Below are 72,089 nucleotides of genomic sequence, written 5' to 3' on the forward strand. Positions count from 1 at the left end.
CAGGACAATCCAGATTTTTGTTCGTGCTTCAGCATAGTTATTTAATGGCACCCACACTGGACCTGCCTCGAAAAATTCATGATAGTGTCATGCTTAAATAGATGATTCTTCACATGATGCCAGCAGGGGGCAGAGCAGGCTGTGAAATTTTCCCTTTCTTCAAAGATGCATAATGTGCTTAGTTGGTCGGTCCTGTCAAACTGTGACTCCCATGGATGTAGCCCGCCAGGCTCCTCTGTCCATGGGGATTCTCCAGGCAAGAATATTGTACTGGATTGCCATGCTCAACTCCAGGGGCTCTTCCCACGTCTTTTCCAGGGATCGAACCCAGGTCTCCCACTTTGCAGGCGGATTCTTTGCCATCTGAGCCACCAGGGAAACCTCAAAGATGAATAAAATGCATAAGGCAGATTTGTTCCGAATTGAGTAAATATAGGTCAGGTCAAGTATTTAAGAGTTTTGAAATGACTGAAAAGATAAGAACCCTTTATAAGCCTAGTCTAGAGAACTAGATGTTCAGGGGTTGTAAATACATTTGCATCAGAGACAGCTTATTTGCCACAAATCTAGAATAGTCTTAAAATCACAGTTTATGTGAATGACTATAACTATTCATTTCTTGAATGCTCCCCTTTATTATGTACTATCTTTATGTATGTTTACATATCTATACATATGTATGTTTACATACCTATATGTATATTTACATATATTTATGGTAGTTCCACTGGTAAAGAATCCACCTTTATCCAGGAGACTTGGTTCCATTCCTGGGTTGGGAAGATCCCCTACAGAAGGACATGGCAAGCCACTCCAGTATTCTTGCCTGGAAAATCGCCATGGACAGAGGTGCCACAGTCCATGGGGACAAAGATTCAGACATGACTGAGTGACTAAGCACAGCATATTATTTTACTTACTATGTATTGTATAAGATATCTATAAATAATATTCTTATAATGCATGAGTATTGAAAAATGACTATCCATTTCTTAGACAGCATAATAAAAAATTATGTTGCAGGGTGGTCATCTGGGTGTTTGAGAAGTTCCCATCAGGATTTGTATGATCTCATTAGACTTAACATAAATGAGCGTCCGTGCTCTTGTTAGCCGTCCTTGAAAATACTCAGCAACAGCAAAATATAAGAGGGCATTTGATGATCTATGCATCAGCCAACTGATTGACATTTTTATATTATTTGATATCTTTGTCTCTTTTTTGTGCCCTGTGTTATTTCAACTGGACTGTTCTCAAGCTGCTTCCTACCATCACATTTTCATCTCTGATTAGACCCCCTAAAACATTTGTCTTAAAAATGAGAGACTTTTCTTTAATTTGTTGATTCCAGACGTACATAGTAATTCAACTTTCTTCTAGACATAGATGCTGCTAGCATGGTTGCCTATTGTTAAGATCCATTAAAAAAAAAAAAAAAAAAAAAAAAGGCCCCCAAATTCCCTACTCTTCAATATTGCCACCCCAGCCTGAGATCTTTTGCATTTAGGAAGAGATGTTAAATGAGTCAACTTACTCTTTGTAAATTCTCACCTGACATTAACTTTTGTTAAAGGTCAAAGTATGGAATTGTGTTGAGACTTTTATTTTTTTTTTCATTTTCCTGCAAACTTAAAGACGACATGTTTATATACCAAATTGACAGAAGATTTTTCACAAGGTCAGAGCTAATAAGTAGTAATGTTTTTTCAATCCTGGCTGTCTGATTTCAAAGTGATGTTCTAAACTGTTAAACTATCTTACTTTACTTGTCGACTGGCAGTGCAAACATCTTGTGAGTAATGGCTGAATTGTATCCTCTTGTCTGTTTTTAACTTTAAGAATATGCTCCACTGTGTTCACCAAAATTTATAATCTATTCTATTCTATCTCAGGCAGTTTTGCTTCAGTTATCTTTCCTGTCTACCTGAAATTCTCAGAATACACAAACACATTATTCATCAGTGACTTGGCCTCCTTTTCTTTTCTGACTTTTGTCTTCTTGTCTTCTGGACAATTGTCTATACTACTTATCTTTACCACCATTTCATACCAAGGGCTTCATCCTCAGATCTCATAAAAGCCTTGTATACTCATTTACAGTCACTTGTAACTGTAAATTCAGAACCTCCCCAACTAGATTCAGAATAGGGAAAGGAATGCGTCAAGGCTGTGTATCGTCGCCCTGCTTATCTAACTTCTATGCCAAGTACATTATGCAAAATGTCGGGCTGGATGAAGCACAAGCTGGAATCAAGATTGCCAGGAGAAATATCAATAAGCTCAGATATGCAGGTGTCACCCCCCTTATGGAAGAAAGCAAAGAGGAGCTAAAGAGCCTCTTGATGAAAGTGAAAGAGGAGAGTGAAAGAGCTGGCTTAAAAGTCAGCATTCAGAAAACTAATACCATGGCATCTGGTCTCATCATCTGACGGCAAATATATGGGGAAACAATGGAAACAGTGAGGACTTTATTTTGGGGGGCTCCAAAGGCACTGAAGATGGTGACTGCAGCCATGAAATTCAAAGATGCTTGCTTCTTGGAAGAAAAGCTATGACAAATCTAGACAGCATATTAAAAAGCAGAGACACTACTTTACCAACAAATGTCCATCTAGTCAAGGCTATGGTTTTTCCAGTAGTCATGTGTGGATGTGAGAGTTGGACAATGAAGAAACGTGACCGCTGAAGAATTGATGCTTTTGAACTGTGATGTTGGAGAAGACTCATGAGAGTCCCTTGGACTGCAAGGAGATCAAACCAATCAAACCTGAAGGATATCAGTCCTGAATATTCACTGGAAGGACTGATACTGAAGCTGAAGCTTCAACACTTTGGCCACCTGATATGAAGAACTGACTCATTGGAAAAGACCCTGATGCTGGGAAAAACTGAAGGCAAGAGAAGGGGATGACAGAGGATGAAATGGTTGAATGGCATCACCAACTCAATGGGCATGAATCTGAGCAAGCTCCAGGAATTGGTGATGGACAGGGAAGCCTGGCATGCTGCAGTCCATGGGGTTGCAAAGAATTGTACACAACTAAGCCACTGGACTGAACTGAACAGAGATTCAGAATTAGGATGCAAGAGGAAACAAGGATTACTAAAAATTCATACATCATTTCCAGAATCAAGTATCCGGATAAGCGGTTATTGAAGGAGAGGATTAAATTGGTATATGTTGCTTCTGGTAACAGTATGCTAACGACTACAAAGGCAGAGAAGCCATCAGAGACTGGATAAAGAGGGCAGACCTCTAGTCACTTCCGTGATGTAGATGCTAAAGCATCCTGGGGAGAATGGAATTCTGTTTAGTGGAATCCCATGAAAGGATTGCAAGACAGGAGTGACTATCAAGCCACAAAAGTCCCTTTTTACATTCTCATCAATCCAATATTTATCACAATATTATAGTACAAGCAAAGTGAGAGCAAAACTACCTCCCCCTGAAGTCCATGGGATCGCAAAGAATCACACACAACTGAGCCACTGAAGTGAACTGAACTGAGATTCAGAATTAGGATACAAGAGGGAACAAGGATTACTCAAAATTCGTATGTCATTTCCAGAATCCAGGACAGAAGGTTCTGCCCTTCAGGTAGATCTTTGTAAGATGGCAGAGAAAACAAGGATAATAAGAAGTCAGGGGAGAAAGAGCAATGGGACAGTAAAGTGCCTAAAGAAAGTTTTAAACAATGGTGTCCTTAGGCAGAAGAACCTAATGGATTTAGGTGAGGTTCTGGACAATTAAAGAGAGAGAAGACATTTACAAAAAAAAAAAAAAAGCTAAATAACATAATTTATTTTAATAAAACTTAGCAATGATCTAACTCACAAATTAAGCTGCAACTTGAATTCTTTAAAGGAAAGTAAGAGTAAGGAGCAGAGCCTGTTTTCCAATAACATCAGCTGTTTACAACCACTCCTGTCATGGGGTCCAAGATACTGATATATTTTCTCAAAGTCTGAACTTAGCCCTTCATTTCTTTATGTCTTCAGTGCTTTGCCCTCCTGTGTGCCCATCTGAGTAAGAGACAGTGAAATAATTTAAATACACCAGTGCAATGAAAATAAATGTCTTTATTAGGCAGATGCACACAACGCTTCATAATTTTTCCATATTCAGTTTTTGGGCTCTGAGGATGAAAATACCTTTCCTGGAAATCAGGAAGGGGAGCTTAGTGGTATCTGTGGGCCAGGACATTGGCCACCCCAGTCACCACCTTCTGAAAGCTAGCCTGCAGCTCCGGGGAGAATTCACTGCCAAAGCAGCGAGCCAGCACAACCACCAGCACGTTGCCCAGGAGCTGTGTGGAAAAGACATTAAGCAAGGGCAGGGTTAGTGCAGGTGCCCAGGTTAGATTCAGAGTGCTTCAGATTCATCCCAAGCTGTGCCCCTAGGGTATTAGCACAAAGATGACTGAAGTATAGATGCTACTGCTGATGTGAAGCTACCCATAGCAGGCTGAATTTACATTTAGAAATGTTTCTCTCTTTCTATCTTAATCCAGAACTTGTTATCATTTTTATTATTTTGAACCACTTTGAAAAGCAATACAACATTTTATCCCTTGAAAGGAACAGATAAGGGGAAAAGAGTAGATATCATTTTTAAAGTAGATGAAGAAATCTTTTTTTCAAACTGAACACTCAAAGAGTATAATTAAAAAGAGAAGACATTGCAGACAACAGAGAACAAGAATGAATCAGAAGAAATGATTATTGTGAGCAAAGAGGTTAAAAGAATCTAAACGGTTCTGAGGAGTCCTTAGCACTTTAACCAGAATACATCTTCTCCATTCTAAACTACGTCCTGCCAGTCAGCCCTATCCCCATGACACAAGCTTGACCATAAAAAGAGAATATTGAGGATTCCACAAACTCACCCTGAAGTTCTCAGGATCCACGTGCAGCTTATCACAGTGCAGCTCACTCAGCGAAGCAAAGGCACCCTTGAAGTCATCAAGTTGCTTCAGGCCCTCACAGAAGGAGTCTAGCACCTTCTTGCCATGGGCCTTCACCTTAGGGTTTCCCAAAATGGCATCGGCAGAGGACAAGTCCCCAAAGGACTCAAAGAACCTCTCAGTCCAGGGGTAGACAGCCAGCAGCCTAAGGGGAGAAAACAGCACAAGGTCAGAGGAAGTCAGCAGCTTTCAGAATCTCAGGGACGGCTCTGTCCTCACATGCCCAGGTGCATTTCATTCTCCTTAAACCTGTCTTGTCGGAGAAGGCAATGGCACCCCACTCCAGTACTCTTGCCTGGAAAATCCCATGGACGGAGGAGCCTGGAAGGCTGCAGTCCATGGGGTCGCTGAGCGTCGGACATGACTGAGCGACTTCACTTTCACTTTTCACTTTCATGCATTGGAGAAGGAAATGGCAACCCACTCCAAAGTTCTTGCCTGGAGAATCCCAGGGACGGTGAAGCCTGGTGGGCTGCCGTCTATGGGGTCGCACAGAGTTGGACACAACTGAAGCAACTTAGCAGCAGCAGCAGCAAACCTGTCTTGTAAGCGGGATACCTACCTGCCCAGGGCCTCACCACCAACTTCATCCACTTTCACCTTGGCAAATAGGGAGGTGACCGCAGCCTTCTCCTCAGCACTCAGCATGGTGTCTGTTTGTGTAGTTGCTAATGAACACGGTTGTGTCAGAAGCAAGTGTAAGCAGCAGCTGGCCCAGCTCTTCCTTTTATGCTTAGCCCTGCCTCCTGACCTCCCTGCTTCTGTGAGCAGTTTGGCTCAGGCCAAGGTGTGGTTCCACAGGGTGAGGCTTGAATGATGACAGTCATACCTCTCCTTAGTCTTCCTGGCACTGACTTTAGACCTTCAGCCCTCTTTCTGGGCATCTCTAGGTCTCAGTCATTCCAGCAACACAAACTGCTACTAAAATCATCTTCCTTAGCAAGTTTGCTTGTAGAGATTTTAGAATCACAACGAAGTAACCTCTTGGAAACCACCTCCTCAATTTTCTTATTATACAAATGAAGAATCTGGGCTCCAGAAAGTGGAAAGGATTTGTCCACTATGATTCAGCTTAAGACGATGTGGATGGATCATCTCCTGTGCCTTCAGAATATGCAAAAGAATTACAAGGACAGCATGGATGAAACCTCTGCCCCTGTTCTAAATACGTATCTCTTTTGTTTGCTTGTTTGGGATTAAGTCGTTCTGGTATGAAAACAAATATTCATTTGCTTATCTACTCATTCAATTTTTTCTTAATTTAATTTATGACCAAATAAATAATGATAGAAAAATAGAATAAGTATGGATCAAGAATTCCTATGAAATAGCTACTCCATTAATCCATAGATGAAAACATAGAGACCTCTCCATGTAGTAAGAAATACAAAGTAAAAAATCAATCAAACCCCCAAAGTTTCAATAACCCTGAGAGAGGCAATGTGTTCAACGACTAAATCAAGGCATATAAATTGTTTCCTCATAAACTGACCTGCCAAAGTGTCTTCAAGAACAGAGAAACTTCTCTGTGATTTAAGAGGGATAAAATTGTGGAAAGACATTCCAGTTTGAATCAGATTATCTGGTTTTCTCCTCTAAACCTCTAAGAGTACTGTGTGCATAAAAATTTCTTCTATTTCAGTTCATCTTTAATTCTGTTTTCTCTATATACTTTGTTTATACCTTCTTTTACTAAAATGTATCCTTCTTTATCTACAGCTTTTCAAATATTTCTTCTCTCTTTACACCTCCTCCAACCCATGTAATAAATCCTCTTAACCTTCTTACGGAAGAAGAACTTCTGAAGTGTAGAGGTCTGCTTCTTACTACTAGAAGATTTAATGAAAAAGCAAAAGCAGAAAGCATTTCTGAGCTCAGCATTAGATCTCAGAGTTCCCTGAGGTTCCCCTACTTTCTATGATCTCTACTTTCTGCATTTTCCCTTCTTCTTGAATTTCCACTTCCTTTCAGTAAGGATAGCAGCATATATATTTACTTCCCTTCTCTCACCTTAGAACCTTCTCCTGATTCAGACAACTTGATGTCTAGAATCACCTTTCTCTCACCTTTGCCATCACTGGCAAAACATGTTTTTAAAAAATCTCTCATTCTTTCAGCTCTATGTCTCTGTAACTCCAACTAATATATTTTTAGGGGAACTAGAAGGAAAGGACGTCTGCATTTCTAGTTGTTACAAAGAAATTCATAAATGTCCAGTTTTAATTACTCCAGCCTCCAAAATATTTTTTTCCATCATTGCTAGGTAAATGAAGATTCCTCACCCCTTTGATCTGGCCCATTCCCATTCAAGTACTTGTGAACAAATTCATTCTGATATTTTCAGACATGTAGAAAAGTGTTGGCTCTTGCCTGGCTGTCTGGAAGTTAGGGTAGGATTATATGCCCACAAGATTATAGGGGAAAAAATATAGAGTTTAAACATTTTCAATTTATATCACTCTTTTCTGCAACCTTCAAAGAAAGAAGCTCTAACTATTGGTCTACACTTAGAAAAAAATTTCCACATGTTGACTTCTGGGAAAAGAAATCTTTCAAATATTTTAAATGTTAAAAACAAAAAACAAACAAAAAACTACATTTGATTTGACCTTGAGTTTTGAGTTTCAATTGATTAAACTGAAATCTCCATTAGCTTTATCATTGTTTTATATTTGTACTCTTTAAAAGACCTATTTTATATCTCTGATATCAGAGGTCAGGCATACGTGAGTTAAAGGACTTCTTCTGGAAAACTTTGGACATATCTTTTCAGGAACTCTGTGTTATGGAAAACTCACAGAACTTACTAAATAATAGTATAGTCCATTTCTATATTTTCTTGTAAAGGAGCCAAATTGTCAGGGCTACAATTTTGCTGTCTTGACTGACAGAAATTAGCATGTACTTAAAGACTTCCCGTATCCTTTTCTGTTTTCAAAAATGATTTCCCTAATTCATTTGATTTGAATTAATTATTTTAAAATATTTGATCTATAATATTATATTAGTTTCAGATATACAACATAGTGATTCAGTATTTTTAAGGACTATGCACCATTTAAAGTTGCAATAAATTATTGACTGTATTTTCTGTTCTGTACAATATATCCTTGTTGCTAATCTATTTTGTACACAGTAATTTGTATCTTTTAATCCCCTACCCCTATCCTGACCCTCCCCTCTTCTCTCTCCCCATGGGTAACAAGTAGTTTGTTCTCTATATCTCTGAGTTTATTTCTGCTTTGTTATATTAGTTTGTTTTGCTTTTTATGTTCCACATATAAGTCACAATAAACAGGATTTTGTCTTTCTTTGTCTGAGATTTCACCAAGCATAATATACTATAGGTTCATCCAAGTTGTTGCAACTGGCAAAATTTCATTCTTTTTTATACCTGAGTAGTATTACAGTGTATATATGTGTGTGTATACACACACACACACACACATATATATATTTACAAATAATTCTACTGTGTCTTCTTTTTTATGTCTTTCTTTGCCATGAATGGTCTATGAGCCCCTCTTTTGTACTGACTGCTGCAGCCACCATCATGCAAGTGTCAGGGCAAGAGTTGTTGTCTTTCACCATTGATGCTGCTGCTTCTGCCTAAGTCGCTTCAGTCTACTTGGTATGATTAAAGAGTGAAACAGGTTTTTCTTTCTATTACCATAACTCTGCAGGGATAAGGCTGCAAGTTGTTATAAGACAATCAAAAGTTCAGGCAAAAAAAAGGAAGCGTGAATAGTTATATAAGTAGGGTTATGTTCAGAGCCTAAAGTGCAAATCCAGGTCACCACTAAAAAGGTTTTGGAATGCTTCTTAGGCCCACTACCATCTTCACCATCATGAGCTTTCTTGTACTCTGTGAAGGGATCCACAGCATGTCTACTCTACTTTGATTCCAGCCCCACTGAGCACTGAACACACACACATAAGCACACACTCATACAAGTCCACACAGAGAGAAATAGACAGTTTTTTGTTGTTTTATTTTTTTTTTCCCCTTTATTGCAGTCTGGCAAGGTGACCTAATTCTTAATGTTCTATACCAGGATGGACCTAATCTGAGTATTATTAAGTGGGTGAATATTGACTTTCTTCAAGAGAATCATGAGATTCATCCAGAGATGTGTGGTTTCATCATTTGGTTCAAAAATTTCACTCAACTAGAATTCTTTTGTACATGCTTTGATGTTCAATTTTTAATTACCCAAGTAGAATATTTCACCAAACCCATCTGTATTTTTCTGGGTAAAGTAGCTATTTATTTGATTATTTTCCATTAAAGTTTATTACAAGATAAAGTGGTTATTATTTACTCTTCTTCCTCAGATGTACAATATCTTAGTTACCTCAGTTTTAGCATTGTTTCAAAAATAAAGCAGAATAAAATAAAACAAAAAATGAAATGAAGTAAATTCTTCTTGAAGAGCAGAACTCATAGAAACAGAGGTTATAAACAGAATAGTTTAGAAATGGTGCGATTTAACTCATTTTTAAAAGGTCATATTTAAAAAAAAAAAAAAGGTCATATTTTTTTTTTCTAAAACCAGTAAAGTCAATATAGTAATAACTTTGATAAAATATATCTTAATTATTATAGGACAGTTAATGTCTCAGTTTATCAATTGCTTATTAATATTTCCTGCACTGGCCTCAGGTTTTAACTCATTCAGAATTAGCTTTTATTTACCTCAAAAGTGGGCTATGATATTGATTTATCAAGAACAAAGGGGCAGTCTTTCTCAAGTGAAATTTGAAGCTGTATGTCTGGAAAGGCAGAATCGTGACTTCAGACTGGGCACCCTTGACAAATATATAAGGCATTAACTCCCGAAGCCAACTTTCAGAGCACTGCTCTGAGGCTTAAGAGATGGAAAATCTAGAATAGCATTCTAAATTCCCATGACATTCAACTGGCTGATTTTAAAATGATTATGGAAATCAATGCACAACATTACTTACTTCTCTCTCTCTCTCCTCTCCTTCCCCCTCCCCCCTCCCCCTTTCTCTCTCTTTGACTCTCTGTGTCTGCCTCCCTGTCGTTGTCCTTCTCTCCTTGCCTCTGGTCTCTTTCCATCTTTCTTTCTTCTATATATATACCATCTGCATTAACACATACTGAACATGATCTATGAAGCAACGTGATAGGATGGAACTAGAAGTAACTATTGGGTAAATTATCAAATAAAATGAAATATTAAGGAATTAATTTTACTTTTAGACTTTTACATAAGCTCCACTTTAACAAGGAATCAAAACATATAACAAGCTGCCAAGTCTCTTTCCATCCTTTGACTCCCTCACTCCTAACAGAGAAACCAACACCAGCAATACAGCAACTGTTTGAACTTGATCCAAATCCCACCCCAGTGATGTTCTCTTGAATTCTCCAGCATTGGGATTTTCAGTCCCAACTTTTTATCTAGATTCATTGGCCAGTTCCAAAGGTGAAGGAACAAAAGAGAGTACAGTAAGTTCTTCAGATATTCTTTCATTTTTTTATGAACATTTAGAAGGAAGAAGGGTACTTTGCTTTCTCATTCCAAATTGTGAAACACACAGTCTCTCTTACCCTCTTTAAAATCTTTTGAAAATGTCTAATTCTTATGATGACTTTTCTGTGCTCAGGAGTGTGAAAGGAAACTTGCTAAGATTTTCCTGAGATGTCTCTGATTCTGGGATGTGACCCTGTGGTTATTAAACATAGTGTTGGGGTGTAAAGGATTCTCATTGCCTACTATGTATAAAAACATGAGAAGAAACAAATAAATATTTAAAAGCTCATTTGCCTTCAGACAGTTCAAAATACAGTGGTGAAACAGTAAACTTTAATGCACTGCCAATAACCTGGCAGTAAGATAAAATTATTCTGAATGCACATTTTATAGAAGGAAGCAACATGTTCTGTTTCAGGTAGTCAAGTCTAAATTTAATCAACAGGAGCATGATGTAGATTTAAAGAAATGCATGCAAGTTAGAAGGTTCCTGAAGTCCTTCCAATTTTATATATGACAAAAATAATTTCACAAGGGATAGTTAGTTAGGGAGTTTGGGATGGACAAGTACACACTGCTATCTTTAAAATGGATAACCAACAAGGTCTTACTGAATAGCACAGGAAAGTCAATCAATGATATGTGCCAGCCTGGATGCGAGGGAGTTTGGGGAAGAACAGAAACATGGATATAAATGGTTTAGTCACTTTGCTGTGCACTTGAAACTATCACAACTGTTTTAATTGGATATACTCCATATTAAATAGTTAAAAATTTTTAAAAGTACTACCTATAATCAGAAAGCAAATATCTAATCAGTGATTTACTTTCCTGTGTGCTTCCTCATTGTATATTGTAGAACTAGCACCAAAGAAACACTACGCAATAGCATATTTTTCAGATTGTCCTCTACTCCCAGGAGTTTTGGGACAAGAAATAATTGTTCACTCATTGATTACTACACTTAGTAAACATACACTTACTGTCTATGGAGGATCTGCTATATAAGACATGGTAATCATGTAGGATAGTACAAAAGGCAGAAACACTTATACAGGACACAGGGTGTGCTAGACAGGAAGTATGCTAGACAGGAAGAAATGTGAAAAGTTTGGAGTGGGAGAGTTTGGAAGAATTTCCTTAGGCAATACTGGAAATTTCACTGATGCCAAGGTCAAAAGATTCAAGCAAGTGTTATGTGAGCACTGAGCTTTACCTGAAATCGGAGGTTGGGGTTAATTTTAGAGGTGTTTTGGGGCAAGTGGGAGAGGGAGATTATACATTAGAATAGGAACACCTGATTTAACATAGCATTGTTGCCTAAAATGTGCAGGCAAGGGAAGTAGGAAAAAAGGAATCATTAATAACAGTTTCTTGAGCAATCATTTTGTCTCTGAGCACATTATTTCTTGATACTTAGTGGATATGGATCACAGTGTTATCCTGAAGTTTCTGTCTAAATTTGAAGTTTCCCATGAGCCCTTGTAATGCTAGTATCCTCACTATATTTTAAACCTTCTTATAGTTCTTATGCTTTGAGACAGGAATGTCATCCGTTATTGACTGTGTGGTCCCCTTACTTTTCTCATTTCCCTGTTCTCTCTGTATAAGACACAAAGCCTTTCTATCTGTAGACCTCAGGGACTTTCCCATATCCTTAGCGGAAAGAAAAAAAAAAATGAGTAAAATGAATCAGGAAATTGAGCTGAAAGTTCTTTATTAGGAAGAAGTCATATCATTGAGGGTGGACATTATTTCGCCAAGTTCAGAAGATAAAATCTGGGGAAATACTGGGACTTCCATGACAGTCTAGTGTTTAAGGCTTGGTCTAATGCAGGGGGTGAGAGTTCTATTTCTGTTCAGGGAGCTAAGATCTGACATGCCTTGTGGCGTAAAAAACAACATAAAAACAACAGAAACAATATTGTAACTCAAAAATGACTTTAAATTTTTTGAATTGTTAAACAATAGAAGAATGTAGGGAAATAGGATCTTCCAGTTGAGAGAGTTAACTCTTAGGTAGATTGATAAGGAGTCCAGGGCCATCAAGGGGTCTAGAGCTCTCGAGGAGGAGAAAAGGACAAACTGTTTTTTTCTACATTACATTGTCTTAGTCACATAAGAAATTTTTCTTGAACTTTGAGTTGTTTTGACAACAGTCTGAAGATTAACTTTCTTTAAGCCCAGAGCTAATGATTAAATGATGCTTACTCCTTGGAAGGAAAGCTATGACCAACCTAGACAGCACATTGAAAAGCAGGGACATTACTTTGCCAACAAAGGTCCGTCTAGTCAAGGCTATGTTTTTTCCAGTGGTCATGTATGGATGTGAGAGTTGGACTGTGAAGAAAGCTGAGAGCCGAAGAATTGATGCTTTTGAACTGTGGTATTGGAGAAGACTCTTGAGAGTTCCTTGGACTGCAGGGAGATCCAACCAGTCCATTCTGAAGGAGAGCAGCCCTGGGTGTTCTTTGGAAGGAATGATGCTAAAACTGAAACTCCAGTACTTTGGCCACCTCATGTGAAGAGTTGACTCACTGGAAAAGACCCTGATGCTGGGAGGGATTGGGGGCAGGAGGAAAAGGGGACGACAGAGGATGAGATGGCTGGATGGCATCACCAACTCGATGGACGTGAGTTTGAGTGAACTCCGGGAGTTGGTGATGGACAGGGAGGCCTGTCGTGCTGCGATTCATGGGGTTGCAAAGAGTCAGACATGACTGAGTGACTGAACTGAACTGAACTGAATGATTAAACAACAAAACAATTCATCTTGCTCAAGAATATGTTTTTCCTGTGATGGATTCATTTTGATATTTGGCGAAACTAATACAATTATGTAAAGTTTAAAAAAAAAAAAAAAAAGAATATGTTTTTCTTTAAACTTTGCACTAATGATTGAAAGAAAGTGAAAGTGAAAATGAAGTCGCTCAGTCGTTCCAGACTCTTTGCAACTCCGTGGACAGTAGCCTGCACCAAGCTCCTCCATCCACGGGATTTTCAAGGTAAGAGTACTGGAGTGGGTTGCCATTTCCTTCTCCAGGGAATCTTCCCAACCCAGGGATCAAACCCCAGTCTCTCGCATTGTAGACAGAGGCTTTACCTTCTGAGCCATCAGGGAAGTCCACTAATGATTATAGAAAAACAATGGATGTTGCTTGAGGACATGGTTCTCCTTCTTAAGAACTTCTGACTAATCCTGTTATTTTAGGATTTAGGGAGAGGGTTTGATAAGACCTTTCCATTGTTACTAACCAACTGAAAAATTATATAAGGTCTTGATGAGACTAGCTAGTAGGACAGTCTCCTGTTCCCCTTCTGATGTCTATGTCAGAAGGTTTCTCTGTCCCCTTTTCACTGTAATAAAACTGCCACGCAAAAGCTCTGAGTGATCAAATTTTGTCTCTGGCCCCGGATCGAAACTGTCTGCTCTGGAAGCCAAAAATCTGACACCATTCAACATAAGCTATCACAATGGTCATCAACTCAAGGAATTCGAATGGGAACTCTGTAATAACCTAGAGGGGTGGGAATGGGCCAGAGGTGAGAGGGAGATTCAGCTGGGAGGGGAAATACATACACCTATGGTTAATTCATATTAATGTATGATAGTAATCAAACCAATATTGTAAACTAATCATCAATCAATTAGAAATAAACATTCATTTTGAAAAAAAAAAAAAAATAGGACAGGATCTCAATGGTATTTGTAGGTGAGAGCGTTAACCATACCAGCCGCCACCTTCTGACAGGCAGCCTGAAATTCTGGGGTGAATTCCTTGCCAAAGTTTCAAGCCAGTGTACTCACCAGTATATTGCCCAGGAGCTGTGTGGCAGAGATAAAAATCAAGGACAATGTTAGCAGAGGCACCCAATTTTGACTTAGTATTTCAGTCTCATCTCAAGCTGTGCCCCTGGAATATAAGCAGAAAGATGGCTGAAGTGTCGATGTTACTACTGATGTGAAGCCACCCATATCAGCCTGAATTTATACTTAGAAATGTTTCTCTCTTTCTGTCTTAATTTCGAACTTGCTATCATTTTTTATTTTTTTTTAACTGTTTCAAGAAGCAATACATCATTTTGTCTTCCTAGCTTAGAAAGGAAGAGATAAGGGAAAATTGTGAGACAAAATTTTTAAGTGACATAAAAGAAGAAAGTCTTAATACTCAAACACTTAAACAGTCAAAATGTTTAAATATAAAGAAGATACTACAGAGATCAGAGAAAAACAAGAATGAATAAGAGGAAATGATGCCTGGAAACAAAGAAGGTAAAACATTGCCCATAAATCAGCAAAGGACAAGTCCCCAAAATAGTCAAAGAACCTCTGAGTGGAGGGGTAGACAACCAGCAGCCTAGGGGGTGAAAACAGCACAAGGTCAGAGGGAGTCAGTGCCTGCCAGAATCTCAGGCAATGGCTCTGTCCCCACACACCCAACTGACATTCACTCTCCTTCAGCCTGCCTTGTAAACTGAATACCTGCCTGCCTACAGTATCCGGACCAACTTCAGCCACCCTCATCTTGCTCCACAAGTCAATGACAGTAGCCTTCTTCTCAAGAGTCAGATACACCATGATGTGTGTTTGTGTAGCTGCAAGTTGTGTCAAAAGCATGTGTAAGCAGCAGGGGCCCTGGTCTTCCTTGTGAGCCCCACCCAGCCTCCTGCCCTCCCTGCTTCTGAGAGCAGATTAGCCCAGGGCATAATACAAGTTCATTGGTTTGGGGGAATGTAAGATGAACTCTTGTTGCTCAGTGCTCTTCATCTGTGATTGGCTGATTCAGTGTGTCTAAACTCAGAAACTCTACTCTCCCTGTTCTTATCTCTTAGCTTCATTTCCTTCATCCATCCATTCCCTCTATAAATATATTCCCAGTCTCATTTATGCATAAATATTTTAGTCTGATCTTGTGTAATGTATCTTACAGTTTAAACCTATGAATTAAATTTTATCTATGAATTTAAAAAGTTAAATTCATAGACATGAAAACTAAGACTTAGAAAGCAAAAATTTTATCAAGTTGACTTTATATGGAGCTTCACTCTGTTTCTGTAAATATTTATAAGAGGTATACTTTGGGCCACAAAATTCGATTTTCACCCATCCTGTCATTGAAATAAAGCTCTATCAAGTTAATGAAAAATAATAAATATTGTCTTTCTAGCAGCTACTGAACTAGGTTTATGGAGCATGCATGATAATGGGAACAATTTAATGAGAAACAAAAAAAAATCTGATACTTATGATATGAGTGTAGAGAAAATGCAGAGGAATTGCAAACAAGATTTATGTTATTCAGCTTGATAAAGTCTGACAGGATTTTTGGGAAAACAAGAAGTGCAGAAATTTCCACATCTGCGTCCTCAAGAAAAAAGTGAAAATGGACCCAAGAATGAACATTCAAATCAAATTTCATTCTTCTCAATTCAAATATTACTACAATGATATACAAATATATACCCACTAGCATACCTGGAAAGAAGGAAGGAAGGAAGAAAAGAAGAAGAAAGGGAGGAAGGAAGGATGGATGGAAAAAGGGTCTAGGAGAAGGGAAAAGAATGTAATGAAAGGGAAAGAAGAGGAAAAGAATATAAAGAACAAGAGAGTATAGGAGACAGGGATCAGGACCATCCCCATGGAAAAGAAATGCAAAAAAGCAAAATGGCTGTCTGAGGAGGCCTTACAAATAGCTGTGAAAAGAAGAGAAGTGAAAAGCAAAGGAGAAAAGGAAACATATAAGCATCTGAATGCAGAGTTCCAAAGAATAGCAAGAAGAGATAAGAAAGCCTTCCTCAGCGACCAATGCAACGAAATAGAGGAAAACAACAGAATGGGAAAGACTAGAGATCTCTTCAAGAAAATTAGAGATACCAAGGGAACATTTCATGCAAAGATGGGCTTGATAAAGGACAGAAATGGTATGGACCTAACAGAAGCAGAAGATATTAAGAAGAGGTGGCCAGAATACACAGAAGAACTGTACAAAAAAGATCTTCATGACCAAGATAATCACGATGGTGTGATCACTCACCTAGAGCCAGACAACCTGGACTGTGAAGTCAAGTGGGCCTTAGAAAGCATCACTACCAACAAAGCTAGTGGAGGTGATGGAATTCCAGTGGAGCTGTTTCTAATCCTGAAAGATGATGCTGTGAAAGTGTTGCACTCAATATGCCAGCAAATTTGGAAAACTCAGCAGTGGCCACAGGACTTGAAAAGGGATAAAAACTCTCCAGAAAGCAGGAATAGAAGGAACATACCTCAACATAATAAAAGCTATATATGACAAACCCACAGCAAACATTATCCTTAATGGTGAAAAATTGAAAGCATTTCCTCTAAAGTCAGGAACAAGACAAGGGTGCCCACTTTCACCATTACTATTCAACATAGTTTTGGAAGTTTTGGCCACAGCAATCAGAGCAGAAAAAGAAATAAAAGGAATCCAAATTAAAAAAGAAGAAGTAAAACTCTCACTGTTTGCAGATGACATGATCCTCTACATAGAAAACCCTAAAGACTCCACCAGAAAATTACTAGAGCTAATCAATGAATATAGTAAAGTTTCAGGATATAAAATCAACACACAGAAATCCCTTGCATTCCTATACACTAATAATGAGAAAATATAAAGAGAAATAAAGGAAATAATTCCATTCACCATTCCAACATAAAGAATAAAATACTTAGGAATATATCTACCTAAAGAAACTAAAGACCTATATACAAAAAGATTCCTTAATAGCACCTGGATGAAGGAAAGAAAGCGATACCAGCAAGAAATAAAATAAATATATTTTTAAAATTTCAAAAATCAGTAACAGCATGTGGATAACGTAGACAGAGAGAGCAAAATGATCAAAGATGATGGACCAGAGTTAGGGTTATTCATGGTGTTATCCAGAAGTAAAAATGTCTTACAAGAGTGTTACACCAATGTATGTGATATTGTATAAGGTAGCTTGTTAAAATGCAAATTCTTGTGCTTATGGGTGTCTGATTAAGCAGTTCTGGGGTGGAGTTGAGGAATCTGCACTTCTAAAAGAATTTCAAGTGGTTTTGATGACCTGGTGCTGGACCACACTGAGAACAGTGAAGGATGCTAAAGGAAAGTGGATGTCATGTTCTAAATGTATCCAGCAGGAGTATGAAGACTGATTGTGAGGACACACAGGAACGAAGAGCCTATGGAAGATGAAGAGCAAACGAGTTGTATTTTTAGATAGCTGTTTAAACGGATATTATTTTGTTGTCTGACGTTAAAAAACAGCAATGACAAAAACCTAGTTAATGAGCATTTTTAAGTTACAAAAAAGGAAAAATATAAATCAAATGTAATTAATTGACATTTTGAACATATATTTCCATATCAAATGTGTTATGTACATGTATGTGACATTTTTGTGTATATTCACAAGAAATATACACACAACAGTGATAAGTACACTGTATACCAATTACCGTTTCTCTTAATATATCATTCATATCTATATTAGTATTTAACTTGTTGGATGATAGTTCATATAATATTTTACCAATATTCTCAAATAAACATTTAAGTAGTTTCTAAATTATCTTTGAATATATAATGATGTGTTGAACACGACAACACATCATTGCATTCTTGCCACTTGCCCCCATTAGACACACATTTAGAAGATGAATCACTAGACATTAGATACTCAAAATGTTAAAAAATTTAGCAAAAGTTCTGAGGAACTCTGTTAAGAATAAAAAAAGTACACTTTAATTCACATTTCTTCTAGTTTATTGTGCTTATTCATGATTCTCAGCCATGAATAATCTATTTGGGGAAATAGTAAGAATTTCCAATAACTAAGAATCACTGAAACCTAGACTTTGCTACTGACCAAAATTATATCATACATGTCTTGATAACTGCATGCAGTAGAAGTGGTGAGACTATTTGGACTGCAATTTATGAGTTAATTTGTCCTTTTGCAGACATACTTTAACTATCATCCTATTCTGTGTCAGGTACAGTATTTGTGATAGGCTTACATAACATAAGACATACTCCCTGTTCTTAAAGAATTCAGTCTAGAACTCTTCAAATTGTATTTTACTGGCTCATCAGAAGAATAAAAGCATGTGTAACTATACTTCAATGTATAGTGGTAACTCACATTAGTGAATGATCAAAGTAATCAGGACAATGTAAAGAAAGAACACAGCGAAAAATGTCCTAAATTAGCTTGGAAAGGAATATTTTGACAATGGCCTTGCGAATTTGCTTTGTCTTCACACTGTAGATTATGGGATTCATTACAGGAAGGATGAGCAGATAAATGTTGGCAATGAAAGTATGCACAAGGGGAGGGGCGTGCTTCCCAAATCTATGCACCAGTGACAAGCTGATCGTGGGGATGTAGAAGATGGCAACGGCACTTGTGTGGGATACACAAGTTCCAAAGGCCTTTTTCTGCTCCTCTGAGGAGGCAATGTTGAGCACGGAGCGGATGATCAGGACATAGGAGAGGAGGATCAAGACAGAGTCCAAGGCAGCGGTAGAGATGACGATGGCCAGACCAAATGCACTGTTGATCTTGGTGTCTGTGCATGAAAGCTTCATCACATCAGGGTGGAAGCAATATGAATGGTGCAGAACATGACTTCCACAGAAGGACAGACGCTTAAGGAGCAGGAGTAAAGACACTACAACTGTTGTCACCCTAACAACAATGGCAAAGCCCACTTTGATGATCGTTGAATTGGTTAAGATTGTGGCATATCTCAGTGGATTACAGATGGCAATGTAGCGATCAAAGGCCATTGCAAGGAGTACCGAGGACTCCATTAAGGTAAAACCATGGATGAAGAACATTTGGCCAATACAGGCATCAAAGCTGATTTCTCTAGTGTTGAACCAGAAAATACCCACCATGGTGACCAATGTGGAAAGGCATAATCCTAGGTCTGAGAAGGATAGCATGGAGAGGAAATAGTACATGGGCTCATGAAGGCTTGACTCAGTGATGATTATGAACAAGATCATGCCATTCCCTGAGATAGCAATGACATAGAGACAACAGAATGGGATGAAAATCCAGGCATGGTAGGTTTCAAAACCAGGGATGCCAGTAAGAAAGAAGACTGTAGGGTGGAAAATGCTCTGATTGAACGATGGCATGATGAGTGCAGGAGGCAGAGTTCCCTGAGGAAAAGGAGCATGTCCTGCAAAAACAGGGAAGAGAAATGTTTTATTTTCTTCTACAAATCTTACAATTTTGAATCACTAATGAACCTTGTCTTATTTTTAAATGCAAGTGCCTTACTATTTATTCTTTTATTAGATTCAGAGTTGTATTGATGACTTAGTGGAAGAGAGAGAGGACTAAATCCAGAGCACATGGGTTTTAGCAAGATTCTCATTTGTTACCTCTAGGCTTCAGTATATTAAATATATCCATGCTTGTGTGCATCCTGTTGCTTCAGCTGTACCCGACTCTTGTGACCTTATGGACTGTAGCCTACCAGGCTCCTCTGTTCATGGGATTCTCCAGGAAAGAATACTGGAGTGGGTTGCCATTTCCTTCAGCATGGGATTGGACCCAGGGATTGAAATGCATCTCCTGCATTGACAGACAGTATCTTTACCAATAGTGTCATCTGGGAAGCCCTAAATATATTCATTCAGTTCAGTTCAGTTCAGTCACTCAGTCATGTCCGACTCTTTGCGACCCCATGAGCCACAGCACGCCAGGCCCTCCCTTTCCATCACTAACTCCCAGAGTCCACCCAAACCCATGTCCATTGAGTCAGTGATGCTATCCAATCACCTCATCCTCTGTCGTCCCTTTCTCCTCCTGCCCTCAATCTTTCTCAGCATCAGGGTCTTTTCCAATGAATCAGCTCTTCGCATCAGGTACACACATATAAAAGAGGATGTTAGACTAGATAAGTTAGATTAGATAATGGTAATATATTTCCCATGTCTATGATTCTATGTTCATGGGGAGATAGGGCATTTGCACACATATATAGGATAACACAAAGCCAATCCATCCTGTTTCTTTACTTCTCACTTTTCAAGGAAAATATTCCTTAAGAGGACCATTAAGAGTTTGCATACCCAATAAAAGCAGTATAGTTAAGATATTTTAAAATATTTTACAAAAAACTACTTGTTTAAATATATAAGGGCTTGGACAGCAAGATCAAATCAGTCAATCCTTAAGGAAATCAATCCTGAATATTCATTGGAAGGACTGATGCTGAAGTTGAAGCTCAAATACTTTGGTTACCAGATGTGAAGAGCAGACTCATTGGAAAAGACTCTTATGCTGGGAAAGATTGAGGGCATGAGGAGAAGGAGATAGCAGAGGATGAGATGCTTAGACAGCATCAGCAACTGAATGGACATGAGTTTGAGCAAACTCTGGGCAATGGTGAAGGACAGAGAAGCCTGGCATGCTGCAGTCCATGGGGCTGCAAAGAGACATGACTGAGAAACTGAACAACAACACTGATAAAAATTAAATATTAAGAAAGACGTAATTCAATCAGTACATATGGACTATAGTGTATATAGTTCGGAAAGCATTTGTTCAAGTAGTAGTTATGAATCTGATATTGTTTAAGAGAAATTCTCCTTAAAGAAATAGGGCTTAAGTTAACTTTAGTGAGAACAAAGGAAGTCATTGCAAACTAACAGATAATAATTGGAGCAGAATCATCTAGTAAGAATATTCCTTTAAAACAAAAGGACATTGAAAATGAATTGAGGGGTTTTGAGGTGCATGTATGGTCCATCAGAAAGTCTTATTAAATTTGGATGCATTTCCGTTTGGATGGTGTTTGATGACTCTGAACCACCTTCTCTGTTTGAGGTTATGAGCATATACTCAACCCAGATCAAGAAATCTCTAGGATCAAATAAGTTCCTTTATATTGGTTTTTCCCTAAGTTTTCTGACACCCTATTTTTATCTGTAGAAAGAATGCCTGGATTTTAAAGTATGTATATATTCCTTCTCTCATTCATGTATGCACCCTTTCAAGAAATATGTAAATGACTGACAAAATGCCAAAGTGCAATGAACAGAATTAAAATTAGGCCTAGTGCATAAAGATAGTTTGTGTGTTACATGGGGAAAAAAAAAATCTCAGTTTAAGTTAGTTTGATGAGTTCCATGCCAGCTCCTTAAAGAACATTGGCATAGCTTCAAACTGAGTGGGAATAACTAGTTACAGGACTTGTACTAAAGAGAGCATTTGAGAAAAAAAAGAGAAATATGTTCAATAAAGGCATCCCCTTGAGGACTTACTTTTTAAAAATGGGTGGAAATTTTGAATTAATAGGCAATGCATAAAAAAGTAAAATCCATTGACCTCATTTGAAAGAGAAGGCACACTTTTTAACATTTGACTTTAGAACATGTACTTAATCTCTACATTCCCAATGTCAACTTAAAAAATATTCACAACTGAAAAGTTGAGAGTTTTGTTTTACTCAGTGGATATTGTTAGGACATCAAGCCAGAGAGGTGGCATCTGAAGTAACCCTGAGAGATAACAGTACCTAATGCACATTTCCAGAATTGTTTTTCTTTTCTTTTTACAGATGCTAAACCCCCACCATATGGAAGTACTTAACTACTTAATTATGATGAACACATTGACCCCAGATATATTGGAGCTGGAGGATTGATGTTAACAATTCTGACACCAAACTCTTTCCTCACTACCAACCAGCTAGAGTAGTGTGCACCAGCTGATCACAGAACCTGGGACACCCCTCCCTCACCTTGCCTTAAAGGTGCTTTCCTGAAATCCATCAGATATGGGAGTTTGCTTGTTTGAACACAAGCTGTCCAGAACCCCTTGCTTAGCGCCCTGAACTAAATGCTGCACTTTCTTCACCACACCCAGTGAGTGGGCTGTACTGCTCAAAGACAAGGGGACCTAAGTTTGGTTCCATAGCAGAAGCAGGCTCTCAAGCTATAGCTCCTTTAATTATAGTACATAAATTAAGTGACCTCATGGATTGTCCAAGTGTCAAAGCTAGTCTTCTTAACAATAGTGATAATGTTTCGTTGTCTCCTATGGGCCAAACAAGTTATATCATTTTACCTCTTTCTTTGAATCATTCTTTCCACTATTCTCTAAGCTTCTTATGATGTCTTTTTTTCCACTGGTATAATGAAAGGGAAACATAGTAGGGCTATTCTAATTTGGGGAACTCTGTTAGTAAAAAATGTGGGCAGGAATGGCTTTCCCTTTCTTAATTCTGTGGTTCTTAAACTACCCTTAGTTGTTCTTGCACTAAAACTAATGAGCAAATGATAAATCACTCATCTTGGAAAAATACATTTATGTCTCTTTCTTCCCTTGGTGAATCTTTAAGAATTCTTAAATTCTTAAAGAAACCTTATAACCTAAGTATCCTTGTAACCAGACCACCAAGACCCTGTAAATAGATTGCCCCATCACAAAGCTTCACATCCAGCACAGTCACAAATGCATAGTATATTATCAGCTCCTTTTTACAGATGAAAACATTGAGGCTAAGATTACAAAACCAAGGCTCAGCAAAATCATGTTACTTTCTCACATTTATCTACATGGAAAATCCAGGAGTTGAACTGTGTTCTCTCTGATTTCACTCTGTTCTCTTCACTTCTTATTTTAAAAAGAACTTAATGAAACATGTGGAATAATGAACACATGTTCATGACTTCAGTCACTATTTTAATAACTATGTTGAACAACACAGCAACTGTTTTTAAATTGATATATATGAATATAATATACTAATCTCTTGAATATGTACTACCAAATGCACCAATTTCTTTTGAACTTTGGCTTTATAAACTATCTGAAAATTACATAGTTCCTCATATATTTAGAAAAGACTTCAGTGCACTGAAACATTGACCTCATGCAAAGAAGACTTCTTGAATGTGGAAAGGGAGATCATTTGACCCTTTGGAAGCCATCCCAGGCAGCAGCAGTCTCTTAGAGAGAGAGAAAATCTCAAACTCAGAAACCTACTGGCAAAAAGGTCTCTGCCCTAAGGCTTAGGAAACAGTTCCTGAGCAGTCCTGCCTCCTTAATCCATCTCCAAAGTTCTCTTTTGTTAGAACTCACAGGCATTTTTCAGGAATGAGAGAACTCTCAGATCCGAGAAAGAGTTTATAAGGAGTCCAGGAGCTTCCTGGGAAAGCCATTTACCTAGCAGAAAAACCATCAGTTCCTAAGAGAGAACTCCATCCAGCTGTGTCCTTCTAACACTTTTGCCCCAAACAACTGACTGTGGAGGGCAATTCATTTCAGTCTAACTTTTTTTCCTTCCTCCAAAGAGAATCCTAAATGGATTATGATTGTAGTTCTCATTCAAAACCAATATTACCCCTGTACAATTTACAAGACAGTAACTCAGCTAACAAGCTTTTGAAAACATGATCCACATCATATGTCATCAGGGAAATGAAAATAAGACAGTAATAAGATACCACTACACATCTGTTAGAAATGCCAAATTCCTTAACCCTCAAATCCTTGTGAGGATTTGAAGCCACAGGAACTCTCACTCTGATGGGAATGCAGGATGGTACAGCCCCTTTAGAAGACACCTTGGTGGTTTCTTACAAAACTAAACAAACATACTCATACCATGCAATCCAGCAGTTGTACGCCTTAGTATATACCCAGAAGGATTGAAAACCAATGTCTGTACAAAGATTTGTTACACTTGTTTTTTTCATTTCTATGCAAGGAGTGGTATGATAGTTCCTTGACTTTCTGTATCCTTGTAAAAGTTTGTTAAAAGTAAATTTGTGAGTAGAACATCCAAAACAAACCACCTGTTCTATGCCCAGGCTCATTCGTGATCCCCACGCAACCCCGCACCCAGCTATGAAATCTATCAGCCTCCAATATCAAGTGCATGGATTTTGTACATTTCTAAGAAAACTTTACATTTCTTCTTAAAATGTCATTACTTATTTCATAAAGCACTTGAAGTATCTATCACATACCCAGGTTTTGCGCTGGTAATGCAGGGGATAGAACTGAGTCCATGAAAACCACTTTTGATGTGTTTGATCAGTCACAGTACCTTCTTCATATGCTGCACAAATTTTTTATTTTATTTTTTTGCTTTTCAGTTGTATTCTTACATTTTCTGAAATAATAAAACATAGTGTGCCAAAAATGTTGCCTTTTTTCTTCCAGCTTCAATAATAAAATGTGTTCACAAAAGTTCTCAATTTTGAGAAGTGTTTTTTAATGCATGCTGGTATGATAGCTGTCACAGTACAATCTAACAGAATTGTGGATGAGGTCAAAGACAACTAAGCACTACTGGAACCATCTTACGGGAAAAACAAAGGAACCTTTTGTCAAACCCAATGCTTTGTGTGTCTGTAGGTTTGCCTACTTTAGACCCTTCATATAAATTGAATCACACACTGGGTAGTCTTTTGGTACTGGCTTTTTTCAATTAGCGTAATATTTTCAAGATTCATCTATCTTGTGGTAAGTGCAAGTGCTTCACTCTTCCTAGTGGTCAAATAATGTTCCATTGTATAAATCTATTGTGTTATATATAAGCATTTTTCAGTTGAGGGACATTTGAGTGGCAGAAACATTTGTTAACACTGTTCCTCATTGAACTTTATGCATATATGAGTCAAAAAGCAATTGAAAAGAAATGTGAGCTTTTGTTTCTATATTCCCAATTCTATTTCATTAAATTATATGTCTATCCTATGCCAGTATTAGACCACCTTGATTACTGTAACCGTATAGCACATTGTGAAATTGTTTAGTGTGACTCTTCCAACTTTGCTGCCTTTTTATGGTTTTTGCTATTCTGGGTGCCTTAAAATTTCATATGTATTTTGAGACCAGTTTGTCAATTTATGTAAAGAAGCAAACTTGAATTTTAGTAAGGATTTCATTACAACTTAAGAATCAATTTCGGAAATATAGCCATATTAAGTCTCTAAATTCATAACCATTGTATATCTTTTTATTTCCCACTTCTTTAATTTCTTTGAACAGTGCCTTTGTCTACAATGTTTCAGTATATAAGTTTTGCACCTCCTTGGCTAAAATTATTTCCAAGTATTTTTATTCTTTTTGATTCTATTGCAAATGAAATTACTCCTTAATTTCAAATTTGAATTGTTCTTTGTTAGTGTATAGAAATACAATGGATTTTTAACATATTGATCTTGTTTTATTGAACTTTATTGATTTAGTTTTAATAAGTTTTAGAATAGATTTCTTAAAATATCAGATCATATGCAACAATGTGGATGGACTTTGAGGGTTATGTTAAATGAAATAAGTCAGAGAGAAAAGGACAAATACTGTATGATATCACTTAAATGTAGAATCTAAAAATACAACAAGTTAGTGAATATGATAAAAAAAAGAAACAGACTTACACATATAGAGAACAAACTAGTGTTCACCAGTGAGCAAAGGGAAGGGATGAGGGGCAATATAAGGTTAGGGGAGTAAAAGGTACAAGCTATTATATATGAAATAAGGTACAAGAATATACTGTGCAACATGGGGAATATAGTCAATATTTTATAACAACGATAAATGGAGTATAAGCTTTAAAAATTGTAAATCACTGTATCACACACCTGTAACTTTTATAATATTGTAAACTATACTTCAATTAAAATAAATAAATAAATAAAATTTAAACACTCAAAAATGTAAATTTCCACCAAACTACATCCCGCCCCCCCCCACCCAACCTTCTGCTTTTTTTGCTTTCGAGTTACAGATAGAAGAGATGATATTAACTAAACTAGGTTTTAGGAGTCATAGCTAAGGAGTAGCTTTTATTGCAGAGTTGTTAGAGTCAAACTCGAATCTCTTGGGAAAAAGGACTTTTTTAATTGTCCTAATGATCTGTTTGGTTTTCACACTGTAGATAATGGGATTATCACTGGTGGAATAAGCAAATACACATTGGCCATAAGAGTGTGTGCATAACGAGGTACCTTTTCCCCAAATCTATGGACAAAGCACAAGCTAATGAGAGGGATGTAGAAGATGGCAACGGCCCCTATGAGGTAGATACATGTCTTAAAGGCCTTATGCTTCTCCTCTGGGGAAGTAATGCTCAGCTTGGCCTTAATAATCAAAACATAGGAGAGAAAAATAAAGATGGAGTCCACTCCTGCAGTAACTAGGAGGACAGTAAGTCCTTAAACACTGTTGATCTTATTGTCAGAACATGGGAGCTGGATTATATCAGGATGGAAGCAATAAGAATGATGGAGCACATGGATTTTTCAGAAGGATAGATATTTAAGAAGTAGGGCCATAGGCATTAGGATCACTGTGCCTCTGACTAGGATGGCAAACCATGCTTTGATAATTCTGGAATCAATCAGAATGGCAGCATATCTCAGAGGGTTACAAATAGCAATGAAGTGATCAAAGGCCATTGCCAGGAGCACTGAAGGCTCCATGACAGTAAAAGGTTGAAAGAAGAATGTCTGGGCAACGCAGGCATTGAAACTGATCTGTCTTGCGTTGAATCAGAATATGCCCAGCATGGTTACTTGTGTTGAAATACACAGTCCCAGGTCGGTGGAAGACTTGACTCAGGGATGATGACAAATAGAATTACACCATTCCCAGATAAGGCAGTTATGTAGAGACAGCAGAAAGGGATGGAAAACCAGGCATGGGCAGCTTCTAGTCCTGGAACTCCCGTCAGTAAAAAGATCAGAGGAGAGGAAGCAATGTTAGGAAAAGGTGACATTTATACTATGGATGAATAATAGTGTTGAAATAAAATATCTTATAATGATAAACGAAAACACCATACAGTAAATTCATTATGATTTTTATTAACTACAGTTAGATAAATCAAATTGGAGATTTTCCTTAGGACCTTATCTCCACTTTTATGCTCCCTAGTCTTTAGGCTTTCTTTGCTGTGCTGAACTTCTCTTGTCTCCTGATTTGTAATAGAGAAGAGGGCATTTTTAATAATATCTCAAGAGTACTTTTTGTCATCTTCCACTTTGACCCTAAGCGTTTTTTCCCCCTTTCTTTGTACTCCCCACATAAAGGAGAATTGGATCAAGATAATCTGAAAATACCAAGAAGTTAATGGAGACCTCAAAGTAATAATAGGTTATAAAAGAAAGATGTATTACTTAATAAAAATACATCATATGCTAGAATATTTGTATTAATTCTAGTGCATTATTGTGGAACTTTATCATACATTTAAAAATATATAGTCTTTCTAGGAAGCAATTTTTTAAGGAAATAATTTTATACATGTTGAAATGTCCTAATTTATTATTTCTTGATCAGTGGATCTTACCCCTGACTTGATTGGGTCGTTTCTAATCTAGAGTTACATTTCTGGTCTTGATTTTTTTCCTTTTATGTCTGTTATCATTGTAGTTGTGTTGAAACGTACCTAGTACAGATAACTCTGTAATATTGCCTTTAGCAATTACTTCTTTCAGAGACAACTGTATTAAATATCAGGGTTAAGAGTAAGGTGTGCAGATACCTGGTATTAGATACTCCCTCTTCAGCCTAGTCTTGTTGCAATTATCGCCACCCTTTACTTGCCTACAGTCTCAGAACAATACCCTTACAGAGCCTGGCTTCCTCAAAGTAAATAACATATTTGAACTTCCAGTTCCACCAGTAGATTTTTTTGTTAGGTAAGTTATGTCCTGAATATTTTTTTTTCCTTTCTCATATTGACTTAACTCTGATCTAGTCCCCTTATGTACTGCAAACTCTTGCTAAGATCCTCACTAAGCCCATCTGGTGGTGCTGTATATATTCTTAATTTTCTTCTCTTTGCCTCTTGAAGATTGGATGACTTCCTCATAGTCCCAGTCATTGACTGGAATTCCATTGGTCACTCATGAATATTGGAAACATGATTCTCAAACCACTTAATTTGGAGAATATACTCCTATAGCTGTGTTATGCCTACACGATTTTACTTCCTTAGTGATTGAAACATTTTTGGCTCCAAATCTTAGTTTGAGGTGCCTCTTGTGACTATTTTTATTTTTAATCCCCAGCTATTATTGCTATCCAGTCTCAAATTTTATTCCTCTTCTTATAGGCTACTGAGACCCTAACATATCTTACATCTGAGGCTGCTCAGTTTTTGTTCAGAATAGCCACGTCTTTGGTCTTGTCATTTGGTGTTAATATATCAAGGTGATTGAATTAGTCATCTCCGTGATTGTTTTCTTATTCTATGCGGTTGCAATTTAAAAAGACTTCACTGGTACATGGTTATGGACACTATTTAGTATCTTAAATATATGAGAGATTCTAAAGGGCTCCACATACAGAAAGATTCGAGTGCATGTTTTATTGATTATGGAATGGCTACTGTCATGATATAAAATGATTAATGTTCTATTAATTTTATAATTATTTGATGGAAAGGTATATTAAGTAAAATTAAATCAATTTCTCACTCAGTTTTCTGGCATCATGAAGAATTAATATGCAAAAATTCTGAAATCAGAGGACATAATAATCTTGATAACATTGGTAAACTGGAGATGTTAATAGTTAGAGTTGTTTTGAAAGGAAGTTAAGACCTATCATTCATAGAATTCCACAGTATATCAGGCCTGTTATTTAGCTCTTTAAGTGAAGAATCTTATTTAATTTGAAAATCATATTGTTTTTAAGACTCAGGCTTTTCATCCAGAAAAGTAAAAATTAGAGAAATAAATTTTGTAATATTTCATACAATGGAAAAGTTAGGCTTTGAATTCCATCTTGGTAGATTCAAAATTTGTTAAAGTCCACCATGGTACATACCAATGCTTCTTGATGGGGGTAAAATTGGTAGAATAACATTAAATAAATTAACTTTTATGTTACATATATATGTGGATTACTAAAATGTCAATTATTCATGTGATTTTTTTCTTCAACAGCCATATGCTGTCATCTTTCTTTGTCTCTAAATAATTGTGTAAATGCATAGACATCAGCATTTCAAACACTTGGTGCTTTTATAGCTTTTCTGGTGTGTGTTCTGATTTCTATTGTTCTACGTAAAACTTATTTTCTTATCAACATTCAAGGGAGATGAAAAAGCATTATTTGCTCACATGCTAAATTATTAAGATGACTGGTAAGATTAACATTGTATAATGAGACCTGCTGGAATCATAGATTTGAGCTAAAATAATAAAAATTAGTCCTATTCATTTCCATAGTCACTGCTGGCATATTTAACCTAAGTTAAGTGACTTCAAATGCATCTCTTTGATATCAGTCTGGCTTGAATATCTTGATCTCTTGAAGAGTATTATAGTCTGTTATTCTGAATGGAACAATATTGTTACAAGGAAGATACTAATGAAACTGTCATGCTCTACTACTAATAAATCACTATTAGTTTTTGATAAATTATTTATCTCTTTGAAGCTCAACACTAGGATTTGAGCATATGACCCCAGATATCCCATAGGCAATATTTTCCCTTAAAGAAATAAAATCTCACTTTTCATGGCAGAATTATATATTGATGACTGAAATTCAGCTCTTTGGGCTCTTTGAACTCTCCGTGTTCAGTACCATGAATAATATATTTTAGATATCTTTTCTAAGGACTCCTAGTCAGTTTTCAAATTGACCACATAACCTGGATTACTTTTTGATTTTCAGAATTTTATTGTTTATAAATTTTTTAGAATGGAGATTCAGTACATTGGAAAGAATATCTGTTCTTTATTTCTAAGCTGCACTGAAAACAATAAAATGCTATTTAAAACAATAAAATACCATTTTATTGTTTTCAGGTAATGGAATATAACCAATTAACAATGTTGTGATAGTTTCAGGAGCACATCGTATGGTAAATTCTTAAATCAAAGGCAATTCTACAATATCTTTTGTTTGCATGGCTATTATAATTTCCTCTTAAAAGTACTTCCCCAATACATTTGAATCAGTTCTAATGAGGTGGATGAAACTGGAGCCTATTATACAGAATGAAGTAAGCCAGAAAGAAAAACACCAATACAGTATACTAATGCATATATATGGAATTTAAAAAGATGGTAACAATAACCCTGTGTACGAGACAGCAAAAGAGACACTGATGTATAGAACAGTCTTTTGGACTCTGTGGGAGAGGGAGAGGGTGGGATGATTTGGGAGAATGGCATTGAAATACATATAATATCATATATGGAATGAGTCGCCAGTCCAGGTTTGATGCACGATACTGGATGCTTGGGGCTGGTGCACTGGGACGACCCAGAGGGATGGTATGGGGAGGGGGAGGGAGGAGGGTTCAGGATGGGGAACACATGTATACCTGTGGCGGATTCATGTTGATATTTGGCAAAACCAATACAATATTATAAAGTTTAAAAATAAAATAAAATTTAAAAAAAAGTACTTCCCCTGAAGAATCCAAATCTCTTACAGCAAAATGAGTCCACATAAACCTTCCAACATTAATACACATCCATGTCTCTCTGATGTCCTTGTACTTACATCCAGTGAAGAGGGTGAGGAAGAGACAGGGCTATGTGATCTCCTTCAGTTCCCAGAGTAGAGGTTCTCTATGAAGAACCCACTCTCAGGAGACTCATTTACCCATCAGAAAACCCTATTCCTAAGGGATCTCTCTGGCCAGTTGTATCTGCTTGTTTTGCCGCCTTTGTTCTTCAGAGTCACTCTGCGTGCCTAAATTGGCTTGCTCTCCCACAGTGTTTAGTGTATTACGATTGCTGAGGTTGTTTTCTTTTTGACTTACGATGGTTCATATTGAAATTATATGACAGGAAAATATAAATATTGAATAAACATGAAAAGTCTGCAAATACAGTTTCCATGCATGTTTGGAGAAGAAAAAAATACCATCCTCCTATACTAGGATTTTAGATCCGGTTATTCCACAGACAGGCCTTCCACAGTGGCTCCGTGGTAAAGAATCAGCCTGGAATGCAGGATACTCAGGAGACTCGGGTTTGATCCCTAGGTCGGATGATCCCCTGGAGGAGGGCATGGCAACCTGCTCCAGTATTCTTGCCTGGAGAATCCCAAGGATGGAGGAGCCTGGTTGGCTACAGTCTATAGGGTTGCACAGAGTCAGACATGACTTAAGCGACTTATCACATAGTACACATTTCACATAGAGGAAGATTTAAATTTTCCTTCACAGGTAGACATCAAAACAAATAAATTTAGATTGGAGATAATGAATATACCACAGATATTGTACAACACCTTGTTGTATCCTGTTATGTCTCAGTGGCTCTTCAAACTGGCTAACTTTTAGATATACCTGAGGAATCTTATTATAGATATAGATTCTTAAGCCAGAACTGATAAAATAATATATTCTGGAGGGGGGTTGAAGGAGGGTGAATTTTTGTAGATTTAAAAAAATTTTTTTGAAGTCCTTATTGAATTTGTTGCAACATTGCTTCTGTTTTATGTTTTCAGTTTTCTGTCCATGAGGCAGGTGGCAGTTTAGCTCCCTAACGAGGGATCAAACACAGATCCCCTGCATTGGAAGGCAAAATCTTAACCACTAGAGCCAGATAAATCCCTAGATTTTGATTATTTTAGAGTGGATTTAGTTTCATATCAAAATTAAGTGAAGGACCTCCATGATGGCTTGGTGATAAAGAATCCTTCCACCAATGCAGGAGATGGAGGTTCCATCTGTGGTCCGGGAAGATCCCACAAGCTGCAGAGCAACTAAGCCCATGCACCACAACTACTGAGTCTGTGCTCTGGAGCCCAGGAACCACAACTACTGAAGCCCACTCAATGTAGAGACGGTGCCGCTCAACAAGAGAAGCCACCACAGTGGGAAGCCCAGGAACCACAAGGAGAGAGTAGCCCCTGCTTGCTCCAACTAGAGAAAAGCCCACACAGCAAGGAAGATCCAGCACAGCTGAAAAGAAGTTTCAACAATTAGTTTTAAAAATTAACTGGAAATTACTCAGTGCCATATACAACCCACTCGAACACATGCACAGCCTCCCCCACCCTCAACATCCCTCGCCAAAGTGATATATTTGTTGCAATCAATAAACCAACACTGACATACCATTATCATTCAATGTTCATAGTTTACATTAGGATTCATTCTTGGTGTGGTTCATGGTACATATTTTGACAAATGTATAATGACATGTATTCACCATCATAGTATCTAATTGCCCTAAAAGTTCTCTCTGCTCCATCTATTCATCCTTCCCTCTCCCTAAGTTCTTGTCTCCGTGGTTTTACCTTTTGCCAAAATGTCATATAGTTGGAATTATATAATACGTAGCCTTTTCAGATTGATTGCTTTCACTTTATAGTATCCATTTAAGGTTCGTCAATGTCTTTTGTGGCTTGATAGCTCTTCTTAGCAACCACTGTGTGGATGAACCAGGGATCTGTATTTTTAATAAGATGCCCATCCATCAATATGTATCTATCCTGTATTATAATCCTATGGAAAGGCCTTTGGGGAGTATATTACAGATAAGAGGTATTTTCTGTAAAATTTGAATGTCAGTTAAAATTGTATATAGTGGATACAACATTCCCATTGAAGTATTAATTCAATTAATATGCCACATTATTACTTCTCATTTTATCTTGCTCCTATCATTTTTGTTTTGCTTGTTCCTATCAAATTCTGTATCATGGCTTGTGATTTCATACCATGGTTATAATAAAGTAGAATTGCTATTTAAAGATCTTTTTAAATTGAATTAGTCAATGTTTATGTCTTTTACTAAGTATCCCGGAAACCAGGAACATCTATAATAAGAATTTTAATGCAATTACATCTTTGCAAATTATATTCCTTACTAAGAAATAGCTCACTTAAAGTAAGAAGCTAATCTTGTTCACATTTATAGTCTCAATAGACATCCTAAAGTCTGTTTTATTAGAGATACTAGATGCATGTTACTACTGGAAAATGAATAAGAATGTAATTTGGGATGGCCATGTCCTTAGTTTTATTTGTTCTACTTTTGTGGCTGCAAAACTCTGAGCTGGTGATATCTCAGATGGCGTAGCGTGCCACTGTCTTATCATCATCTGTGAAGAAGTGAGAGAGTGAAGTAGAGTGGGACCAATCAGACTAGCAAATCCAGGGCATTGCTTGGCAATGAGCTAGAATAATTGAGGGAGGGTATTTAATTGAGTCTGGGGAAATAAATCTTCGAGAGAGCATTTCGAAGCATTTCTATGTCTATACAAAGTAGCAGCCCAGTGCTAACTTACCAAATAGATATCACAGACATATACAGAAATAGACAATGAGGTTTGAAACCACACTGAGCTATTACCTAGGAATGTGTTGAATAGGAGATATGAAGGAAGAGTGAGAGAGAGGAATTCTGGGCAATGGCAAATTTCTCTACTTGGGTTTATGTAGTTCTTGAAATAACAGGCAGAACATCCCTAGGAAAGTACTGTCTGAAATTCAAATGAAACAAATTGCTTTACATTTTATTTTTTCTAAGTTTACGAGTACACATACATAAACGACAAAGGATAAAAATAAAATTCATACAGTGGTTACCTACGGGGAAGGTGCAATGATTGAACTTGAGGGACTATATCAAGGAGGACTTTGTTTTTTTCTATAAAATCTTCTATTTGTGGGAATATATTTATTATTATTTCTTGTGTAACTAAAATTTAATTCAAAAGCCATTTGCAAAGCTTTTTTCTGACTACTTGACAGCAAACAGGAGGAAAAGGGACAATGTTAGAGGTCTATAAACTTAAAAGGAAGCCAAGATTTAGTGTAGAAAGTTAAGTGTTGGAGATGAAAGAGATATTTTGGTGTTACAACAGTCAAGAAATACAGATTCATAGCATGCAGAAGCAAAAGGAAAGTGTGCATTTGAAGATGGTTCATAAGTTTTTGTCTCTGGCATTGGAAAAAATTTCCAAACTTACCTAAGAGCAGCAGTTCTGGAAAACACATTCAATTTTTTAAAAATGGCTTAAATTATTCTTAGTCAAATTGAGCTTTATGGAAACTGGGATAAGTTCCTGAGAGTGCAATCTCAAGTTCCAAAGCAACCCTTTCTCTATATGATGGAGAAATTCAGAACTGATCAATTACTAGATAACACAGGCAGAAAAACTGGGATAAGTTATAAGAGCGATTTCTTATGTTATACATGCCAAACACTGAATTGAAAACTTATTGCTGGAATTGTTCAGAAGGACAATTTGATAGTCTATTATGTTCAGTTCAACTCAACAACTATCACTATGTCTGCTCTGTGAGAGACGTTTTGCTATGTGTTGTAGAAGTTTTAAAGAAAATCAAAGCTTTTTTTTTTAATTTAAGGAATTTATAGCCTTGTGGAAAGTATCATATTTATATACAAATGTATAGTCAAAACATTTAAAGGCAAAAAGTGTACAGATAAAGCACTTAAAAGGTAAACTATGGGAAGGAGAGATCAGATGTCACCGAAATAATCATGAAAAACTTAATGAAGAAGATTTTTAAAGAGGAGCCTTGAGATACCAGTAGAGTTTCAAGTTGGAGTTGGAGTTGTCAGGATTGAAGTGGAGTCAACAGTAAAACACACCATTAGGAAAGTTGTATGTACATTTAGCATACTGATTTTGTAAGAATTGCAGAATATGTGAAGAGATAAAAAGACAGATTAAACTTTATAGCAAAGTTGAACCAGAATTGTGGAGAAATTCATCACAGACTGGAATTTCTTCTTCATTTAGTTGGTGTATGAGGAACAACCATGAAAGAGATGCTTGTTGGTTTGTTTTTAAATTTTAATACACATTGATTCAGCTATTTGGAAAAGTATCTCAAAATGAATGATGGGTGTTTTGGGGCCAAAATATGATTAGAGAAAGGGATTTCATTAGTCATCTGTAAAATTAGGCTGAGAGATAGTGAGATTCTGAATTCATATTTTAGTGGTGTAAAAGGTAAGATTGCCTTAGATGGGATTAACTAAATCATGGAGATAACTGAATTGGATAATATTTAATTCTACTGGACTATAAAATTGCACATGTTTAGTGGAAAATTCTGAAAGAGATGGGAATACCAGACCACCTGACCTGCCTCTTGAGAAACCTGTATGCAGGTCAGGAAGCAACAGTTAGAACTGGACATGGAACAACAGATGGGTTCCAAATAGGAAAAGGGGTACTTCAAGGCTGTATATTGTCACCCTGCTTATTTAACTTCTATTCAGAGTACATCATGAGAAACGCTGGGCTGGAATAAGCACAAGCTGGAATCAAGATTGCCAGGAGAAATATCAATAACCTCAGATATGCAGATGATACCACCCTTATGGCAGAAAGTGAAGAGGAATAAAGAGCCTCTTGATGAAAGTGAAAGAGGAGAGTGAAAAAGTTGGCTTAAAGCTCAACATTCAGAAAACAAAGAATATGACATCTGGTCCCATCACTTCATGGGAAATAGATGGGGAAACAGTGGAAACAGTGTCAGACTTTATTTTTGGGGGCTCCAAAATCACTGCAGATGGTGACTGCAGCCATGAAATTAAAAGACGCTTGCTCCTTGGAAGGAAAGTTATGACCAACCTAGATAGCATATTCAAAAGCAGAGACATTACTTTGCCAACAAAGGTCCATCTGGTCAAGGCTATGGCTTTTCCAGTGGTCATGTATGGATGTGAGAGTTGGACTGTGAAGATGACTGAGTGCCGAAGAATTGGTGCTTTTGAACTGTGGTGCTGGAGAAGACTCTTGGGAGTCTCTTGGATTACAAAGCGATTCAACCAGTCCATCCTAAAGGAGACCAGTCCTGGGTGTTCATTGGAAAGACTGATTCTGGGGCTGAAACTCCAATACTTTGGCCACCTCATTGGACAGGTTGACTCATTGGGAAAGACTCTGATGCTGGGAGGGATTGGGGGCAGGAAGAGAAGGGGATGACAGAGGATGAGATGGCTGGCTGGCATTACCAACTTGATGCACATGAGTCTGGGTGAACTCCGGGAGTTAGTGATGGACAGGGATGCATGGTGTGCTGCAATTCAAGGGGTCGCAAAGAGTCGGACATGACTGAGCAACTGAAGTGAACTGAACTGACAACTCCAATTTGTGATAAATCTTCACTGACTTTGAAATAGATATTTATGATAGCAGAATTGTTAAAGATGAGTTCCCTTGAAACATAAAAGTTTGAACATAGCTTTTTGAATTGGCTTTGTTTTTATACTATAGATGATGGGATTCATCACAGGAGGGATGAGCAAGTATACATTAGCAATGAGTGTGGGCACATAAGATGGAGCGTGTTTTCCAAATCTGTGAACAAAAGACAGGCTGATCAAAGGGATGTAGAATATGGCCACAGCAGTGATATGAGAAATGCAGGTGCTGAAGACCTTCTTCCTCTCCTCTGGGGATGCAATGTTGAGAACCGAGCGAATGATCAAGACATAGGAAAGCAGGATAAAGACAGAGTCCACCCCAGCAGTAGAGATAATTGCAGTTAGTCCAAATACACTATTGATCTTTGTATCTGAACACGAGAGCTTCATCACATCAGGGTGGAAGCAGTAGGAGTGATGGAGCACATGACTATGGCAGAACGATAGATGTTTAAGAAGCAGGACTAGTGGTGTCAGAATGACTGTCCCCCTGGTGATGACCGCTAGACCAATCTGTGCAATCCTCGTGTATGTTAGAATGGTAGCATATCTCAGGGGGTTAGAAATGGCCACAAAACAGTCAAAGGCCATAGCCAGGAGCACCGAAGATTCCATGAAAGTGAAGAGGTGAATGAAGAACATCTGTGATAAGCAAGCACTGAAGCTGATTTCCCGGGCATTGACCCAGAAGATTCCCAGTACTGTCACCAGTGTTGAGATGCATAAGCCAATGTCGGTGGTGGACAACATGGACAGGAAGTAGTACATGGGCTCGTGGAGGCTTGGCTCAGTGAGGACTATGAACAGGATCAAAGTATTTCCAGAAAGGGCAGTCAAATAAAGGCAGCAGAATGGGATGGAGATCCAGGTGTGGGCCCATTCAAGTCCAGGGATGCCAGTCAAGAGGAAAGTTGGCAAAGTGGAGTTATGGAGAATTGGCATTAATGTATGCAGGAGTGGAATTCTCTTGTTTGATCTTGACTTTCTAAATTTAAAATTTATTTTTAGTTTAAGTTTACTATAAATTTAGTAAAGTTCACAAAACTTCAGAGTACAGCTAAGTCTGGCATCTATGTATACCTAAGTAACCACTTCCATGATCAACTGATACATCCTTACCACCAACCCAGAAGGCTTCCTAATGCTTCATCCTTAACAATGTCTTCTCCTGCAGTAACCATTGTTCTGACTTCTAGTACTACAATTACTTCTCTCTGTTCTTGATCTTGATATAATAGAATCATGTAGTATATTCTAATTGCATCTTGCTTCTTTCACCAATATTATGTCTGTGAAGTTCATCACTGAAATAAGATATTGAGTTCAATTTAATTTCAATTTACTTAGCTAAATCTATTTGATGTTTATCACTTATTATCCTATACTCTAACCAACATTTTTATTACATATTTTATTCTTCAACTGGATTGTAAACTTCTACTTGAGAATGAGAGTTAATCTTAATTCTGCTATGTGAGAATAGGAGTGAATTTTAGCTAATCTTTGCTTCATAGAATTCATTGCTCATAGTAGATATTCAATATGTTTCTGGTAATTGATTTATATTATATTTGCCTTCCTGAAATACTCTATTTAACCATGAGCAGAACTTGGTCTAAGAAAACACTTGACTAATTTTGCTTTGGAATTTTAGAATTATTAAACTCAGATTATAAATGAAAAGTAATTTTGACTTAGCAGGGAAACCTCTCTTTGTCAGGTTCCACATATACCAAAGACTCTATCCCAGATAACATCAGTTTATCCTGCCTCATTACATTTATTTACTAAAGTGAAGTAGAGGGAAGATGCTTCAGGTCCTGTGAATCTGAAGCTTGATACTGTTTTTAATTTGTAACATTAAAATACTGCCTTGTTTACCTTTATAGAGTCTACCTTTGTTGTACTAAAAATCAATAGGGAAAAATCTTTTTTTGTGTCACATATTCCCTGGTCCTTAATCTAGTCTTTGAGCTCTTATAGGGTTGTTCAGGTATACAATATTGTGTGAATCTAAGACAGTGTTCTATATAATGTTATAGGTATTTTACAAAGATTATTTTCTTTGAACCTATGATAAACTTGAGAGAGATATTTTTATTACAGATAAAACAAAGAGAAGTTCAGAAGTTATTATAAATTACTAAAGGTCATAAAATCTGGAAGCGATTACACTGAGAATCAGAAAATAAGACTTTAGAACTTGTGCTATTAAAAACTACACTATACTTCCTATGAAAATAATAATTATAATAATAATAATGATAATTACTTATATTTCAACAGTAATATAATTCTCTATTAATAAATATGGCAACCATGTTAGAGATATCTATGTTTTCAAATCTCCTATATAATATTTTTATGGTTCAGAGATGAAGCAACTGTATTTCTGAATTGCATATGTTTTGGAGGACATGTAGATAATTTATTAAAACAATTTAGCAAACAATTTAGCAAACAGGAAACTCTTAAGCATAATATGGGATACATTAATTCTAATTAATCTATAGTGGACATAAATTTATTGTAAAAATAAAGCTATTGTCTAAAATATATTTTGAGCTCATTTAAGACTTCTGTTTTTCTTTAAAAGCCATCCAAGATAATTTCCATAAAGTATATCCATTTTTGCACAATTTTATCATCAAATTAACTACATAACTTACTTATGGATGTAGTCAAAGTTTAGTTTGACTATTTCTCCAATATGTTGTTATCTATTTATACATACTTTCAATTCCATAGGCATTTCATGGATAATGTTATTTTATTCATTTATTTTCCAACTTTAAAATATTTATTTAATCTGAAGCTAATCTCCTAAATACTTCCCTAGTAGCTTAGTGGTAAAGAATCTGCCTGCCAATGCAAGAGTCATGGGCTCCACTCCTGGGTCAGGAATATTCCCAGGAGAAAGAAATGGCAACTCACTCCAGTATTCTCGCCTGGTAAATCCCATGGACAGAGGAACCTGGTGGGCTATACAGTCCACGGGGTCCAAAAAGAGTTGGACACAACTTAGCGACTAGACAACAACAAATCTCTTAAGTATTAGATCCATCTCCCTAACTCATGGATTTCTCCCTTAAAGTATCTCAAAGTCAACTCAAGCACCAAATGATGGCATCTGAATTATTTCCCACAACTTGTATATTCTATTTCTTCCCATTTTGATTAACAGCTATACATCTATTGTCAATCTATAGGTCTATGGTAACTTAATATATCAGGTTGCCTAATTCAGAAATCTGAATGTACTCTCACCTCCCATCTGTAGATCATTAATATCTATCTATGTTGCAACTCTTTCTAATTTGTATAGCATATTGCTTTCAGAGTTTTCTAAGATTTAAAATAGACTTTGGGATTAAAACATACACACTACTATACATAAAATAGACAACCAAAGAGGACCTACTGTATGGCACAGGGAACTATACTCAATATCTTGTAATAACCTATAATGGAAAAGAATCTAAAAAAGAATATGAATATAAATGTAGATAATATATACATATATATATATATATACACACACACACACACACATATATGTATGTATATAGGTATAACTAAATCACTTTGCTCTATACTTGGAACTAACACAACATTGTAAAACAACTATATTTCAATAAATTGTTTTTAAAAATAGAATAGAATAGACTTCCATTTTAAAGTATTTTTAGCCAGTACTAACTGAAACCAGTCTCTCCCAATTTTATATTAAGTTTTCAAAAAAAAATGAAGGGGAAGACAAATAGACTAAAGAAACACGAAAGTTAAAGACAGATAGTCTTCATCCAGAATTTTTTGAAGGTGATTAACTGCTCCTAACTAAGGAATATAGACAGGAATTGAGTCAAAACATAGGACAGAACTTAATGCCATTTTGACAGACTATATTCAGGAATCCAGAGTCTGTATCCAAAAAAAAAAAAAAAAAAAAAAAAATCACCTCTTTTTAAAGGATATTTAACCGTAAGGTGACCTAGGGAGTTTTGCTTCCCCAGACATCTCATCTCAAGAAAAACAGGCAAAGATGATGGTGTGAGGGGTGTCATTAGTAGAGACATGTTGAATTTTGACATATCCACTAAAGTACATCTTTGTCAGCAGAAGTGAAAACAGAAGAAAATTTGGCAACAGCATAATTCTGGAATGTAGGTTTTAATTGCCTCTCTTTCCAAAGTGGCAAAGAGCTAGAAGTGTTGGTAGCATGGGTGTTAGTGGGACTGTAGGTTCTAGAAGCTGGAAAATGGGTCAGAACCTGCACTCTACATGATCATAATTTGTGAGACAGCATCCAGAAGCAAGTTGCATGAGTAGTTTATTGGGGGTAAAAAGGTGTGAAAAGATCTTCCTTTGCATTACAGAAAAAAAAATGCTAGTATAAAATCTTTAAAATATTGCATAAAAATAAAAAGAGAATAGCATCTCAGTCATCAGTATCAAAGCTGTTAAAACCCCTGTAGAATGAAGAAGAAAATATCCTAAGGTAATTCAGGTAATAGACCATAAAGCATTATGAAAGAAAAAAAAAATGGGAAAAGAAAGGCCAAAATAATGAGATACTATTAACATAAAGAATTACAGCAAATATTAGATGTAATTCAAATCAGAATTGAGGTTAATTCCTGAAGTAAGATATCAAAATGTGTTAGTCCTTTCTACAAAAAAACATTTGCTCAATAAAGACTGAAAGTACTTAAAAAAAATAATAATTTAAAGATTGTATTTTGAGGTTTTGTTATTATATGTGTCATGAAATACACACATAAAAGAAGCACTTTTTTTTTTTTTTTGCCATGATTAACTAAACAGATAAGAACAAAACATCTATATGGGGTTTGGGATTTCTGAGTAGATATAAGAGCCATAGAAGTCAACAAAACAGTGGAAGTAAGAATAACCAGGAGCTCTGAGGGCCTGGAGATCAGGTACCATGGTAAGTGGAAGAATGCCTTACCTTTCAAGATGTGGAAAATTAGAAGGCACACAAAGAAAGATGTTGAAGTAGCAATGCCAGAAGACTACATAAATTGTTGTTTTCACTTCTGAAAAAAGTCTTCCTTTTATTTAAGCTAAATCACTCATGAGTCAGCCTTATTTCGTCAGATGTATTTTATTGTAGACACAACCAAGTACTGTTTCTGATCTGAAAGCAGCTGCTTGAATTGGCCTTTAGACAAGAGGAAAGACTTCTCTTACTCTTATTTGGGGTAAGTATATGAAGGCTACCCATTTACCTCTAAGAATGGAGAATTTTATAAGCAAACTTGCTGATACAGGAATTTACTCAGTGGGAATAAACACACCCCAGGGGAATTTCTGTGCCCTTCTGTTGTGCTTTACCTCCCTGCCCCCAGGTTATCTTGCTGGCACCAGGAAATGTGATGCTAAGACAGACACAAAAGAACCCAGAAGAATGAATATCGACACAGCAAATCTGTGTTTACATGCTTTAATTAAAAATGAAATTGAATCATTATTTGAGCATGGGTATGTCATTTAATGAGGATCCAGTAACCCTTAATTTTCATTCTTTGTGTTTCTCTTAAAGAATCTATCACGTAGCTTTTCGTGCACAACTAAGTGAAATAATAGTTGCTTTGAAAGTATCTCCAGGTAATAACGTAGTAGCAGGGTCATAGTGGATATGCATTAAATGTTAAAATGAGCAAATACATTCCTATAATTCAGAAGTAAGCAGTAAAACAGAATTACAAAGTCAAGTGGCTCCATGAGTGTAGCCCTTTTCATACAAGAAGAAAAATTTGGCAACCTGGTGACCTGGTGGCTCAGATGGTAAAGAATTTGCCTGTAATGCAAGAGGCACGAGTTCAATTCCTGGGTTGGGAAGATCCCCTGGAGAAGGGAATGGCTACCCACTCCAGTATTCTTGCCTGGGAAATCCCAGGGACAGAGGAGCCTGGCAGGCTATGGTCCATGTGGTTGCAAAAGAGTTGGGCACGACTTAGCATCTAAACAGCAACAAATCATCTAAGATGCTTTTTTCTACCAAAACTTTCTTCCATCCTTCTCTCCCAAACTCAAGGTCAAGCTTGCAAAGTATGACAATTCTTCTAGCCCCTTTGTCATCCATTCTTGTCTTGTTTTTGTTATAGATGTTACCTAGCTAACCCCTTGTTGGTTGTTTGTTTATTTTGTCCCAGGAATGTCCCACTATTGCTTGGACATTAATCTCTCTTGTCTACCTTTCAGACTTTGGGGGTTCTTATAATTGCAGCCTCCTGTTTTTTTCTGATTAATCACTGCTATCTGGCCTCTGTTATGTCAAGGCCTTACCATGTGCATGGATATTAATGAGCCTGGCTCTATGACTGCATCTCCAGTGGTCACTCCTGGTCAGCAGAGGACAGCCACTTCTCAACTTCTTAGTGATGCTATCATTTTCACATGTCATTCCTTAATAGCCTTTGAACGACATGTCCTCTAGGCCCTCTTCAAGGACACACTCAAGGGTGGGTCTTATGGCTTTATGTAATCTACTCATAGCAGTTTGCCCACTTTTGTCAGCAGTTCTAATGAGGTGGATGAAACTGGAGCCTATTATACAGAGTGAAGTAAGCCAGAAAGAAAAACACCAATACAGTATATTAACGCATATATATGGAATTTAAAAAGATGGTAACAATAACCCTGTATATGAGACAGCAAAATAGACACTGATGTATAGAACAGTCTTTTGGAGTCTGTGGGAGAGGGAGAGGGTGGGATGATTTGGGAGAATGGCATTGAAATATGTATAATATCATATATGAAACATGTCGTCAGTCCAGGTTCGATGCACGATACTGGATGCTTGGGGCTGGTGCACTGGGACGACCCAGAGGGATGGTATGGGGAGGGAGGAGGATTCAGGATGGGGAACATATGTATACCTGTGGCAGATTCATTTTGATATATGGCAAAACCAATATAATATTGTAAAGTTAAATAAATAAAATAAAATAAAGAATGCTTCATAGAAGAGGTAGAATTTGAATACAATGTAGATAAAAACCAAAGAGGAATGAATGTGATATTCTAGAGTGGGAAGTAGTAAGATTCAATGTGGAGTTAACCTCTTACATCAGCGGAATGGTGAGAATTCGAATTCAAGCCTACTTAGAATCCTGGCCAATGAAGTAGATAAGCAAGCAACTTATTTCCAGGCTGAGAGATGTCAACTAGATCCATCCTTCTGCAGGAAAAATTTTAATTTTTTCCATAAATTGATCAAATTGGAATTACTGTACAGAATTGGAAAAAGGGAAAGACAGAGAACACAACAGATGTACATAAATGAAAGAATCAGGGCATAAGTAAGGTACAGAAAAACATAGTGAAACTATGTTATGCCTTCACATTCACATAGCTCTCTTTTTTTTTTCCCTTGTCAGCTTATTTTCTTTCCACCTGTGACCTAGGGAATGAGCTACTCTGATCTACAAGATTCTCCTCAGTATCTTTTAAAAGGGGCCTCCTTGAAGTACTGAATTTTATTAGAATGCTAATTTAGTAAATTTACCTCAAGTCCACTCTGCATCTAAGCAAAGCACAAGCCAACCTCCTTTACTGATTAACAGTAAATAGCATGTATATGTGAGACGGAAATGGCAACCCACTCCAGTATTCTTGCCTAGAGAATCCCGTGGACAGAGGAGCCTGGTGGGCTGCTGTCCATAGGGTTGCACAGAGTCAGACACGACTGAAGTGAGTTAGCATGCATGCATGCATTGGAGAAGGAAATGGCAACTCACTCCAGTATTCTTGCTTGGAGAATCCCAGGGACAGAGGAAACTTGTGGGCTGCCATCTATGGGGTCGCACAGAGTTGGACACGACTGAAGTGACTTAGCAGCAGCAGCAGCATGTATATATAGTATCTTAGATAATTTGTAGATCAATACAACTCAAGCTAAATAAAATTATCCAAGTTTCTGCTTGCACCTCATAAAATCTCCCAATATATTTCTCCCTTCCCATCATCTTGTGTTTGTGTGTGTGTGTGTGTGTGTGTGTGTTTGTGTATGTGCACACACATTCAGATCCAGCCAGAAGTATCCAAAGAGATATAGAATCTTTTCTTTAGCAGGTTTAGCTAGGATTACACTTTATAATGCTGTAGTCCTTTGGGCATCTCAAAGTGAAAGTTCCTCAACTTTAACATTTTTGTGTGTTCTATATTTTTGAAGTTCTATGCAGGAAACAGGCATGTAGAACTCTCAGAACAAAAATCCCCTATGTATACAATTCAGGAAGAACAATGGAATTTCTAAACCAAATCTGTAAATCAGTTCTTCTTAAAATAATATTGTTTAAGCAAATGTTCTTTAAGCAACTAATGAAAATCTTGTAAACTAAATTCACTTGGAAGAATGTGATGGAGGGAAAAAATCAGAAGGAAAGAGAAGGAAATATTTTGTGTTTTCACATTCTTTGATGCTGTGCCTAGATAGGACCTATGAATGTAAAATTCAGGAAAGTATTCTTCCATGAAGAGTAAAATGGTGACACAATACCTCTTACACTGTTCCACAGAATTGCTTGCAGAATACTCTCCTCCATTTACCTTTGGAAACATTTTCAGCTTAGAAGGTAGCACACATAAGGGGTATAATTTTGTATTAGCAACTATGGCAACACTTCATACATTGTTTTATAACTTTTTTGTCTCTATAATTACTTCACACATTAGATTTTAAGGGCATTGTCTTTTAATTTCTATTGCTTTTCACAAAGCCAAATGTAAGACAGACCCCAGTCTCTGGTGTGCTGGCAAACTGAAATCCTAGGAAAAAAGACACGAAACTCATTTTCAGTATTTACCAATGCCATAGTATCAGTGGTGATTCTAGCTGTCAATGTGGCATCATTAATGCGGAGTTGAGAAGAGATGCACACTATGGCTTCGGGCAAACTAGTGTGAGTTGGCTCCAGCTCACAGCTGCCCCCAGTGTTTCTGGGATTCATGGCTCATCCCTCCTATCTTGGACCACTTTTCCAACAGCAATAATATTGATGGGTCTCCCATCAGGTTTCCATCTCCCTTTTCCTCCGTATTTTTCAACCATTTTGTGCAACTGAGTTTTAAGTTTCTGTCCATCTCTTGATATTGTCATCATGCATCTCTTTTCAGGAACCAAACTTTTTAAGTCCAGCTGTGTATCACCATTTATAGCCAAACAATTATGAATTCTTTACTTTGGTTCTTTGACTAAGAGAGTCATGTAGGCCCTTCATGGCATTTTGTGAATCCTCTGACATTCTATGGAAAATAATATGAGTTCTTTTATATGTGACTGTTCTCTGCAAAAAGGTTGATGGATTTCATTAGGTTTCAAAAGGACCTTTGAACACAAGAAAGTTAACAAATTCTACCTCAAAGGTCCTTACATGCCACTTCATGATGTCTCCAGTTCTCTAAATTGCTGTAATGAATTAGCTAATGTCCCTAATCCTTGCAGATTTTCTATTGGTTGTTCAGTACTAGATAATGACCTGTGGCTTGCATGCCGTGGCATATCTATTTCTACTTTTTGTACTATTAATTATGAATAAAGACTAAAAGCTAAAATATACTGCTAGAAATTCATTAAAGTATTTTAAATGCATGACACACAGATGTGAAGACCCAGTTCCTTCTTCTGATCTTGTGACATTTTTGTCATTGCTTTGGGAAGAGTACACAATACGTGTGTGAAGAACACAGTATCTAAGATACAAAAAGTGTGAATTCAAGCCTCAGTCCTGCTCTGTTAGATGTCTTGCCTTTGATGGCCTAAATGTCTTTGTCTGTTTCTTCACCTCTAAAATCTAATTAATCATTTCAATAAGCAGTTTTGAAGAATAAGTAGTATATGTTAAATGTAGTTAATAGAATGCCTAGTATAAAATGGACAATAAATGTTAGTTACTATAGGCATTACTTAAATTATGTCATTATTATTATTTTTCTGCTTCTATTATTGGACTGTAAATCCCTTAAGGTATATTATATATGTATTTTATGACTGAAAACTCAAAAATTCTTACCAAATATTTGTGGAACAAATGGAAAGATGAGAAAAAAAAATGTCCAAAAGACAGTAACCTACCAGAACTGCTTTTCTACAGTGAAAGCCACTTCTATCATGATTTTCTCAAACTTAATTATCTCTGTCTATTTCATAAGAAGAAGACTGAGTATAGCCTTGCGAATCTGCTTTGTTTTTACACTGTAGATGATGGGGTTGAGCACAGGAGGAAAAAGCAGGTACATATTGGCCATCATTGAATGGACCACTTTGGGGGCTGATCGCCCATAGCGATGCACCAGTGACAAGCTAATCATGGGGATGTAGAAAATAGACACTGCTCCAAGGTGGGAGACACAGGTGCTAAAAACTTTGTGTCGTTCTCGAGGGGAGGAAATACTAAGAACAGAGTGAATGATCAAGATATAAGACAGGACAATGCATGGCGTATCTACTCCTGTGGTCAGGATGAGATCAATTAATCCACAGATGCTATTGGCCTGAGTATCTGAACATGCTAATTTAATCACATCTGGATGATAGCAGTAGGAGTGGGAAAGCACATTCCTGCCACAAAAATTGAGGGGCTTAAGAAGCAAAAGTAGTGGTACAGTTAATACTACAGTGCGTATAACCATCAAGAGACCCATCTGAATGATTCTATAATTAGTGAGAATGCTAGTGTACCTCAGAGGATCACAGATGGCCACACAGCGGTCAAAGGCCATAGCCACCAGCACCCCAGATTCTGTGCAGGCAAACCCATGAAGAAAAAACATCTGGATAATGCACATATGTAGACTGATTTCGTTTGCATCAAACCAGAGGATACCTAATGTGGTTGACATTGTAGAAACAGTCAAACCCAAGTCAGCAGCTGACAGCATGGACAGGAAATAGTACATGGGCTTGTGGAGACTCTGCTGGGTGATGATGACAAGCAGGATCATGCTGTTCCCAGAAAGGGCAGTGGCATAAAGACAGCAGAAGGGAATGGAGGTCCAAGCATGGGCAAACTCTAGGCCAGGAATTCCAGTCAACAAGAAAGTTGGAAATTTAGATGTTGAATTACCTAAGATTTCCATGTTTTCCTGGACTGGTAGCATTTATCTTCACAATGCACACATCCTATAGAAATAATACATTATATTGTTACATGAAGATATCTAGATAAATGTTCTCTTGGTTAGGAGAGTTATCTAAGGTCATGTGTAAGTGATTATTTATATATATATATAACAGAGTTTGATTTATAGCTTTCACTATATATATATATATAATATTTATTCTTAAATTTAAGAAAATACATCCAAACAATTCCATATATTTTGATAATAATTATTTTCTATATTGATAGAATTTTTAGCTCCATCATATTATAAGATTAAATGGATAGAGAGTTAAGAAAAATCAATACATTGAATACATTCAATTTTGAATATCTTATGTAAGAAATGACAAAGAGAAATTCAGCTAAAGATGTTGAGTCTGCTGTGCCCAGGTAGGCATGACTTTCCAGGCAAACATTTCCAGATTTTTGCTAGTAATACATGTTTGGAAGCACAGGAGTGCCTGTTAATCCAGTGTCATGTTAGTCCAGTAGTGTGGATGATACCTTCAGGGAGGAGATTTCTATGAGAGAAAACCAATAAAGATGGAATTTGATAGAAGTTATTGGAAAGGACTATATAGGCTAAAGCAAGATGAGACTGGATAGCCTTCCTGGAACCACTAAAACCAAGAGAGTCTAGTGTCATGTCTGGGTGTTACATGAACAATAGTACTGAACTGCTTGAATGTGTGCTTCTGAGGATCAAAAATGTCAAGTGCTGCTGAGAACACATGAATGACTCTAAGAAAAAAACAACCACAACAACAAAAAAAAACTAGCTGAATCCAGCAATAAAAGCTGAGAATCTGCCACAGTGGCTTGGGGAATAAATGGAAAAGTCCTGGAGTCATGGTATACATTACTTTTGGAAACTTGTCAGTAAAAGCAAGGAGAAAAATAAGCCATGACTAAAGGTGACCATAAGGTGGATGGAGGATATTTGTAATATAGGAAAAAGAACTGAGCATATTTATAAACTAAAGTTAAAAATGTTACATAGTGATAGATTAAAACTATAGAATGACAGGAGTTAATTGGCATAGAAAATTCCCTAAGGAAACAGTGTGTGTCTATTTGCGATTCTGTGGACTGTAGCCCACCAGACTCCTCTGTCCATATAATTTTCCAGGCAAGAATGCTGGAGTGGGTTGCTAGTTCCTACTCCAGGGGATCTTCCTGACTCAGGGATTGAACCCACAATGCCTGCATCTCCTGAATCGGCAGGTAGATTCTTTATAACTGCGGAGATTGAATATAAAGCATGACAGTATTGGGTTGGCCAAAAAGTTCCTTTGGGTCTTCTGTAAGCTGTTATGGAAAACACGGAATTAATTTTTTTGCCAACCAAATAATTAGCCCTCACAAAGATGAGGATCAGCACATCCACTGACACTAGAGGGTAGGTGCAAGTGGATAAGTTGGTATAAGGCTCTGTGGGACAGTTATCATCCAGTGCCACTAGTTTTTGTTTTGTTCCACAATTTTAAAAATTGTGGTCAAATACAACTAACATTTCACTGCAGATGGTAATTGCAGCCATGAAATTAAAAAACACTTGCTCCTTGGGAGAAAAGTTATGACCAACCTAGACAGCATATTAAAAAGCAGAGACATTACTTTGTCAATGAAGGTCCGTCTAGTCAAGACTATGGTTTTTTCAGTAGTCATGTATGGACTGAGAGTTGGACTATAAAGAAAGCTGAGCGCTGAAGAATTGATGCTTTTGAACTGTGGTGTTGGAGAAGACTCTTAAGAGTCCCTTGGACTGCAAGGAGATCCAACTAGTCCATCCTAAAGGAGATCAGTCCTGGGTGTTCATTGGAAGGACTGATGTTGAAGCTGAAACTCCAATACTTTGGCCACCTGACGTGAAGAGATGACTCATTTGAAAAGACCCTGATGTTGGGAAAGATTGAGGGCAGGAGGAGAAGGGGATGACAGAGGATGAGATGGTTGGATGGCATCACCGACTCAATGGACATGAGTTTGGGTAAACTCTTGGAGTTGGTGATGGACAGGGAGACTTGGCATGCTGCGGTTCATGGGTTTGCAGATAGTCAGTCATGACTGACGGGATGAACTGAACTGAACAACTAACATAAAATGTACCATTCTAATGGTTTTAAAGTGTGCATTTCAGTGGACTTAAATGCATTCATAATGCCGTGCAACCATCACTATCATCCATCTCCATAACTGTTTTATCTTGTAAAACTGAAACTCTATATGCATTAAACAATAACTCCTCAGTCTCCCCTTTTCCCAGTCCCTGGCAACCACCATTTTATTTTCTGTCTCTGTGATTTTGATTGCTTTAAGTGTCTCATATAAGGGAATCATACAATATTTTTTCTTTTGTGACTGGTTTATCTTCACTAGAAATAATGTCCTCAAGTGTCATCCATGTTTCAGCATATGTTAGAATTTTGTTTCTTATTAACCAGTGCTTATTTTTTTTTTTTCTTACCTGACTTATCAGGAGGAAATTACTACTCTTCAGGGAGTATTAGGTAATGAATATTGGTTTGAGTATACAATCGTGTCGTGTCCACTCAGTCGTGTCCAAGTCTTTGTGACCCCATGGACTGTAGCCTACCAGGCTCCTCTGTCCATGGGATTTTCCAGGCAATAGAACTGGAGTGGATTGCCATTTTCTTCTCCAGTGGATTTTCCTGACCCAGGTCTCCAGCATTGTAGACAGATGCTTTTACCGTCTGAGCCACCAATAGACTTTTTCAATAGACACTCAAGAAATAGAAAGGGCAACTTAAAAATGTTATGAATTTTTGTTCAATTGTAATTTAAAAAATAAGTTTAAAGTAATAAATTTCCACTGTCAAAATAAATTCTAGGAAAACAAAATCAAAGAATAGCAATATTAGTTATTATAACATTAATATTTCTCAATCAAGCATTAAAAATTATTAGATAAAACTTATTTCCTAAAAGTGAATTCCCTGCAACAAGTATATGTGTTGCTATTTCCTTTACGCTAGTTTTCTATAGTTTCCTTTGAATTGCCAGTTCTCAAGATAGCATTCAATCTGAGAAAATCATCATCATAATATTTGACTATAAAGTAGAAAAGCTCAATTGTCTGTGTTATATGGATCTCTGAGGACAGGGTAAAACCTAATGTTATCTGACTTTTTTGTAGGCTCATTTGAACAATTGTAAATAGAACACAGAGTGACAAAGCATAAAATCAATACAACAAACACCTTTCTCTAGCTTCTTACCAGCTTTATGGGGAAAAACAAGCCTTCTCTGTCTTTATCAGCAGAGAGTGAACAAGTTACAGCTCTGGAGCCATTGATTTTATAGTAAAGTGGAATTTAATTGTGGAGCCATTGGTAAAATGTGAATACCCCTGGGGCTGCATATATAGAAAAGCAGAAATCCTTCTATCTCCATCTATTAATATAATATAGTGCTGTGTAATCTCAGAAGGGTTTTAGCTACTAAGTTGAGTGACCAGTGGTCCACAGAGACAATATTGCAAAGCAAAATAAATGAAATCATCCATATAAAAGGAAAGCTTAGGCATTGTTCTAGGCACTGGGGAATAGAGAGATACACGTTACTATGTCTAGATTATCAGTATGCTAGAAAAATAAGAAAGCAAATCGATTTTCACTGGAACAATTATGAAGACAATGAAGAGAGAAGAAAACATGTACTTCAGTCTCCAAGCCTCTGTCTTTTCACTACCATATTGATCTATAGGGATGGTGATATATCCATTCCCAAATCCATCTCTCTCAAGCTACTCACTTGCTTTTGCCCAATAAATGGGTTACTTTCTGGTATGTTCAGTTCAGTCAGTCATGTCCGACTCTTTGTGACGCCATAGACTGCAGCATGACAGGCCTCTGTCCATCACCAACTCTCGGAGTTTTCTCAAACTCACATTCTTTGAGTGGGTGATGCCATCCAACCATCTCATCCTCTGTCATCCCCTTCTCCTCCTGCCCTCAAACTTTGCCAACATCACGATCTCTTCAAATGAGTCAGCTCTTCGCTTCAGGTGGCCAAAGTATTGGAGTTTCAGCTTCAACATCAGTCCTTCCAATGAATATTCAGGACTGATTTCCTTTAGGATGGACTGGTTGGATCTCCTTGCAGTCCAAGGGACTCTCAAGAGTCTTCTCCAACACCACAGTTCAAAAGCATCAATTCTTTGGTGCTCAGCCTTCCTTATAGTCCAACTCTCACATCCATACATGACTACTGGAAAAACTTGACTAGATGGACCTTTGTTGGAAAAGTAATGTCTCTGCTTTTTAATATGCTGTCTATGTTGGTCATTTCTTTTCTTCCAAGTAGTAAGCATCTTTTAATTTCATTGTTGTGGTCACCATCTGCAGTAATTTTGAGGCTTCCACAAATAAAGCCTGCCACTGTTTCCCCATCTATTTGCCATGAAGTGATGGGACCAGATTCCATGATCTTAGTTTTCTGAATGTGAGTTTTAAGCCAACTTTTTCACTCTTCTCTTTCACTTTCATCAAGAAGCTCTTTAGTTCTTCTTTGCTTTCTGCCATAAGGGTAATGTCATCTGCATATCTGAGGTTATTGATATTTCTCCCAGCAATCTTGATTCCAGTTTGTGCTTCATCTGCATATAAGTTAAATAAGCAGGGTGACAATATACAGCCTTGACATACTCCTTTCCCTATTTGGAACCTGTCTGTTGTTCCATGTCCAGTTCTAACTGCTGCTTCCGGACCTGCATACAGATTTCTCAAGAAGAAGGTCAGATGGTCTGGTATTCCCATCTCTTTAAGGATTTTCCAGAGTTTGTGGTGATCCACACAGTCGAAGACTTTGGCATAGTCAAAGCAGAAGTAGATGTTTTTGTGAGACTCTTACTTTTTTGATGATCCAATGGATGTTGGCAGTTTGATCCCTGGTTCCTCTGTCTTTTCTAAATCCAGCTTGAACATCTGGAAGTTCACGGTTCACATACTGTTGAAGTCTGACTTGGAGAATTTTGTATTTTATGTTAATTGGGTCCAACTTTGCTAGTGGCTGAGGTCACTTTGGGTAAATGATTAGTCTTTATGTGTATGTGTTCTTGCTGTCTTACTTGCCGTTTTCCTGTGGTACTCAGTGTAAGGATCTAGACTCTGGGGAGAATTTGGTCATCCTTGTCATTGTGGCCAGTTGAGCAATGGATACAGACTACTGTATGGACCTAGAAATTCTAGATCCATAGGAAAGGTGAAAATTCACACCCAGATATCATGTATCTCATTTATAGAGAAGGTTCACATCAATAGAGGGCATCTTGTTTGCCTGCTGCTGCTGCTGCTAAGTTGCTTCAGTTGTGTCCAACTCTATGTGACCCCTGAAATGGCTCCCCCATCCCTGGAATTCTCCAGGCAAGAACACTGAGTGGGTTGCCATTTCCTTCTCCAATGCATGAAAGTGAAAAGTGAAAGTGAAGTTGCTCAGTCGTGTCTGACTCTTCGTGATCCCATGGACTGCAGCCCACCAGGCTCCTCCATCCATGGGTTTTTCCAGGCAAGAGTACTGGAGTGGGGTGCCATCGGCTTCTCTGCTTGTTTGCCTAGATAGCAATAAATCCAATAATGTGTTCTCATTTAGCTATTTTTCTTTAATGCATATTTGGCTATTATTCCTTGTGTAAGAACTTTTAATGGCAGAAAGAAAGTGTGAGGGGGATTTAATTCAAGCACTGTAATTCTTCCTGGAACTACCACCCCCACTCCATACCCCAAGTGTCTGGACTGATACTTCAACAACAGAAATGAACCAAATTAATGTTTGAAATCTAATATCAGTGTTAAGAATGAAAACTCCGGGGGAGGAGCCAAGATGGCAGAGGAGTAGGATGGGGAGAACACTTTCTCCACAACAAATTCATCAAAAGAGCATTTAAACGTCGAGTACAATCCACAAAACAACTTCTGAATGCTGGCAGAGGACATCAGGCACCCAGAAAAGCAACCCAACTCTTCGAAAGGAGAGAGAAGAAATACAGCTCCACCCACCAGAACACTGACACAAGCTTCCCTAACCAGGAAACCTTGACAAGCCACCTGTACAAACCCACACACAGCGAGGAAACGCCACAATAAAAGAGAACTCCACAAACTGCCAGAATACAGAAAGGACACCCTAAACTCAGCAATTTAAACAAGATGAAGAGACAGAGGAATACTCAGCAGATAAAGGAACAGGATAAATGCCCGCCAAACCAAACAAAAGAGGAAGAGATAGGGAATCTACCTGATAAAGAATTCTGAATAATGATAGTGAAATTGATCCAAAATCTTGAAACTAAAATGGAATCACAGATAAATAGCCTGGAGACAAGGATTGAGAAGATGCAAGAAAGGTTTAACAAGGACCTAGAAGAAATAAAAAAGAGCCAATATATAATGAATAATGCAATAAATGAAATTAAAAACACTCTGGAGGCAACAAATAGTAGAATAACAGAGGCAGAAGATAGGATTAGTGAATTAGAAGATAGAATGGTAGAAATAAATGAATCAGAGAGGATAAAAGAAAAAACGAATTAAAAGAAATGAGGACAATCTCAGAGACCTCCAGGACAATATTAAGCACTACAACATTCGAATCATAGGGGTTCCAGAAGAAGAAGACAAAAAGAAAGACCATGAGAAAATACTTGAGGAGATAATAGTGGAAAACTTCCCTAAAATGGGGAAGGAAATAATCACCCAAGTCCAAGAAACCCAGAGAGTCCCAAACAGGATAAACCCAAGGTGAAACACCCCAAGACACATATTAATCAAATTAACAAAGATCAAACACAAAGAACAAATATTAAAAGCAGCAAGGGAAAAACAACAAATAACACACAAGGGAATTCCCATAAGGATAACAGCTGATCTTTCAATAGAAACTCTTCAAGCCAGGAGGGAATGGCAAGACATACTTAAAATGATGAAAGAAAATAACCTACAGCCCAGATTATTGTACCCAGCAAGGATCTCATTCAAGTATGAAGGAGAAATCAAAAGCTTTTCAGACAAGCAAAAGCTGAGAGAATTCTGCACCACCAAACCAGCTCTCCAACAAATACTAAAGGATATTCTCTAGACAGGAAACACAAAAACAGTGTATAAACTCGAACCCCAAACAATAAAGTAAATGGCAACGGGAACATACTTACCAGTAATTACCTTAAACGTAAATGGGTTGAATGCCCCAACCAAAAGACAAAGATTGGCTGAATGGATACAAAAACAAGACCCCTACATATGTTGTCTACAAGAGACCCACCTCAAAACAGGGGACACATACAGACTGAAATTGAAGGGCTGGAAAAAGATTTTCCATGCAAATAGGAACCAAAAGAAAGCAGGAGTAGCAATACTCATATCAGATAAAATAGACTTTAAAACAAAGGCTGTGAAAAGAGACAAAGAAGGTCACTACATAATGATCAAAGGATCAATCCAAGAAGAAGATATAACAATTATAAATATATATGCACCCAACACGGGAGCACCACAGTACATAAGACAAATGCTAACAAGTACAAAAGGAGAAATTAACAATAACACAATAATAGTGGGAGACTTTAATACCCCACTTACACCTATGGATAGATCAACTAAACAGAAAATTAACAAGGAAACACAAACTTTAAATGATACAATAGACCAGTTAGACCTAATTGATATCTATAGGACATTTCATCCCAAAACAATGAATTTCACCTTTTTCTCAAGCGCACATGGAACCTTCTCCAGGATAGATCACATCCTGGGCCATAAAGCTAGCCTTGGTAAATTCAAAAAAACAGAAATCATTCCAAGCATTTTTTCTGACCACAATGCAGTAAGATTAGATCTCAATTACAGGAGAAAAACCATTAAAAATTCCAACATATGGAGGCTGAACAACACGCTGCTGAATAACCAACAAATCACAGAAGAAATCAAAAAAGAAATCAAAATTTGCATAGAAATGAATGAAAATGAAAACAAAACAACCCAAAACCTGTGGGACACGGTAAAAGCAGTCCTAAGGGGAAAGTTCATAGCAATACAGGCACACCTCAAGAAACAAGAAAAAAGTCAAATAAATAACCTAACTCTACACCTAAGGCAACTAGAAAAGGAAGAAATGAAGAACCCCAGGGTTAGTAGAAGGAAATAAATCTTAAAAATTAGAGCAGAAATAAATGCAAAAGAAACAAAAGAGACCATAGCAAAAATCAACAAAACCAAAAGCTGGTTCTTTGAAAGGATAAATAAAATTGACAAACCATTAGCCAGACTCATCAAGAAACAAAGGGAGAAAAATCAAATCAACAAAATTAGAAACGAAAATGGAGAGATCACAACAGACAACACAGAAATACAAAGGATCATAAGAGACTACTATCAACAATTATATGCCAATAAAATGGACAACGTGGAAGAAATGGACAAATTCTTAGAAAAGTACAACTTTCCAAAACTCGACCAGGAAGAAATAGAAAATCTTAACAGACCCATCACAAGCATGGAAATTGAAACTGTAATCAAAAATCTTCCAGCAAACAAAAGCCCCGGTCCAGACGGCTTCACAGCTGAATTCTACCAAAAATTTAGAGAAGAGCTGACACCTATCCTGCTCAAACTCTTCCAAAAAATTGCAGAGGAAGGTAAACTTCCAAACTCATTCTATGAGGCCACCATCACCCTAATACCAAAACCTGACAAAGATCCCACAAAAAAAGAAAACTACAGGCCAATATCACTGATGAACATAGATGCAAAAATCCTTAACAAAACTCTAGCAATCAGAATCCAACAATACATTAAAAAGATCATACACCATGATCAAGTGGGCTTTATCCCAGGGATGCAAGGATTCTTCAATATCCGCAAATCAATCAATGTAATACACCACATTAACAAATTGAAAAACAAAAACCATATGATTATCTCAATAGATGCAGAGAAACCCTTTGACAAAATTCAACATCCATTTATGATAAAAACTCTCCAGAAAGCAGGAATAGAAGGAACATACCTCAACATAATTAAAGCTATATATGACAAACCCATAGCAAACATTATCCTCAATGGTGAATAATTGAAAGCATTTCCTCTAAAGTCAGGAACAAGACAAGGGTGCCCACTTTCACCATTACTATTCAACATAGTTTTGGAAGTTTTGGCCACAGCAATCAGAGCAGAAAAAGAAATAAAAGGAATCCAAATTGGAAAAGAAGAAGTAAAACTCTCACTATTTGCAGATGACATGATCCTCTACATAGAAAACCCTAAAGATTCCACCAGAAAATTACTAGAAATAATCAATGACTATAGCAAAGTTGCAGGATATAAAATCAACACACAGAAATCCCTTGCATTCCTATACACTAATAATGAGAAAACAGAAAGAGAAATTAAGGAAACAATTCCATTCACCATTGCAACGGAAAGAATAAAATACTTAGGAATATATCTACCTAAAGAAACTAAAGACCTATATATATAAAACTATAAAACACTGGTGAAAGAAATCAAAGAGGGCACTAATAGATGGAGAAATATAACATGTTCATGGATTGGAAGAATCAATATAGTGAAAATGAGTATACTACCCAAAGCAATTTATAGATTCAACGCAATCCCTATCAAGCTACCAACAGTATTCTTCACAGAGCTAGAACAAATAATTTCACAATTTCTACGGAAATACAAAAAACCTCGAATAGCCAAAGCGATCTTGAGAAAGAAGAATGGAACTGGAGGAATCAATCTACCTGACTTCAGTCTCTACTACAAAGCCACAGTTATCAAGACAGTATGGTACTGGCACAAAGACAGAAATATTGATCAATGGAATAAAATAGAAAGCCCAGAGATAAATCCATGCACATATGGACACCTTATCTTTGACAAAGGAGGCAAGAATATACAATGGATTAAAGATAATCTCTTTAACAAGTGGTGCTGGGAAATCTGGTCAACCACTTGTAAAAGAATGAAACTAGACCACTTTCTAACACCATACACCAAAATAAACTCAAAATGGATTAAAGATCTAAACGTAAGACCAGAATCTATAAAACTCCTAGAGGAGAACATAGGCAAAACACTCTCTGACATACATCACAGCAGGATCCTCTATGACCCACCTCCCAGAATATTGGAAATGAAAGCAAAAATAAACAAATGGGACCTAATTAAACTTAAAAGCTTCTGCACATCAAAGGAAACTATCAGCAAGGTGAAAAGACAGCCTTCAGAATGGGAGAAAATAATAGCAAATGAAGCAACTGACAAACAACTAATCTCAAAAATATACAAGCAACTCCTACAGCTCAACTCCAGAAAAATAAACGACCCAATCAAAAAATGGGCCAAAGAACTAAATAGACATTTCTCCAAAGAAGACATACAGATGGCTAACAAACACATGAAAAGATGCTCAACATCACTCATTATCAGAGAAATGCAAATCAAAACCACTATGAGGTACCATTTCACACCAGTCAGAATGGCTGCAATCCAAAAGTCTACAAATAATAAATTTTTCTGGAGAGGGTGTGGAGAAAAGGGAACCCTCTTACACTGTTGGTGGGAATGCAAACTAGTGCAGCCACTATGGAGAACAGTGTGGAGATTCCTTAAAAAACTGGAAATAGAACTGCCTTATGATCCAGCAATCCCACTTCTGGGCATACACACTGAGGAAACCAGAAGGGAAAGAGACACGTGTACCCCAATGTTCATCGCAGCACTGTTTATAATAGCCAGGACATGGAAGCAACCTAGATGTCCATCAGCAGATGAATGGATAAGAAAGCAGTGGTACATATACACAATGGAGTATTACTCAGCCATTAAAAAGAATACATTTGAATCAGTTCTAATGAGGTGGATGAAACTGGAGCCTATTATACAGAGTGAAGTAAGCCAGAAGGAAAAACACCAATACAGTATACTAACGCATATATATGGAATTTAGAAAGATGGTAACAATAACCCGGTGTACGAGACAGCAAAAGAGACACTGATGCATAGAACAGTCTTATGGACTCTGTGGGAGAGGGAGAGGGTGGGAAGATTTGGGAGAATGACATTGAAACATGTAAAATATCATGTAAGAAACGAGTTGCCAGTCCAGGTTCAATACACGATACTGGATGCTTGGGGCTAGTGCACTGGGACGACCCAGAGGGATGGTATGGGGAGGGAGGAGGGAGGAGGGTTCAGGATGGGGAACACATGTATACCTGTCGCGGATTCATTTTGATATTTGGCAAAACTAATACAATTATGTAAAGTTTAAAAATAAAATAAAATTAAAAAAAATAAAAATAAAACTACTATATGATTCAAAAAAAAAAAAAATGAAAAGTCCACCACTATTGAATTCAAATAGTTTAGAATCTAACTAGGTTCTCCATCTACATCCTTTTGTTAAGACAGATTATGAAATAATAAAATAGTCTCTGATTGCCCCTTCTTTCTTGAGCCTTTGTGTAATTATCTGATTTTGACTGTGGGTAGGATTTATACTTTTTTTTTAGCCAGTAGAATGTGGCAGAGATAGTGGGGCATGACTCCTGTGCTGATGTCACATATGATCTAGCTTTAATAAAATAAGCTGCCAAGTTGTGCAGGCCCACACTCAAAGAACTGAGGGTTGTCTCCAGCCAGCAACCAACTAGAAACTCAGTGTTGCCTTCTCTAGCCAACAGCTAGCAAGAAACACAGTTCCTCAATCCAACAGACTGTGAGGAACTAACTGAATTCTGCCAACAGCTACATGATCTTGAAAGAATATTTTTCTCCAGTGGATCCTCAAAAGAGACCCTGGCCCTGACAACCTCTTGCTTTCAGCCTTGCAGAGGACTCAGCTCTGCTGTGCCCAGACTGTGGACTTACAGAAACTATGAGATAAACACTTCTAAGCTACTGCATTTGTGGTAAATTGTTATGAAGTGATAAATAACTTCTATTTAAAAGCTAAAAATAAAATCTGCTTTGGTTGTTCTTTGTTTTACTATCTCTGATTGCCAGTGAATGTAAAAACACTAAAACACAGGGTGACATTTACTTCTGCCCTGAGTGATATGCCACGAGTCTTTATTGAGGCTTTGATGTTATTGAAAACAAAGATTGTGCATTTTATCCTTTGTGAATCATCTAAAGCAAGCTGAACACAACTGCATAATCATAGGAAGAAAGTAACAATACACTGAATCATAAATAATATTTTAATAGAAAGATAATATTCATTCAGCAAATTATGCATTTCATGAGCATACTGCTTGCTCATTGATCTATCACATGCAACTGACACCCAGCCAATAATATGGAATAGAGGCTACGGAGTTTTTTTCTTTTCTGTAAAGACTGCATAGTAAATATTTTAGGCTTTTACTGGTCATACAGTTTTCTGTAGTAACTACTTAATTTTGATGTTGTATGATCCAGCCATTGAACATACTGAATGGGCATGGCTGTTTTCAAATCAAACTTTATTCGTAAATCAAATGGCAGGCAGATTAGACAGGCAAGTCATACTTTGCCAATCCTGATATACAGCCTTACTGGATAACCTCTAGTACTCCAGCTCCAGCCCACCCCATTAACTATCCCCTTATACCAAAAGTAACTACTATCTTGACTTTCAACATCCTAGGTTAGTTTTGCTCATAATTTTCATCTATAATATAATGAAATATAAATATATACATTGAATAATACAGTATGTATGCTTTTATTTTGGAGAAGGAAATGGCAGCCCACTCCAGTATTCTTGCCTAGAGAATTCCTTGGACAGAGGAGCCTGGTAGGCTGCTGTCCATAGGGTCGCACAGTGTCAGACACGACTGAAGCCACTTAGCATGCATGCATGCATTGGAGAAGGAAATGGAAACCCACTCCAGTTTTCTTGCCTGGAGAATCCCAGGGACAAAGAAGCCTGGTGGCTGCTGTCTATGGGGTCGCACAGAATCAGACACAACTGAAGTGACTTAGCAGCAGCAGCAGCATACTTTTATTTCTGGCTCATTTCACATTATCTTTAAGAGATTTTTCAACATTCAGTTCAGTTCAGTCACTCAGTCATGAGCGACTCTTTGCAATGCCATGAATTGCAGCATGCCAGGCCTCCCTGTCCATCACCAACTCCCAGAGTTCACCCAAACTCATGTCCATCGAGTTGTTGATGCCATCTAGCCATCTCATCCTCTGTCATCCCCTTCTCCTCCTGCCCCCAATCCCTCCCAGCATCAGGGTCTTTTCCAATGAGTCAACTCTTCGCATGAGATGGCCAAAGTATTGGAGTTTCAGCTTTAGCATCAGTCCTTCCAAAGAACACCCAGGGCTGATCTCCTTTAGAATGGACTGGTTGGATCTCCTTGCAGTCCAAAGGACTCTCAAGAGTCTTCTCCAACACCACAGTTCAAAAGCATCAATTCTTTGGTGCTCAGCTTTCTTCACAGTCCAAATTTCTCATCCATACATGACTACTGGAAAAACCATAGCCTTGACTAGACGGACCTTTGTTGGCAAAGTAATGTCTCTGCTTTTGAGTATGCTATCTAGGTTGGTCATAACTTTTCTTCCAAGGAGTAAGCGTCTTTTAATCTCATGGCTGCAGTCACCATCTGCAGTGATTTTGGAGCCCCCAGAAATAAATTCTGACACTGTTTCCACTGTTTCCCCATCTATTTCCCATGAAGTGATGGGACAGGATGCCATGATCATTTTCTGAATGTTGAGCTTTAAGCCAACTTTTCCACTCTCCTCTTTCACTTTCATCAAGAGGTTTTTAAGTTCTTCTTCACTTTCTGCCATAAGGGTGGTGTCATCTGCATATCTGAGGTTATTGCAATCTCTCCCGGCAATCTTGATTCTAGCTTGCGTTTCTTCCAGCCCAGCATTTCTCATGACATACTCTGCATAGAAGTTAAATAAGCAAGGTGACAATATACAGCCTTGATGTACTTCTTTTCCTATTTGAAACCAGTCTGTTGTTCCATGTCCAGTTCTAACTGTTGCTTCCTCACTTTCATATAGGTTTCTCAAGAGGCAGTCAGGTGGTCTGGTATTCCCATCTCTTTCAGAATTCCCACAGTTTATTGTGATCCACACAGTCAAAGGCTTTGGCATAGTCAATAAAGCAGAAATAGATGTTTTTTCTGGAACTCTCTTGCTTTATAGATGATCCAGCAGATGTTGGCAATTTGCTGTCTGGTTCCTCTGCCTTTTCTAAAACCTGCTTGAACATCTGGAAGTTCATGGTTCACATATTGCTGAAGCCTTGCTTGGAGAATTTTGAGCATTACTTTACACTAACGTGTGAGATGAGTGCAATTGTGCAGTAGTTTGAGCATTCTTTTGCATTTCCTTTTTTGGGATTGGAATGAAAACTGACCTTTTCCAGTCCTGTGGCCACTGTTGAGTTTTCCAAATTTGCTGGCATATTGAGTGCAGCACTTTCACAGCATCATCTTTCAGGATTTGAAATAGCTCAACTGGAATTCCATCACCTCTAAGAGCTTTGTTTGTAGTGATGCTTTATTTTGTTTTGTTTTGTTTTACTTCTTAATTCATTCTGATCATAGCAGTGAAAACATTTTATTTTTATTTATTTTTTAAAAATATGAATTTATTTATTTTAATTGGAGGTTACTTAATTTACAATATTGTATTGCTTTTTCCATACATCAACATGCTCTCTAAAGCCCACTTGACTTCACATTCCAGGATGTCTGGCTCTAGGTCAGTGATCATACCATCGTGATTATCTTGCTTGTGAGGCTCTTTTTTGTACAGTTCTTCTGTGTATTCTTGCCACCTCTTCTTAATATCTTCTGCTTCTTTAGGTCCATACCATTTCTGTCCTTTATTGTGCCCATCTTTGCATGAAATGTCCCCTTGATATCTCTAATTTTCTTGAAGAGATCTCTAGTCTTTCCCATTCTGTTGTTTTCCTCTATTTCTTTGCATTGATGGCTGAGCAAGGCTTTATTATCTATCCTTGCTATTCTTTGGAACTCTGCATTCAGATGCTTATATCTTTCCTTTTCTCCTTTGCTTTTCGCTTCTCTTCTTTTCACAGCTATTTGTAAGGCCTTCCCAGACAGCCATTTTGCTTGTTTGCATTTCTTTTCCATGGGGATGGTCTTCATCCCTGTTTCCTGTACAATGTCATGAACCTCCGTCCATAGTTCATCAGGCACTCTATCAGATCTAGTCCCTTAAATCTATTTCTCACTTCCACTGTATAATCATAAGGAATTTGATTTAGGTCATACCTGAATGGTCTAGAGGTTTTCCCTACTTTCTTCAATTTCAGTCTGAACTTGGCAATAAGGAGTTCATGATCTGAGCTACAGTCAGTTCCTGGTCTTGTTTTTGCTGACTGTATAGAGCTTCTCCATCTTTGACTGCAAAAAATATAATCAATCTGATTTTGGTGTTGACCATCTGGTGATGTCCATGTGTAGAGTTTTCTCTTGTGTTATTGGAAGGTGGTGTTTGCTATGACCAGTGCATTCTCTTGGCAAAACTCTGTTAGCCTTTGCCCTGCTTCATTCCGTATTCCAAGGCCAAATTTGCCTGTTACTCTAGGTGTTTCTTGATGTCCTACTTTTGCATTCCAGTCCCCTATAATGAAAAGGACATCTTTTTTGGATGTTAGTTCTAAAAGGTCTTATAGGTCTTCATAGAACCGTTCAACATCAGCTTCTTCAGCGTTACTGGTTGGGGCATAGACTTGGATTACTGTGATATTGAATGGTTTGCCTTGGAAATGAACAGAGATCATTCTGTCATTTTTTGAGATTGCATCCAAGTACTGCATTTCAGGCTCTTTTGTTGACCATGATGGCTACTCCATTTCTTCCAGGGGATTCCTGCTCACAGTGTTGGAATTGTTCATTCTTTTCAATTCTTGTAATTGTATGAACACACTCAAAATTATCAGTTTTTATTTCACTGGACACTTTCATTGTGTTCAGGTTTTGGTTATAAAAACGATGCTGCTATGAAGACTATTGTGTCTTTCAAGCATGCTTATATACATTTTTGTTGGTTATATTCTACAAGTATAATTTCTAGGTCACTTTGAGATGCTACCTTTTTTTTTTTTTTAATTAACTTATTTTACTTGGAGGCTAATTACTTTATAATATTGTGGTGGTTTTTGCCATACATTGACAAATTGTATCATACATTGACATTGAATCAGCCACAGGTGTACATGTGTCCCCCCATTCCAAACTCCCCTCCTACCTCCATCCCCATGCCATCTCTCTGGGTCGTCCCAGTGCACCAGCTTTGAGCGCCCTGTTTCATGCATCAAACTTGGACTGGTCATCTATTCCACATATCATAATATACATGTTTCAATGCTGTTCTCTCAAATCATCCCATCCTCACTTTCTCCCACATAGTCCAAAAATCTGTTTTTATAACTGTGTCTCATTAACTGTCTTGCACATAGGGCTGTCATCACCATCTTTCTAAATTCCATATATATGTGTGTGTGTGTTAATATACTGTATTGGTGTTTTTCTTTCTGACTTACTTCACGCTATAAAATTAGGCTTCAGTTTTATCCACCTCATTAGAACTGACTCAAATGTGTTCTTTTTAATAGCTGAGTAATATTCCATCGTGCATATGTACCATTCTTATCCATTCATCTGCTGATGGACATGTAGGTTGCTTCCATGTCCTAGCTATTGTAAACAGTGCTGCAATGAACATTGGGGTACATGTGTCTCTTTCAGTTCTGGATTCCTTGGTGTGTATGTCCAGCAGGGGGATTGCTGGGCCATACGGCAGTTCTATTTCCAGTTTTTTAAGGAATCTCCACACTGTTCTCCATGGTGGCTGTACTAGTTTGCATTCCCACCAACAGTGTAAGAGTGTTCCCTTTTCATCACACTCTCTCCAGCATCTATTGTTTGGCTATGTCAGATATCTTTTCATGTGTTTAAGCACTTTGCTACAGATGAGCCTGTGTGCAGGACACAGGGATAGAGACACAGACATAGAGAATGGACATGTGGACACAACAAGGGACAGAGAGAGTGAGAGGAATTGGGAGAGATGGATCGACATACACTACCGTGTGTAAAATAGATAGCGAGTGTGAAGCTGCTGTACAGCACAAGGGGCTCAGCTTGGTGCTCTCTGATGACCCAGATGGGTGGAATGGGGGAGGGGTGCTGGGAGGGAGGTCCAAGAGGGAAGGGATATATGTAGACATATAACTGATTCACTTCATTGAACAGCAGAAAGTAGTACAACATTGTAAAGCAATTATACTCCAATAAAATAAAATGTAAACCCTCCCCCAAAGCGCTTTTCATCTAGTTTCTTATGAAGTGTTCATTCCAAACTTTTTTCCATTTTTCTATTTTTTCCATTTTTCTATTGGCTTGTTTGATTTTTCTTATCAATTTTATAGAGTTATTTATATATCCTCTTCTTAATATTCATTTTCTTGAAAGTATGTTTTGATGGATGGAATTTCCCATTTTAATTTAGAGCAAACTTTTTTTCTTTATATTTAAATGTATTTAAATATTTAACATATATTTATATGTTAAAGAAATAGTGGTTTCTATTCCAACAACTTAAATATACTTCACAGTGTTATAGGAACTTTATTATTTTACTGTTTGCATTTACATCTATAATTTATTTGGAAGAGATTTTTGTTTAAGGTATGAGGTGGAGGTGATGCTTATTTTCTTTATAGGAATATAAAATTAACCTAGCAACTTTCATTGAAGAGACCCATCTTTTCTCCACTGTTATATGGCTCCACATAGAGTGTCCATATATGTAGTGTATAAGTTTTTGATTCTTTTCTGCTTTAATACTCCATTTGTCTAATTCTGGGAAAAAATCACATTGTCATAATTATTGTAGCTTTGTAACAGTTCTGTTATTGAATAGAGTAAAACAACTTTATTTCTAAAAAATTATTGTGACGTTAGAATAACTAGTTAATACACACACACACACACACACACACACACACACACACACCAATCTACACAGGAATTCTGAGGTTTCAGTGGGATTACACTGGACAATCCCGGGGAGAATGTTTCACAAGACTTTACTGAATTATTCAGTCCATGAATATGATTTATACCTCCATTTACTTGGTTTCTTTAGTTTCAATGCTGTTTTATAGTTTTCAGAGTAGAAGCGTTTTATACCTTTGTGAAATTTATTCTTAAATATGTGGTTTTTCATGTATTTTAAATAGTAATCCTTTAAATCTACTCTTACGGTTGTTGGTGGAAAAGATGAAAAATATTCTTTCTGTGGTGACATACCATAAATCTTATTTGTTGATTCATTTCAGTCTTCTACTTAATCTATAAGGCTTTCAATAAATAATAGTATTTACTTTTCTTCTTTCCTTTCCATTTATTCTCTCTGTGTGTGTTACTTCCCTTTGGGTGCCTGGATTGGCTGGGTTCTTCTTTGCGGTGTTGAATAAAATTGGTTTTATAAAACTCATTAGGAAGTGTTCCTTATTTTCCTGTTCTCTCAAAGAGTTTGTGTAGTTGGAGCCTATAGTTTGGAAATTAAAGCAAATTGTTCTGTGCTTTCTTTCTGTCCGTCTCCCTTCCTACTGTCCTTCTCTTCCTTCCTTTTTCTGTCTCCCTGCATTCCTTTCTTCATTTTGTCTATCTTTCTTCCCTTCTACTTTTATGTCTTTGTGTTGGTTTGTACATATGAATATAATGTATTTGATAATTATGGGATTATTGAGCCTTTTTTCTCTTTATTACTATTCAAAACTGTGCGTTTTAGATATTTTCACATCTGAATTTTCAAAAAAATTGGTACCCTGGTTTTAAAAATTGTTTTCTTTTACATCTTCAAAAGTGTCTGTTGAATTAGTAATGATGTCATTTCTTCATTCCTAATTTTGATTTTTTATGCTTTTCCTCAACTATAATTGATAATTCTTTCAAGTCAAGTTTACTAGTCTTTCTAATGAGTTAACGCTTGTCTTTTTAATCTTATTTATTAGTTAATAGTTTTTAAACAAATCTTTTTGCACTAACATTTATTACTTTATCTCATTTTTTTTTTTCCCTGGGGGAGGGGAAGATGTGTTCTTTACTTATTTTTCTAAATTCTGGAGGTAAATACTTAACTAACTTGTTTTCAGAGTTTCTTTTATTTCCTATTAGACTCATTTTGGGGGCTTCCAAGAGAGTTCCAGAAAAACATCTATTTCTGCTTTATTGACTATGCCAAAGCCTTTGTGTGGATCACAATAAACTGTGGAAAATTCTGAAAGAGATGGGATTACCAGTCCACCTGATCTGCCTCTTGAGAAATTTGTATGCAGGTCAGGAAGCAACAGTTAGAACTGGACATGGAACAACAGACTGGTTCCAAATAGGAAAAGGAGTACGTCAAGGCTGTATATTGTCATCCTGCTTATTTAACTTCTATTCAGAGTACATCATGAGAAACGCTGGACTGGAAGAAACACAAGCTGGAATCAAGATTGCCGGGAGAAATATCAATAACCTCAGATATGCAGATGACACCACCCTTATGGCAGAAAGTGAAGAGGAACTAAAAAGCCTCTTGATGAAAGTGAGAGTGGAGAGTGAAAAAGTTGGCTTAAAACTCAACATTCAGAAAATGAAGATCATGGCATCTGGTCCCATCACTTCATGGCAAATAGATGGGGAAACAGTGGAAACAGTGGCAGACTTTATTTTTCTGGGCTCCAAAAACACTGCAGATGGTGACTGCAGCCATGAAATTAAAAGATGCTTACTCCTTGGAAAGAAAGTTATGACCAACCTAGATAGCATATTCAAGAGCAGAGACATTACTTGGCCAACAAAGGTTCGTCTAGTCAAGGCTATGGTTTTTCCTGTGGTCATGTATGGATGTGAGAGTTGGACTATGAAGAAGGCTGAGCACCAAAGAATTGATGCTTTTGAACTGTGGTGTTGGAGAAGACTCTTAAGAGTCCCTTGGACTGCAAGGAGATCCAACCATTCCATTCTGAAGGAGATCAGCCCTGGGATTTCTTTGGAAGGAATGATGCTAAAGCTGAAATTCCAGTACTTTGGCCATCTCATGCGAAGAGTTGACTCATTGGAAAAGACTCTGATGCTGGGAGGGATGGAGGCAGGAGGAGAAGGGGAGGACAGAGGATGAGATGGCTGGATGGCATCACTGACTCAATGGACGTGAGTCTGGGTGAACTCCGGGAGTTGGTGATGGACAGGGAAGCCTGCCGTGCTGCGATTTATGGGATCGCAAACAATCGGATACGACTGAGCAACTGATCTGATCTGATTTGAGTGGTAAAGCATCCGTCTACCAATGCAGGAGATGCAGGTTTGATCTCTGGGTCAGGAAAATCCCCTAGAGAAGGAAATGGCAACCCACTGCAGTGTTCTTGGCTGGGAAATCCCATGGACAGAGGAGCCTAGTGGGCTATAAAGGCCATGGGGTTACAAAATAGTCAGACATGACAGTGACTAAGTAACAAACATTCATTTTCTACTAAAATTTCTCTCTAAGCCCAGTTTTAGCTTTATCTCTATTTTTCATTTGTTGGAGAAGAAAATGGCAAGAAGAGGAAATATATAAAGACTTTATAACAGAAGAAAAACAAACAAAAGTGTAAGACTTTATTTGTGGAGGGTGGAAGTAGGGTAAGGCATAATAGAAGCTGCAAGGTGGTGACAGAGGCACAATTGTATGTACATAATTAATATTACAACTTTACTAACATCATTTTTCTACCATTGTTCAGTTTTACTAACTTTCAGGGGAAAATAACAAAGGAAACAATTAATACTGTTTACAAAAAGCTCAAATGCTATTAAACTCCTAAATCCAGTCACCTTAAGATGTAAATATTTCTACAAGATATGAAATAAGGCACACAATATCTTTCCTTCAGTGCATTATTTCATACTCTTTACCCAATTCTAATCCTTCTTTCGTATGTCTTGAGGCTTGCCTGGTGTCTCAAATGGTAAAGAATCTGCCTGCAATTCAGGCGATGAGTTCAATCCCTGGGTCAGGAAAATTCCTCTGGAGAAGAGAATGCTTACCCACTCCAGTATTCTTGCCTGGAGAATTCCATGGACAGAGGAGCCTGGCAAGCTAATCTTATGTCAGAAGATTTTTGTGAGGGAATAAAAGGTATGTGCTTTTGAACTGTGGTGTTGGAGAAGACTCTTGAGAGCCCCTTGGACTGCAAGGAGATCCAACCTGTCCATCCTAAAGGAGATCAGTCCTGGGTATTCATTGGAGGGACTGATGTTGAAGCTGAAACTCCAATACTTTGGCCACCTGATGCAGAGAGCTGACTCATTTGAAAAGACCCTGATGCTGGGAAAGATTGAGGGCAAGAGGAGAAGGGGACAACAGAGGATGATATGGTTGGATGGCATCACCGACACAATGAACATGGAGTTTGGGTGGACTCCGGGAGTTGGTGATGGACAGGGAGGCCTGGCGTGCTGTGGTTCATGGGATCGCAAAGAGTTGGACATGACTAAGCCACTGAACTGAACTGAAAGGTGATGTATAATATTGTCAGAAGAGACAGGAAAGCACTAAATTTTACTACCGTTTCTGTTTTTTCCCTTGTGTGTCAGTTGCTCAGTCATGTCCAACTCTTTGTGATCCCTTGGAGTGTAGTGCTCCAGACTCCAAAACCCATGGGATTTCCCAAGCAAGAATACTGGAGTGAGTTGCCATTTCCTTCTCCATGGGATCCTCCCTCTTAGAGTCTTGTAATCTTCATTATCTACCCTTGAGTACCCAAGAATTAGAGCTGGTGCTAGAAAGTTTAGAATTCAAGTTCAGCAATAGTAGATCATAATGCCAGAACTATAGAATCCCTATGTATAAACCAGGACAAAAAATACATTTATATGACATTAAGGGATTGAAGATTAACATTTCTTAGATTCCCTCAAATCAGAAGAATAAAGAGATAATTTTTTTTTCCAGGGAATCATGGATTTTTTAAAAAGAGAATCTAATAAAACTTCCAATTCCAGTTGATTGTTCTTCAAGCTTTCATACTGTCACTTTACCAGGCACAAAGGTTATTTTATAACCTCACATATAACCTCTCTTACTCCTTTCACCATCTCATGCATCCCTTACTCCAGCTATAGTAACCATGTACAATCCTTGGTGTATCAGGCTATGTCACATTTCATTGACTTCAGAGACCTGTGCCCTGGACCTGGAAGATCCTTACGTTTTCACATGTTACATATTATTCTTAGTTCAAGTAGTTAGCTCTTCAAACAATTCTTTGAGTCTGCAATTTGATCTAGATATTTTCTTCAGTGTCATATAGCCTTCTGGATATAATTCTTTGGTAACACTCCTATTCACTGCCATTATTATATATATTTAACTTTATGTCCCTGACACTAGACTATATAAACTAGACTATAGAGGACAAGGATGTTTCTTATATAAACTTGTATTACCACCACTAAGGAAAAGTGTAATGTTACTCACAATAAAATGTTAAAGGAAGGGAGGAAGAAAGTAAGGTTATTTCTATCTAGGACATTGCATGATCAGACTTGCTACTTTGTGTTTGGAAATAGTTGGTAGAAAGCTTTACGGATTTGTTTGGTCTTCACACTATATATAATAGGGTTCAGCACTGGGGGAAATAGAAAATGGAGATTTGACATCAGTGTATGGACATATGGAGGAGCACTATGCCCAAACCGATGTACCAAAGCCAAGATGACCCAGGGGATGTAGAAGATGGCAACAGCCCCAGTGTGAGAGATGCAAGTGCCAAAAGCCTTTCGCCTTTCCTCTGGGGAGGTGATGCTAAGGATGGACTTGATGATCAGCATGTAGGAGAGGAAAATGCAGGGAATATCTATACCTGAGGTCAGAATGAGAGCAACTAAACCACAGATACTGTTGACCTTGATACTTGAGCAAGAACACTTAATCACATCAGGGTGGTAGCAATAGGAGTGAGAAAGCACATTAGGACCGCAGAAGGATAACCTCTTAAGGAGCAGGAGCAAGGGCATCAGGTTGACCAGCATTCGTACAAAAATTACCACACCAGCTTTGATGATTCTAGAGTTGGTTAGAATCATAGCATATCTTAGGGGGTTGCGGATGGCAACAAAGCGGTCAAAAGCCATGGCCAAAAGCACAGAAGATTCCATGAGGGTGAATCCATGCAGAAAGAACATCTGCAGAATGCAAGCATCCAGGCTGATGACCCTGGCATTGAACCAGAGGACACCAAGTGTTGTGGGAAGAGAGGAAATAGTGATGCCAATGTCGGTGGTGGAGAGCATGGAGAGGAAGTAGTACATGGGCTCATGGAGGCTGGAGTTTGTGATCACTACATATAGGACGGTGGTATTCCCCAAAAGGGCAATCACACAAAGGCAGCAAAAGGGGATAGAAAACCAGATGTGAAAATCTTCTAGCCCTGGAACTCCAGTTAAGAAGAAAGTTGGGGAAGTGGCATTACCAATCGACAGCATGGTGGCCTAAGTGAAATGGTATTCTTCACTTAGTTCCTGCAATGATACATTTCATTGAGTCGAAACTACTGTCTGTCAGATATTCTGATAATTGTTCTAATTATTATACCTCATGTAGTCCCTACAGAGTTAGAAGTAGCTTTTATCTATTATCTTTATTTTACAGATAAATTTCAGCTAGATTAAATTAACCCATTAAACAAGTAAAAGACAGTGTGACTCAAACTTGTCATTTTTCCTAACTGTCATACTTAGCATATGCTATGAACAGCAGGACTGAAGCTAGGGTGAGGCAAGTAAGACATTTGCCTTGGGAATGGAATATAAGGATGGTGCTAAAAAAAACAACTCACAGCAATTGGATAGATACCATTTTTATGCAATATTTAAAAAAGTCAAAATCAATGCAAAAATATCCATGACAAACAGAACATCAAAATTCTGAACCAGAGCTGTGTCAAACCACACTGGAGTCCAAAGCAAAATGAAAAATGCACATCACTATGTACATGTTTTTATGCATTTTTTGATACTTAACGTTTTGCAGAACATTAACATAACTTGAAAATGTTGACAAATGAAAAGTAATTGTATTAAATCTCACATTATTATTTTATATTTAAATATTTTATTTATATAATAATAGAATTATAATTTTACTTCAGCTAATTATAAATTATTTATAATTCTCACGAATCTCCAATATGGCAATTTTCTCAACTGAAAATGAGATAAATGGGACTTCCCTGGTGGTCCAATGGTTAAGATTTCATGTTTCCAATGCAGGGGGATTGGGGTTTGATCCTTAAATCCCT

General features: G+C 37.4%; 5 protein-coding genes and 1 pseudogene across 5 annotated transcripts; all 6 read right to left on the reverse strand.

Annotated features, from left to right (window-relative positions):
* Positions 1-4,116: 4,116 nt before the first annotated feature.
* On the reverse strand, positions 4,117-5,612 carry LOC133260997 (hemoglobin fetal subunit beta-like). The gene is made up of 3 exons (XM_061439607.1): positions 5,527-5,612; positions 4,887-5,109; positions 4,117-4,307 (listed from the first exon to the last, which is right to left on the reverse strand). The coding sequence occupies exons 1-3, from the start codon at positions 5,610-5,612 to the stop codon at positions 4,179-4,181; spliced, it is 438 nt and encodes a 145-aa protein (XP_061295591.1). The 3' UTR covers positions 4,117-4,178.
* Positions 5,613-18,598: 12,986 nt separating this feature from the next.
* On the reverse strand, positions 18,599-19,620 carry LOC133261299 (olfactory receptor 51F2-like). Its single transcript, XM_061439801.1, has one exon. The coding sequence runs from the start codon at positions 19,618-19,620 to the stop codon at positions 18,676-18,678; it is 945 nt and encodes a 314-aa protein (XP_061295785.1). The 3' UTR covers positions 18,599-18,675.
* A 6,661-nt stretch (positions 19,621-26,281) lies between these two features.
* LOC133260998 (olfactory receptor 51F2-like) lies at positions 26,282-27,227 on the reverse strand (annotated as a pseudogene).
* A 9,385-nt stretch (positions 27,228-36,612) lies between these two features.
* On the reverse strand, positions 36,613-37,557 carry LOC133260999 (olfactory receptor 51F1-like). The gene has a single exon (XM_061439608.1). It carries the CDS (start codon positions 37,555-37,557, stop codon positions 36,613-36,615), a length of 945 nt encoding a protein of 314 aa, XP_061295592.1.
* Positions 37,558-46,782: 9,225 nt separating this feature from the next.
* On the reverse strand, positions 46,783-47,742 carry LOC133261301 (olfactory receptor 51F1-like). Its single transcript, XM_061439802.1, has one exon. The coding sequence runs from the start codon at positions 47,740-47,742 to the stop codon at positions 46,783-46,785; it is 960 nt and encodes a 319-aa protein (XP_061295786.1).
* Positions 47,743-70,323: 22,581 nt separating this feature from the next.
* LOC133261302 (olfactory receptor 51F1-like) lies at positions 70,324-71,274 on the reverse strand. The gene has a single exon (XM_061439803.1). It carries the CDS (start codon positions 71,272-71,274, stop codon positions 70,339-70,341), a length of 936 nt encoding a protein of 311 aa, XP_061295787.1. The 3' UTR covers positions 70,324-70,338.
* Positions 71,275-72,089: the final 815 nt, after the last annotated feature.

This window comes from Bos javanicus, chromosome 15 (assembly GCF_032452875.1).
Source record: "Bos javanicus breed banteng chromosome 15, ARS-OSU_banteng_1.0, whole genome shotgun sequence".
Lineage (NCBI taxonomy): Eukaryota > Metazoa > Chordata > Mammalia > Artiodactyla > Bovidae > Bos > Bos javanicus.

Bases quoted from the DNA above. Each gene is read 5' to 3' on its own strand.
- LOC133260997 (XM_061439607.1), bottom strand. From the start codon at position 5,612: ATGCTGAGTGCTGAGGAGAAGGCTGCGGTCACCTCCCTATTTGCCAAG. The intron at 5,110-5,526 runs GTAGGTATCCCG...TTCTCCCCTTAG, and splicing joins GGTGGTGAGGCCCTGGGCAG to GCTGCTGGCTGTCTACCCCT. The intron at 4,308-4,886 runs GTGAGTTTGTGG...TTTTCCACACAG, and splicing joins TGGATCCTGAGAACTTCAGG to CTCCTGGGCAACGTGCTGGT.
- LOC133261299 (XM_061439801.1), bottom strand. From the start codon at position 19,620: ATGCCATCGTTCAATCAGAGCATTTTCCACCCTACAGTCTTCTTTCTT.
- LOC133260999 (XM_061439608.1), bottom strand. From the start codon at position 37,557: ATGCCAATTCTCCATAACTCCACTTTGCCAACTTTCCTCTTGACTGGC.
- LOC133261301 (XM_061439802.1), bottom strand. From the start codon at position 47,742: ATGCTACCAGTCCAGGAAAACATGGAAATCTTAGGTAATTCAACATCT.
- LOC133261302 (XM_061439803.1), bottom strand. From the start codon at position 71,274: ATGCTGTCGATTGGTAATGCCACTTCCCCAACTTTCTTCTTAACTGGA.